Source organism: Thunnus thynnus, chromosome 1 (assembly GCF_963924715.1).
Source record: "Thunnus thynnus chromosome 1, fThuThy2.1, whole genome shotgun sequence".
Classification (NCBI taxonomy): Eukaryota; Metazoa; Chordata; class Actinopteri; order Scombriformes; family Scombridae; genus Thunnus; species Thunnus thynnus.
In genome coordinates, this window is record NC_089517.1 from 36,483,274 (window position 1) to 36,555,362 (window position 72,089).

At 38.1% G+C, this 72,089-nt stretch overlaps 1 long non-coding RNA gene across 3 annotated transcripts; it reads left to right on the forward strand.

Annotated features, from left to right (window-relative positions):
• Positions 1-20,790: 20,790 nt before the first annotated feature.
• Positions 20,791-35,846, forward strand: LOC137187771 (uncharacterized). Of its 3 annotated transcripts, none has more exons than XR_010929277.1 (9): positions 20,791-20,873; positions 23,720-23,793; positions 24,256-24,415; positions 24,747-24,819; positions 25,072-25,205; positions 25,415-25,520; positions 25,868-25,917; positions 26,127-26,783; positions 35,549-35,846. It is a non-coding gene; the product is annotated as an uncharacterized lncRNA (long non-coding RNA). The 3 variants fall into 3 exon arrangements; XR_010929275.1 differs by lacking the exon at positions 20,791-20,873 and adding an exon at positions 21,474-21,562; XR_010929276.1 differs by lacking the exon at positions 20,791-20,873 and adding an exon at positions 23,333-23,635.
• Positions 35,847-72,089: the final 36,243 nt, after the last annotated feature.

The window sequence follows — 72,089 nt, forward strand, 5'->3', positions numbered from 1 at the left end:
TGTTAAATAGAAAAGATGCAGCATGTGGGTGTGGAGGATTTTTAGCTGTTTAAAGCCAGTTTTGACAGAGCTGACAGCTGCGTAACGAAATTAAAATAACAAGTCATGTATTGCCTTATTTTAGCTGCTGAGTAATGAGTAAAGTAATGTAATTACTTTTACAATGAGTAATGTGTAATCACTAATTAATTACAATTTTCAAGTAACACCACTAGCTGCATGGTTCTAGGGATGGCATTATTGGTCTGTCCACCACTTTGGTCCAGACTGAAATATTTTAATAATTATTGGATGGATTGCCATGACACTTGATACAGACATTCACGTTCCCCCCCAGGATTTATCTAAATAACTTTGGTGATCCTCTGACTTTTCATCCAGCACCATCAACATCAAAATATCAGTTTGTCCATACTTTGGATTATGACCATATACCTGCAAAACTAATGACATTCCCAACAGGCTCAGGTGTACTTTGTGTTTAGCACTAATCACCAAATGTTAGCATTGTCATTGTGAGCATGTTGGCATGCTGACATTAGTATTTAGTTCAAGCACTTCTGTGCCTAAGTACAGCCTCACCGAGTCGATTTTAAATGTCAGCCATGGACTAAATGGTCATGATCAGTAATTTGAATAGTGGTGAGTGATTACTGTGCTATGTTTATGTTCTTTAATTGATGCACAAACTAAGACCTATTTTGGCTTGTAGAGTTAAGGAAAACCTTTGTTGGATGGAAACTGTTGAATAAAATTAACAAGTCATGAGCTTCATACAGTGTGTATTTTAGTGTTTTCCCCTGGAGAAATTGTTCCGATGCACCTGTCTCTCAAGACTGCCTGTTACTTTTTATAATGTAAATGTAAGCAAATTTCAGACATCAGATAAGGGGATAAAATTTACTAAGCATCAATCCCCCCCATCCACAAATACAGGTAAACCACTCAATACAATGTGCAGTTTGAGCAAATGACATCTGAGTACCACAAAAGAAACAGGCATTTATTTATGTGTACTGTATACATCAGAATACTCAAATTATAGATACAACTATATGTAATCTTTAAACTGACAAAAGATTCTTAATTGCCCCGGCTTTGAATCTCTGTCAGGATTTATCAGATGATGCTTGCATTAGTTGTACGTTTATGGTATATTTAAAATGCTTGTCTGCAGCCTGGACAGAATCGCAGTGTGGAGTGTGAAGTGACGGGTCCACTGACACATCTAAAATGTGTTATATAAGTATCCTCCCTGGAGCTCTCTGCAGGGAGCTGCTATGAACTTCCTGTCCTCCCTCCTCAGGCTGTGGTAGCCAGTGAAATCTAATCCTGTAAAGAGGTAATCCCACAGGGCTTTTAGAAGATGTGCTAAGTCCTTGTAGCCCCACTAGCTGCTCCCACACAATTCATAACACATTAAAAAGCTGACAGCTTCACCTTTGACCCTCCAGCTTCAGTTGTCCGACTGCCTGCTGAAGTATTATTCTGGCACAGCTGGACTCCTCTGAACGCACAGGGATTACACCGCCACTGCTTTGCCACAACTGTCATCTGTTCAAATCCCCAAAGAGGCCAAAGTCCATGTATAAGTTCACATATAAATTCACATGCATGCATTCCTGAACACACACAGATGCATATATGCTCCCTGAAGAGTTCCATTCATCTATAAATAATAGGAATTACATTCGGCCTTTGATCATGGCCTCCTCCTGGAGCATACTACTATGTTTATCTTTAGTTTTAGTTACAATTTATCGTGTGAAAGGAGATACAGTATTTAGAATTTGGGTAGAACAATCCAGAGGTAAAAAAACCCCAATAAAATAAGCTTTAAATTATTTGTAAACTTTATTGGCACAATTTATTTTGTGCCATTTATGCTTTTGTTTCGATAAAGCAGGAACTTGGGTTCTGTGAATAAACAATTATGTAGCCTAAATCTTAATAGAAATCTGTGACATATTCTTTACTTTTTATTAACTTAAATTGAGGTCAACTAAACAAACAGCAACCTATACTGAACTCAACAAAACTGACCTCACAAATGCTTTTGTTTATATACACAAAGGTTAACCTACACAGACACACAGGGGAATAAACAATTAACTCTACATCACAAATTAACCTTAATACAAACAAAGATTTAAATAAAGGAACTATTTACAACCAAACTAACTGTCAAACCAAGAAAAACAACAAAACTTAATACCACCACTAAGGAGATTTCAGTTGTGTTTGTTTGTCTGGACATCTCAAACATTAACAAACAGATTTAAGTGAGGTTGGGTGGAAAGTTAGGACAAGAAGCAACAATTTAGTTTTTGGTGTGGTTCCAGATGTTGCAGCGCCACCATGCAGACATTAACATGACACTGTGTTTTATGAGCAGTGACACTTGAATCTATCCATACACACTGTGCCCATTTCTGCCAACACAGATTTCACCATTTGTCAGTGTTTATTTATTTATTCACAAATCTTCACAAAATGTGTTACCCAATACATGAAAAAATATTCTGTCTTCTGCATAACATATTCAGATTAAAGATTATTAACCCGTTTCCCAAGGTGCAACTCTGTTTTACTATCCATTTAGCATTTAGCCACCTTTGTTTTGGTTTGGTAACATAGGTACAACTTGGGAAATCATTCAGAGGACAGAATATTTTTTCATACAGATGGTTAGAAGAGTCTTTAGGGATGCTGAAAATACTGTCGGCACAGCTGTGAGTGTTTTTAAACAAGCCTCTGGGTTTTTCAAACATCACCGGTTAATTAAAAACTGACATTACCTCTGATTTTAGGACCAATAATAACAAACAGACATGAAGACGTGGACGTTTGTGGCACAATGGATTCACCCTGAGTATAGTTATTTATGTCCAAACAATGTCCACTTAAGGTAGAACCCCAGACATGTTTATCTCTTAAACAACTGTCATATACCAACATATCTGACATTGTAAATATAAATATTAATATAAGATCCTTTTTTGGAGAAAACCAAAAGTTCAGACAAAAAGCATTAAAATAATATCATGTTATGTCTTATGTTTATGTACAGTAGGCTGTGTCTGTCAGTCCTGTGGTAGACTGGTGACTGTATGAGGACAGGCAGCACCCCCCCATCACCCTGCAAAGGATGAGTGGGAATAGATAATGGATGGATGGATGGCACTGAACAAAATCTGAGGTTTTGCAAAATGTTCAAACTTTCTTTCTGGTGACAGGATGAAAGATTTATGAGAAGAACTGAAACTTACATTATTATTCTAGTATCCATGTGAATTCCACAAGCAGCAATAGGGTTATCAACTTTTAACTGCAATTATCAGTAGTAAAAATACTTTTGGAACCAACAGTGGAAAATAAAAGGCATAAAACCTAACAGAGACCAAGTGGTTAAACTGCTCGTGTGTCCAATAATTCAGTTTCTTTTAAAAGAGGCACCTCAGTGTTGCCGATATTCCTCAATTTTTATTGTGATATGTGTTCAGCACTTGAAAAGAATGTCAGTGTGCACATCCTTCCATTTTTCCAAAAAACCTGCAAGCCTCAGTGGAAACCAGGCAAGACAGAACTCACTTTTCATTGGTTCAACCAGCTTCTTTATCATCGTTTTTATAAATCAATATATAACCTCAAGGGCCTCAAAAATGGCTAATTGGACAAACTAAATCTATAAAAAAAGTTAGAAGATGATGGTGACTTTATGAGCTGGACTCCTCAGGTAGACTGGTCAGTATTTGGGAGCCATTACCATAAGGAACAAGGGTCTGTAATTTGAATGGCACTTTGCAACAGCCTCTTCTACCAAACCTTTTCTTTCAATTCAATGATGTCATCATTCTTTTTTTCACCACATTTAGTGACAAAATAGGTGCCTTCCAACCCTAACCCCCTGACCAAGTTAGTTTGTGCCTTAACCTAACCAGATCTTAACCATAGTGTAATTTTTTAACCGTGTTTTGTAAAAGTTTTGTTTTTGTTAGTCTACCAAAAACACAAAAACTAAAATTTCAGCTAAACATGTCTAAAAACACTGCATATAGACAAATGACAGATAAAACCAACATAAGGTGTGTTAGCAAGCTGTTGTTCCACCATAAGCGTCCAGAGCAGTGTATGTCATTTGGTGTTTTGATAATGATGGTGAGGAAGAATCCAAAATCTCCTGTACTGTAGGTGTTCAAACCATTCAGTGAGCCTTCATGCTTTGTATGGAAGCGTCTCCATTCTTTGTTTGTATCTGTATGATGAGAACAAATGTTTACCGACCAGATGGTGACCTTGCTGCACCTTACATCATGACGAACTGACTACAGTGACAGTGACTGCTGTTGAAAGAGCTCTATGTGCTGGAAATCATTAGTCACAAAGCAAAAGCAAAGATTTGAGAGATTGTTCAGTATAAATAAATGATCTCATCTCCCACTAACAGCCAGCACATCCTGCTGGTATGAAACAGAAGCAGACTTTTCCTCTTTCCTCCCTTCTGTCGTTATAGATTTGCCTCATAATACATTTCTCCCCAGAGAGCTAAGGGCACCTTCAAATGCACTTCCCTGTCCTCTGAGACATGGAAAGCCTTGGGATATAGAATTGAGTTAGCAGTCGGAGGGGGAACCACAGCAGGGATTGCAAACTATGTGTAGGGTGCCCAAGGGAAGAAAGTAGAGTGATCAGGAAAATGGCTGCAAACGGATAGGAAATTTTTATTGCTGCTGTGATTTATGGATTATGGGTTTTTAATGGTTTGCTCTATATGCCGGCAGATTTTCTGGGGGAAAGGAATTTGTATCTTACTGCATGGCTATGGGGCCGCAAAGAAAAATGACACCTTCCTTTTCCTTCCTTTAACAAGGTCAACCAGACTGTCCCTTGTTTTCTCTTATTTGAATTGAGAAGAGCTCCATGTAATTTTAAAAATAACAGATATTATGGAACATGTAATTTGGTGTTAATACGTCCTGCAGACTACTGTTAGTTTTGCTGTATCTTTCAAAGCAGCAAATATGGCAAAAGCAATGTCTGCATCTCACAGACTTTAGATTAAGCTGCTACTAAGGACAAACCCAACTGCAGGTTCCCTTTACTCTCTAATCACACACATACACACACACACACACATACACACACACACACACACTGAAGCTAGACATTACACAGCCCATTGGTTAGAGGTCAGAATGCAATGCAGCTCTCTGTTCCATCATTAAACCACTGCATTTGACCACCACTGCAGACGATGATGCAGCACTCCCAGCATTAGGGAGACTGGCTCTAGACCCAGGTACAAGCCCAGCTCTTTCCCTTGCACTGCCCGTGTAAATAAACCAAAGAGGCAACAACAAATTGTGTTTAAATCTAATGTTTTCGCTGTTTACAGGACTCAATTTAAAAGTGGCCTCAAAGTGGTGCTTTACTTGAAGATCCCCTCCAGACATGTTTTAAAACATACAAAAATGTCTCCTTTCAATAATAATTTGTATCTAATATGGTTATTTAACAAAAAAGTTCAATAACCTCATTAAAATTCTTAAAATTACATCTCCCTCCTCTCACTTATTGAAAAATCTAGAATCTATGAATATGTAAATGTGAGCTTAACTGCTGGACACAAGAGGTCTCCTACTTCATACTTCTCAAGTTTTCACCTTTTCATACTGGATCATGATTGGCGCCTAACTAGTTCCCTCCCCTTCCAAGCCTGTAGGAGAACCTACGGTGGCCACGAAACTCGGAAAAAACATGGAAGGTATGTCTGGGACGCATTTGACCACATATCTTTTGTGGTGTAAACACTGATGAAATACATCATCAATGCAGTACATGTATATTAATTCTTTGTTTCCTAGCTAGCCCACGCGAAACAAATCTGGTGCTTGTCTGGTGACAGACAGATAATAACTGCGTGGGGCTCATTGACCTTCTAGCAGAAGTGACATAGCAGTAATGAAAACTGAACACAAGTGGTCAGCTGGCCATCTTGGAGACACATAATAGACACAGATGTGAACAGCAATGTGTCTCGGCTGTCCACTTGTGTTCGGATCACCAAAACGCATTTTACAACCCAGTGTAAACAGCCTCTATGATGTCTGCTATGGACTTAGTTGATATACAGAGGATAAAGAATCCACATCTAATCAGATATACTTGGCGAAGACATTCAATGGCTAGTAGAATTCAAGGATTCATGATGTCCTTCCTTCAGTCCTTCATGATGCAAGAAGCCTTATTCCTGCACCTGTTGATGTAAATGTATCTTTTGTGCAGACTTTAGTGCTCACTGCAGTGCCTTTCTGTCTGCAGCAGAGCAGTTGCTGTACCACATGGTGATGCAGGAAGTGAGGACACTCTCCACTTCTCCACCTGTAGAAGGAAGTAAGGACTGAGATGCCATGGCTTTAGCCTCCTCAGGAAGCAGAGGCGTTGGTGGGGCTTTTTTACTATAGACTAGAATAGACTTTTCCTGATTTCCTTCGCCGATCATCATGTTATTATATCAAAGTTTAATCTTGCTGAAATTAACAGGGGAAGAGGTTATTGGAAATTTAATCAATCATTAGAAGACAAGACCTTTATCTTAATAACAAGGCAATTTATTTTGGATTTTTTTATATTAATACTGGTTCTGCAAATCCACACTTGTTTGGGATGCTTTTAAGTGTGCATTTAGGGGTCATGCTATAAAGTATTCTACTTGGAAAGATAAACAAATGTATAACAGAGAGAAAACATTGTTGAATGAATTACAAATTACTAGACACCGTTTGGATGAAAATAGATCTAATCATATTTATGGTCAGCTGCTACATATATGAATGGCATCCTTAAAACTTTAATGGATTATTACACTAATATATTCAAAGAGGAAGTATTTCAATCAACATTTTTTTTTGTTTGATTTTATGAGATCTTACCCTTGTCCTAAGCTTACAGATGAGCAGCAGGTATTATGTGAAGGTCCTATTAATGAGAAAAACAGTTATATGATGCCATATGTTCTTCTCAGAATGGCAAGTCTCCCAGATTTGATGGGATACCTGTGGAGGTTTATAGAATCTTCTTTGTTGAAATTAAGGAGGTTTTATTAGCCTGCTATAATTTCTCTTTTGAAGTTGGGCAGCAATCTAATTCTCAAAAAGAGGGCCTAATTTCCCTGTTGCTAAAACATGATGCAGATGGCCAGGCAAAAGATCCTGTGAAGTTAAACAACTGGAGACCCCTGACACTCTTTGACTGTGCTTTGACGTCTGTATTCAAATGTATTGCACTTAGATTGAAGCAAGTCATTCAACACATTTTGATCAAACTGGTTTCTTAGAGGGTTGATTTTGCTCTACTTATGGACTCCTAAGAAAAATAGAGTCAGTTGAATCAGCAAGTGTCCCAAAAAGACATACTGTATGTTTATGTTTAAGTGACAGCGCCCTCTAGTGGCTGTAGTGGCTTTTATAAATCAGGAGCAAAGGAGTAAGTCAGGTGATGTTATTAGGACAAAGAGCGCAAAGGGAGTACATCGAGGCGGAAGGATGGTTCATCGATAATGTCAGACTTTAATACAGGAGATCACTGTTTCCTACTGACAATCAATGCTGGTATAAAATCTTGAACGGACTTTATATTTAAATTGTAATAGAGTATCTGTACCAGGTGGTTTTACTTTTAAGTTAAAGCTGCTTTAACCCTTTTTGACCTGAAAACAAGCTACACGATACACAGCCACACACATTGCTAGATGAAGGTGATATGCCACATGTGCATTACTATTAAGCTAGGAAAGGAGTAAGGTTGCTTATAGGCCCATCAGACTCTCAAACAGTTCCAGAAAGAAACAACAATACTAAAAGTATTAAGATCATTTCTGTCTAGCACAGTCTACCATGTAAACATTTGTGTCTTGAATCTTACCAACACACAGAGCAAGGAAAGTCCAAGGCTGCAACTGTGGGACAGTGAATTCTTCCAAAGCTGGAATATAATTTATTTGTCTGCTCTGATTTGCATGAACACCACTTGGCCATTACATTTGAAGCAGAATATGTCAGTTATTTTGTAATGCTCTATGATGTATGGTAACATTTAATCTAAAAAGAACAAGATATCAGGTCACTGAGTCAGAAACATATCAGCATAACTCTTGCAGCGTTCAGTGAAAATTATTTTTCAACTACAAAGGCCACATTCAGCCCCTCTTGTACATACAAGAACAGAGAACTCCATAAGGAGCAATTTTTAGCTACTGTATCTGCTTCCAGCAGGTCCTAAGAAGTCGTGAATGGCTGGCCTGGCACCTTTTGATAGACTGGCTTCTTCTTAGTATCCAGCAGTGCTGATATAAGACTTTTCAAAGTTGGTATGTACAGGTTTGCTTACAGGAACTAGCCATGGCCTCGCACTCTGTCTGACAACAGTTATCGCCTTCTCCAGCATACCCAGCTTTTATGTGTTGCCAACTATCTGCCAGTGATCAAAACGCAAGCATTACAACCTTAAACTCTAATCAAAATTACTCAATTATGTGTGACAAAGCTTTAAGCAGTACAGGTGGTGGTTGATACCTGTTTCCCCCTTGGAGCTTACAGTAACTGTATGCACTTGCTGTTGAGATTGTTCAGTACTTCAGTTCATATACACAACCTGACTCAGCTCGGCTGCTGCTGCTATCAGCTCTTGTACAGACTCGCTGCCCTCTGCACTGCCTGTACATGCTGAACTTCTGCCCGTGTGCTGAAGAATACCAGACCACTGGGGGCTCACCAGATTTGTTCATATTCCAGCTATGCTTTCTGAACTCCAACACACTCCTCCTGGCACTCCTCTCTCCAACTTTCATGGCTGAATATTTAGCTGATTTCGACAACAACTCAACACTCGCAAGAGACAGAATGATCTGTTCACTTTAATACATTTATATGTATTGTAATGCAGTAATATCAGTACATATAGACTTTTTTCACCACTGTCCCGAAAAACAATTTAACTGTCCCGCAGTGTATACAACCAGCTGTGGTCCCGTTTCTTCTCCTGATAACCCATGTGGTCTGTAAAGATTGTAGCATGCTGAGTGCACCAATTTCTCCAGCAATCTCTGTTGTATAATTATAGAAATAATTGTTATTAGTGTCAGTATATATCTTAATATTCACCATTGTCAATTTGCTTAGTTGTGAGTCAATAATTCAGATGAAAAATGAAGCTGTCCACTGTGGAGCAGCAGTTGATTGCAGCTCTGCTCTGTGCTGTGTTCTCATTTTAGAGAACATAATTAATATTTTCCTTATTAATCATGTTTTATTTCCCTTTGATGTTGAAAAGACGTTTAATGGATGTCTATTATACATGCATTTGTCTGTAGGTGTTTAAATTAAGGTTATTCAAGGTTGAAAAGTGAAAGTTTAGTAGATGTCTAGTCTTAGCCAAGATGTTATTTCAACATCTTTTTAATGACAACATAGCCGTTTATCAGACGATCAATAAACATCTATCATATGAATTTAGATGTCTACTAAACTTTTACTTTTCAACTTATTTTCACCAGGGTTTAGCTTAGCCATTCAATCAATGCCTTTTAGACATCTATAAATAACACAGATGGTTTAAGTTATATTATAGTGAAGTCTTTTATTTCAAAATGTATGTATTTATATAAATATAAATTAAATCATATAAAAAATTAATTACATAAAAAATTATATCAATTATATCAATTCAAAACATAAAATATGCAAGTACTCAAAAATAAAAATACACAAAAACAATGGATAAAAGAAAATAAAGAAAAGATATTCAACTTTAAGGTCAAATTCTTAATGAAAACAACAATAAACTGAAAATAAAACATATTTAAATTACATGAAAAATCATATAAAATTAAAACAGCATTAAAACAGCAATAATTTGTGAGTAGCAGTTTGATAAAACTTCATCTTTTGGCCATGGCCACTGTCTATATTAGATGCTCTCACAACTTTTCATATGCCAGTTCTTAAGGTCACTGTAATTATCTTACTTTTCTCTGAATGGAAATTTCTCTTTACCCCGTCCTGTGAAGATAAAGGAAAGGAGCTCATCAATGTTTAATTGTAAATTTATTCAGAGAAAACTTATTTTCAATTCTTTTCAAATAACTCCAAGGAGATTTGGTGATTAAACATGCTGGGGCTTTGTTGTCAATCACTGTTTGAGTAAGAACACTGCATAATACGCTTGGAGCGCCTTATAAAAATAAATGCTGACTTCTGCAAACAGAAGTCAGAAACAAGACTAGTACATTACTATTTTTAGTCTTCATTACTTCTTCTAAATCGTAATAAAGTTACAAACCTTTAGGGGTCCTGGCTATCTTTGGCTTTGTTTTGGCTGAGATATTGCCAATCAATGTTGGAAAAACATTATGTTAGTTGTTGTACCTTAACAGTAACAACTGTACATCAACTATAACAATAATAACAAATGGCAACTTAATCACATAATATTAAAGAATTACTTGGTGAACCTTTGTGAATCATTTTTTAATATCTATTGAATCTCAATGTCATTTCCTGTAGTATCTTTGAAGTCATTTCACATATAACTGAGTCTGAGTTCTTGTGGATACTGGTAACTGTCTTTGAGCCATTATTCTTGCTCATTAGATAACAGGACCATCACAAATTTACCAAGAGAATCCGCAAGAGTAAATTGTTTTATATTCGATGTTGAATGTAAATGATGCCAGCGCCACTGTTGGCAGTGCTTGTTAAAATCAGAAAACTGTCATTTCACATAGTACCCTTAGGAGTCCAAGTTCTTGTGGATATCGGAGATGTTATGGCAAACACTGTTGGAATTAAGAATATATTAAACCTTTTTCCTCTGAATATCCAAGAGTGGACGGTATTTTTTACACTAAACCATACCTTGAAAGCTAGGAGATCTTCAGACATGTGTCTGTTGAGTACAGGCTCCAGCTGAGATACAAAAAATAGACCAGTCTTAACTCTGCCTTGAATTGTCTAGAAATATGTTTACTTAAGATACATATGATCCATAAAATTACTGTCAACTGAGGATTCATTTCAATATGGCTACTGTAACCCTTCACCCTTCCTTAAACATAAACCCTTCATCAGCACTCACACACACACACACACACACACACACACAGAGGAAATACTTTATATATATATATATATAATTAATATATATCTTAATGTTGTGTTAATGTCACTGTTATTGTGTCCTGTCGAAATTGTACTTTGAGGCAGCCAAAAAGAAGAAAAGAGCAACAGAGGAGAAATCACTTATCCAGGATGGACAGACATGAAATAGATGTTGTGTATACAGAATAGACCAGATAGCAAAATTACAGAAATATTGCATGGAAAAACCAGTATTTGTTGGTCTAGAAAATAGTCACACATGAAATTCTTCCTGCATGAGCTCTATTTGTTACTCTTTTATCCCAGTCTCATTGAAAATCCCCAAACGCCCTCCAGAGTATGTTGAGAGGTACACACCACAACACATCAAGTGTGGTTATCATGAACATCAAAATATGCACACAATAAGATGCTTTGCTTCAACCTTATGTGATTCACACTTCATACATACACTTCCGGAACTGCTGCGTCTTGACAAAATCGCAGTTTGACTGCAGACACACAACTTTTAGATTTTTAAGCATCCATATTATTGGAGCATCAGCCAAGTCCAGACATGTTTAAATTCTAACCTCCTGATACTTGATACTCCTCTAGCTGCCTCTTAGTTTTTCCCAAAACATCACTGTCATCGCTTTCTCACTCCACCTCCCCCCCAGCTCAGCTGCTCTGCCTCCACCCCTACAGCCTGTTATTGGTTGGGACCATACGTGAGCTGAATGTCCATGGAGGAGAGTAAACAGTCCAGAGACTTGAAGCTCTCTCTCTGCCCTTATAGGTCAAGTTTACCTCTGGGTCTAGCCTGTGCTCTGCAGTCTCCTCACAGCCTGGTAACAGCTTATGGAACTACATACTCCCAAACGCACTCATGGTAAATAGGGTTAGACAGATATCTCGGTTTTTCAGAGTAGAATGCAGATATTGTGTTTCATTACAAAAAAACAGATGTTGGTGTTTTCAGCCTCTGCTATAATAGACATAATGCAGTGTGTGAGCTTGTGTTTATACAAATGGACAACATTTAGACCATAGACTTAATGGATGCTTATAACTGAAATGGTACAGTATCACTCCACATTGTTAATATAACATTTAAGTAAGCAAATCTCTTTCAGAACACTTGTGCTCACATACTTTCTATTGCAATAAAAAAAAATCACAGTTTATTTAATAACATTACTGGCATCATTGATTTAAAGATGCACTAAAAAATATTTTTAATTTAACAATGTATTAAATGACTATGTATAACACCAAAGTGTTTGTTCGAAAAGACAACAGCACAGAGAATTATCACCCAACTCTGCAGTTCTTCTCAGCTCTGTGGAGCCTTACGCAGCTAATTGTTTGGTTTTATGGTCCACAAATTCCATTCGTGCCAACCTTGTTTCCAAAAGTAGCAGGCAGCTGTTTTCAGCTAAAAAGATCTGATAAACCCACTGTACGCTACCTGCCCATCAAACAGCTGACAGTTAGCCACTAGCTGGTAAACATAGCGGAACATTTAGCTAGTGAGCCAGATATATTTCTCAGTCATTGGTGGAGAACGTAAAGGAGAGTGAACATTTTGTCAAGGGTTCCTCTGCAAGACAGACTGATAATGACCCACACTAAAGCCCTAAACATTAGTAGTTTACTGTATATTCCCAAATTTATTTTAAATTAATCTAATTTCCACAAAACAAATGACACACAATAAATCTGGTGCAGTTGCCCACTTTGCCAGTTGCTGATCTAACCTGATCCTCTAATCTAACCCTGGAATTGATTGCAAACTAACATTGCTAACCCTAACCCCACCTGCTGCACCATTAATTTAAATTTGCACAGTATGAAATCAAATTCAAGATATACAATATAAAACAAGAAACTACACTGTAAAACATTCAGGAATTTAGGGGAAGCCGTTAATCATTGACAAGTTTTTTAAAATTAATTTCAAGGCAATTCAACTTAAAATTTCTAGTTTTTATTTTCACACCATTTCAGAGAGGTTTCACATTATAATCTGGGTTATGCAGGACATTATCAACATTTATTTGAATGTATACACTATGAAAGGAAGGCTTTTCTATAATACCGCAAAATAGTGATGCACAGGTTAGCTGTGGAGCCAATCAAAGCTGCTCAGCTGTATGACAATGTTTAAATGGATGGCCAACACCTAACCCACTTTTTACAAAATATGCCAAAGAATAGCAGGTATAACCCCAAATACTGAGTCAGCCTGTGCATCACTTCCACTAACACTATAATGATAGAATATATCACGCAAGTTGAAATATACCTCAGTAAAATCAAAGGAGGCATCCAGGACCATACAGTGCATACTATGGAAAAACCTTTACTTTACTATTTATGAATTATAGACATATAAATATATGTTCCAATACTTAATTTCCAATATGAATTAGTCATACCATAAACATGAAGATTCCACAGTCATGGGCATTCTTCTGATTTAGGAGGCCCTAATCCACAAAGAAAGAGAATTGGAGAAAATAAATTCAACACTATGGACTTATTAGACATAAGTCTGGCTTCAAGTTTTTAAAAAAGGCAATTATGACCCTTACAATGTCAAAGCCAGACAATGTTTTCCAGTGACCAGGTGACAAATGTCGTGTAATTTTCCAATGGCATAGAAGCAAGAAGTCAAGGACACATACCTAATGAGGTGCAGACTATGAAAAAGATAGAGGGAATATAGTTGCACACTCATCCTGTATCCACAAGTGACTGTATTCACCTCACACCAACATTTCAAATATGTGTTCATCAGTGTCAGGTGTGAGCTGAATAAAGTCGCTTGTGGATATAGGGGGAGTGTGCAACTATATTTCCTCTATCAATTTTTCTGTAACAGGAAGTTAATAAATGCAGGGTCATTTTACATTGACATAAACGGTGTAAACCTTAAAGCCCCAAGCAGTGAATTTTGGACCATATCAATGTGGGGTATATCCATATACAATTTTGAAGTGTTTTATCTGTGGCTTGATCCATTTTACTCCAGTGTTTATAAACATTATCAGTGTAAACAAACCTTTTACAGCCACAAACTATAATTTAAAACTCATATTGCCTGCTGTCTAAAGTTAGTCCTTGTATCAAGAGCCCAGTCAATCGATTAGAGAGTTCGTTCATCTACGTCAAAGTGGGGAGTTTGACTTTGAAATTTTCTAGGGGGCACTCTTGAGCCATTTTGCCACACCCATACCCACAACCGATAAAATATTAAATTTTTCACCACTTCTGATGCATGTGCAAAGTGTCAAAGTTTAGGCCCTCAAAAATGCAATTCTCTTAAACAAAAATAAATACAGTAGGGCTTTCTTTCAGAGCTCAGGCCTTAATACAAGCATTGAAATTTTACATTGTTGCAATACCCACAGGTCTGGAACAAGTCTTGAGTTCTGCTTTTACTCACATGCAAGCGTTTAAGAGGGTCCACACTTGTTGGTGGTCTCCAGGTCGCAGTGACGTTGAGATCCTCCATGTAAATGTCTTTTCTCTGCACAAAACAGCCGACATTTGAGCATAAAACTTGTTCCTTTCATCTTGAAGCTAAGTGGTAAGAAAAAATAGATAGTTGACATACCCAGTAATAACAATACATACCTTAAGGCTTGCAATTTGTTGCACTAAATGCAATCTAGAAAACAAAAAAAATTTCAGCAGTCGCTCAGTTTGACAAAATGACATATAATCTACTACTTATGTCTTTACTGACAGTGGATTCCAGTCAGGATTCTGGTCCAATAATTTTGAGACCTTTTCGTTAACACTCCTCCAACTTCCAAAAGCCTAGCATTTTGTAGCCATCTGCTATCCATGACATAGTCAATCTATGGTAAGGAAAACAAGGTAGGGTTGTATAATATCAATCAAACATGGAGCCCTCTAACATCACATAATGAGCACAATATTTAACATTAGATGCTTCAGAAACTAATGGAAATAGGAGTTTACAGCAACAATCACTGTCCCCCCTTATTAAGAGTCCTAAAGTGACGTTCCCCGTGCCCCTACAGGCGCCGCAACAGTCTCCCAGACTGTCATGTGTAATTTCATTGTTCGTGTTGTTACAACCCTACAAGTGTTTAGTAATAAGGGAATCAGCATACTGCTGATGTAGTCAGACAAGCACTGCCTTTTATTGTTTAGTGTACTAACAACAATGAAATGTATAAGCTTTCTGCTACAGTTAAACACAAGATAACCAGATAAGGAATCAAGAGAGACGAGGTACAAAGGGAAGGGCTGCTGATGGTGCCAAATTATGACAGAAACAAAACACTTCCTAACCCAACAGATTTCCACTGACTCACTACAGATGAAAAATAGCTAAAAGAAACGAAACAAAAACCTACCTGGTTGCACTAATCTCGAAATAAAACAAACTAGCAGCCACACATAAGACCTGGCGTCCAACTAGACAATCAAATTACCGTGTGGTGCCTAAATAATGGATGTATGAAAGTAAACAATGTAAACCTACTGTCCAGATCCCGAAACTGCTAAACTAGTGCCTCAGACTAGTTAACATTATTTTACACTCACTGAAAGACCTAATAGCTAATCGAAGACAGAGAAGATTGGGGCACAAACACAGTTAGGAGGTCCGGGATTCCCCCTGGAGAAACACGTCATCAGGAAGGATTCCCACCTGATGACGTGTTGGCTAGCCCTACTTGATGGAGGAAAAGACTGCACCACAGTAAATCATAACAATATAAAGAACTGTCACCATAACGTGTTCACAAGCACATCAATAATGCATTTGTTTGATGAAGTTACTAGAAATTTTTGATGTCCCGAGCCAATTTGCAATGGTTCGTTTTTCTGTGTCAGTTATATTTTTTTTATGGTGCACATTGATTTATAAAATGCTGCTGCATGTCTCCCATTCAAATAGACCAATTTGCTTTACAGTGCTAAATTATAGCTACACGAATATAAAACTTGTGGCCTAATATATTGTAGGCTATATTATGTATTTCTTTGATAAACACCGAAATAATAGAGGAAACTTTTTTTAATTGACACTGCTGCTATGGCACATCGAATAAAAATAATAACAATAAAAATAACAATAATAATAAATCATTTATTGATAAAACATTCTTCCGCCAAGCTAATTAGGCTTTAGATATTCACTTTGTAGAAACATTTTTGTTTTCAAATAAATATTTTCGTTTTCAGAGATGGGTCTACATATGTTTGTGTAGCCTACAATTTGAGTTTTGGTGTACTTTGGCAGTGTTTTGCAATAAGCCTACTTGTCTCTGGAGATGGTGTGAGCGCTGTCGCTGCATTAGCCGCTGGTGTTCACACAGTTGAGATTTATTAATTTGTCATTTTTTATATTTTTTATGATACAAAATAGGCTACAACCTTGTTTATTGTCTGTTGGTGTTTGCATTTGACGAAGACGAAAATAGCCACGAGTGTTTTACAATAACTTCTACTTGGAGATGAAGTTTGAGCTCTCACAGAGACCAGTGTGGTTTGTGTGCCAGACTGGACAGCAGCTGGGAGCACTTGGGCATCTGGTGACCGCACTGTTGAGATTTATTAGGCTACGTTATAATTCTTTACTCGTTATTAGTGGGGATAATTTTAGATGTTGCTTACTGTTTATAGCCTATAATATTTACAACATCAAGAACTAGTTTGTATTCACAAAACACAGTTTGTCAGGTGGCTGCGCTGGAAAACTTGGCTCCATGCCAAGCTTTCCAGTGCAGCCGTCTGGCATCGGCTCCATGGAATGAATAAATTAATGAAAACGAATGAACATAATTAATAATAATAACCTGGACTGGACACGCCAACAGACGGGGCAATTGGTGTAGGGCTTCAGGCTCGGAGTCTGAACTGTCCTCCTCACTTCAATCCACATCACTGAAGTCCAACACGTGTTGTCCATCAGACTCCCCTTCGCTCAGTTCCTGAAGCACTGCCAAAGCCTCCTAAACAGTGTATCTTTTACATTTTCTTCCTCTCTCCATCTTCTGATCCTTTGCTTTTAGGCTAGTAGCTAGCTACTTCAGACGTATAGAATAAATAAAATGGCTACTTCTCTTTCTCCCCAGACAGTTTCCACATATGACCATTGAAAAATATGACAGACGAGCCACTCAGAGCGTGAAAACAAACCCCGCAAAATGGAAAAACTTATCATATATGGTAATTTACCATATATGGTAATAATGTGTAATATCATAAATGCGGTCTATATGACCACGGTGGTGGTTAGAGGTATAAATGCTCAGAAATCTTGTGTGTTTTATTTTAGTACCTTATAGGCTTCAGAAAACATCAAAAACACATAGGAAAAGGAAAAGTCTTTTGACGTCTTTTTTTAAACAGTTATTTGCATTGTAAAAACCCAAATGGTCTGTCAGACCATCTTGGTGGTGCTGGTGTTAACTGGCATATGACATGGCAATAGCAGGACTCATCAACTACTATCTAGCCTTGTCAAGTCTATACCATTCTCTCCTAAATGGAGTGTTTGATAAAACCCCCAAGACAATCTGCTGACTTGCATATTCTGGAAGTTGGTGAAAGCTAAATCTAGCTAACCTAACCTTCCATAACATTTGTTTCTATAGCTTGTAACATTAATCCTAAACAAAAAAAATCCCATGCTAAATAATGTTTACTATCTGTACAGTATCATCATACGTTCTACTTCACACACACACCATGCTAGCAGCAAGCTAAGCTAACGTTAGGTTACTGTTGTCGTAAGACTAATGCTGTGTCTCAAATCACATACCTCTGTGCTTACACTTAACATTTTGAGTGCCTAAGTGCATTCACACTGAGAAGTATGGAAAAATGCAGTGCACTGTGAGTACCTGGATGGTGCACTCAAAACAGTCAAAAAGTTGAGTGTGCATCTATGGACACTTCTTGTCCTCAATGGTTGCCATCTTGGCTACGTAGCGGAAGGGGAGGGACCACTTTTCAAACTGGAAATGGCGGCCGAGGATATTGTAACTACGGTGAACATTGCCGCATTATACAATTGTAAGTTATACATGTGTTTTTTAGCACTAAGCACCACTATACTGTTGTTGGATATAAGCCATCAGTATGTTTATTGGGTTAATTAGCAGTCTGTAATGATTTAGTAATGTGAACGATAACGTGAATGCTAACGCTAGCTAAAGCTAATTTAGCGAATGTCATTTCCGGTAAGTGCACAACAGCCATGTTTGATTTGAGACAACACTACCCTGTTGAAATTCACGCACTATGCCAGTAAGCACACATAGTGCACACAGTGTACTACACGAAAGTGTACTGACAGAAGTATGTGATTTGAGACACAGATTAACTTTGGCGCTGCATCTAACCTAGCTAACGTTAAACAGCTGCAATAAATAACTTTTCTTTTTTAAATGTTTTTAATTTTACGTTCAACTTTAGCTGCACTGAGCTGTGATTACCTACCTGGGCCAGTTTTCATCTTCTCCTTCTTCTTTTCTAAGGAACTTTGACCTAGATCCAATAGTGACATCTGACCTAAAATCTGAGAATCCTCAATCAAATCTTCATCCTGCCTCCTACTAGACATTTGGTCCTCAATTGGCCCAATGTGGCTTTTTAAGGGTTTAACTAGAGGCTCACGATGAGCCCCCTGGTCTACAGGCCGCAGCTGGACCCTTCTTGAATAGTTTCAAAATGAAATTAATAACTCAGATAAACATGAGTTGTTCTGACTTTTGACTTTACATGATAAGTTGAATAAACGTACTGCTGAGAGTTCATTCAACTTGTCAAATTAAGTTTCTAAAGAAATACAATAAGCATAGGCCTATCAGCAGACTTCCCAGCATGCATTGTTTAGAGTTTATACTCTCGAGACCCCTCTGTTTTGTAGTTTGAAAAAAATAAACATGATGGAAATTTGCTGTGTTTCTTTAATACATGTTAATATAAGTCCATGACCATGATGGAGGTTAATATAAAATTCAGTCCCTACACCATACACTTGCTTATAAATGAAGAACTGACTGAGCAAATTGAAAAAAATGTAAATAGAAAGCAAATCTGATTGTAAGCTTAATATGTTTTACAGTGTAGAGATTAGAAGATATTAGATGTTGGCATTTATATTTAAAATGATTGATGCTGTACGTGAGAGGGTTTTATGAGACAACTTTATCTTGTTGAAGAAATTGCATGTGTAATGTCATCAACTTTATAATGTCTTATCTTCTACATGGCTCACAAGTGTCATGGTAAAAGGAAGCTATTGGCAATATTCCAACACTGAATATGATGTTAGCTCAGCAGTGAAATAAGCTCAATCAGTCATTTTCAGACCCCATAAATGAAAGGTACAGCCACTTATATAATAGAACAGTAGCATTCATAGATGAAAAATAAGTATTTTTGTATTTCACAGCTGAGAATAATTAAACACAACTGACATAAACAAACCATTCACATCACCAGGAGACCGTTGTCTAATGTTAAAAAGTGAATTCTAAGAAGTCACTCAATTTAGAGGTGATACCAGGTTCCAGTCGCAGGATGTTTTCTTCTTTTTTTTTTCTTTTTTTCTTTTTTTTTTTACACATTTAGGCCTTTGATTGTTGTTTTGGCAAAATAGCTATAACAAGAGAGTAACTAGAGAACAGTACTAATGATATAATCTCACTTATGATATCTGATCGAATACAACATACATTGGTATTACTTGATACCATATTTGAAATATACCTCTAAAAATGTGGCCTATATCACCTATGCACACAAACCTTCAAAATGTGTCCTTTGCTGAGGGGTGTACTGTGAATAACTACTATATTCTTATTATAAGTAATTGGCCTTAAACATACACGGTTCAGTGCTGCATTGAAAGCTGACAAGTAGCAACACTTTCTGGGGTTGCAGAAAATAAGAAGAGCAGTCATGCGAGTAACAAGTGAAAATTGAGTTTACCAAGAATGGATATGAGTGTGCAGTTTATTTAGTTTGAGCCAATTCCTCTCAGAGTACTTCCTTTTATGGATGATGATTTTGTTCTCAACATCTAAGACCTGTTTTTTAAAGTGGAGCAGGTTTTTACTGGCTTCAAAACAGGAGAACACAAACACTGCTGCCCTCCCTGAAGAGAGCGGTGAAGCAGAGTTTCACCACAAGTGAAAGCACAGCAGCCTGTTATCATGGGGGTCCTGGATTTGACAAGGTGTTTATGTGCCTGTGCACCACTGACTGTATATAAATATGGATGACACATCTCCACTTCCTACTGCTATGCAAAATGCCAAAATTTGAAGCCAAAATATCAACTTTCCGAGAGCTGCCATCTTGCTTGTATGAAGTCATTTGGAGCCAGAGTCTGCACAGTAGAGTTGGGTGGTGGTATGACAGCCCACAGGACACTCCCTCTTAGTCGTCCCACCACCTGACGGAGGTTTGAGAGCGGCCATCACAGCTTTCAGTCATGATGTCACACCCCCTTTTTATATCGCCAAATAACTAGCTAAAAACAAACCTCTCAGAAAAAAGAGCTCTTGAACATACTATACAGCCCTGTGATAAGAACTACCTAAAATGACAGAGTCTGGTAACCAGGTTTACTCTATTGAGCGGACTTGTGTGCTAGAATGTGTAGAGTCCATCCAGTAATTCTTCCACTCTGCAGAACATGGGAGTGACCTTGATGGCATCAGAGAAGGCCAGCTCCAGATGGTGAGCCATGCAATGCACACCCACAACATAAGCCTTGTCTCCTCTCAGTCTCGTCATGACACTCGTCACATGATTGCAGCCCCATCCGTGGAACAGGCTACAAGCTTGCTCTCCCACCCCTTGCAAGCAGCATCCATTTGACATTTTAATGTCCTGGGCTATGTGGGCAGCACTGACAGCACAATCAGTGGATCCATCTGACATTACTGAACAGAATTTGGTGTCCTCAAAATCCTCTTGGACCTTTCTTCATTCAGCTTCTGCACTGTACTTTATAAAAAATCTACACTCCACTTCATTTCTGTAGGTGTTCCCCGCAACCACTCCTTCTAGGTGTTAGGGCCGAGACCATGTATCTGCTTTAGTTTTAGAAAATAATTATCCTCATTGAGGGAGGACCTGGATTTCTAAAGTTGTAAAGATTATTCTTTTGTTAATCAGATTCTGTTTGTTGAAATTCTTGCATATTTTTCCAAAATCATAGTTCAAAGTTCATTAAATTTGCAGGCAAACGCTATGGCCTACAATATCAGTCAAACCAACGGCACGTTAAGATACTGATGACGGGATGTCATTAACCTCAGATTTAGCTACATTGAGCACAGCTGTTTAACTCAGGAATCAGTGTGTGGACACAACGGAAAATGACAACATGGTAGCAGTATCAGAAGCACTCTTCGACGTGTGAGGTAAGTATTAATTTTATTGGAAAATGCCAGCTATGCAACTTGTTTGTTGTACAACATTTTGTTTAAACATATGGTGACGTTTTGTAAGTGTAAAGGTAGCATTAGCTCTTACATATAACTGTTAGCACTCGCTAGCTAGTATCATGCACCCTACATGTGAGATGAAGTGACCTGAATCTGTTTCTCAGCAACGCTATCTAGTTTTCTCGATTTAACATTACGTTATTCACTTTACATGGAGTAGAAATAGCCTGAATTGTTGAAGTTAAGCTGGCCAATTTACCACATGCTAGTCTCATAAACCATGGCCGCTTATGGCCACTCATAGTCTCATAAACCAAGCTAACGTGTTATGTTAATGCATAAAAAATATTGTCATTTAATAACTGGTTAATTTTTCATCATATTCAGCAAATTTTATTGATTTGACCTTTAAGTAAATAGCCAGAAAGAGCTAATGGCTAAAAGGAATCTAAAATAACAAAAAAATACAGCCATTTGTGGTATATGTTAGCCAGGTAAGTTTAAACAATGAAATACTTTAATGAAATTTTGTTGATTATAGGTAATTGGATGATTTTATCACAGACTGATGAGTACTACAGAATGTATTGCAAAGGAACGATGTAATAACATGTACATAAACATTGTATTTGGTCTTATTTACTCTTGCGGGAGTTCTCAGACACACCACTGCCTGAATAGAGGGATCAAGCCCTGGATACTGGCCCTAGTCACCCTAGTCATCCTAAAATTAGTCATTGTCACAGTTTGAACATTGGCACAAGTTTGTACATGGCAGCTCATGCAGTTTGCATGTGCATCTACCCTTAACACAATTTGTTTTTTTTTACATGAGCAATGCACAAGCTCCAGTATTGCCTCTGTCTCTTGATGCTCTGGTTTCTGTATGTCACATACAAAATGAAGCTCTGTTGACTTGGTTGCCTTGGCTGAGTTAACTAATGTCCTCAGTACATAGTTAGCACATATGTTGGCTGTGGCTTTAGCTGCTGCACCAGAGCCATAGCATTCCAAATCTTTAGCCTTTACACCTTTTTGTTTTGCCCCCAGTAAATATTTGGCAACATTGTCTGATGCTTGTAGGCCAGAGGAGATTTGATAAGAGACTCTCCATCCAGGGGGTTGAAAAGAATGACCATATTTTGGATAGTGGCCCTAATGTTCATCATATCAGCCTGATCTCTTTGCATTTTGATGTTATCCGGCTCAGAATTTAGATGCAACACTGGACACTGTCCAGCCATTGTTTTACATTCAAGTGTGATGGCTGCCCACTCATGTTGTGATAGGGTCTATCAGTGAACTGTACCCTTGTTTAAAGAGGACCCACTGATTCCTCCTTTTGTCTTTGAATCGCGATTGGTTGTTTGTTCAATGACTTGGTCACATGCAGTGCCAGCATAACCATGCCTTTGATGCCTTTGTACCACAAAGTCACCTGAAAGAAACTGCTGGTGTGCTGAAGGATGTGTGTTTTCCACATTGGTCATTTCAACCTAATACGCTGTTAGATACCTGGCATAACTGACCTTGTCACATGCAAAAAACCAGGGCAGCATATATTGCACGGTTGATAAATGGAGAGCCCAGTTCCCCTCTCGAGTTGCCTTGATGAAGAGAAGCAGATTTTCCACCATTTATATGTATGTGCTCCAAAATGTGAAGGTCTTGTTGGTGTTGTTTTTTCCTGCAAATTCTTCATACCCTTTCAGAAATTGCAGAAATGCATCAGATGTAAGCATGACATTGAAATCCTCACTTGGAAAGGTCTTTTGCAACTTTTAAAGTTGCTGCATGGTCCTCTTGTGTGAGAGTGTCCCGGTATGCCTGCCAGCACAATCTCTGGAGTGCTTTCATCAGGAGCTTGTGTGCCCATATGCTCCTGTTGTAATGATGGCCTGTGATGACTCCATCGATAGAGCCTGCATCCACAAGTTCAGATTTGATCATGATATCCTGAAAGCCTGCATCAGCAACAAGCTTCCCAATACAGGAAAGATGTGCCATGGCTGTGTGAAACTCTCTCATCCTTAATACAAGTCTTTCTGAGTAAGAGCTTGTCTGCCAATGGATTTCTTGGGCTTTGGCATATATGGCTTGATCCATAATTATCACCATTTCTTCTTGTTTCAGGCTGCCAGCAATAGCAGTGGAGTGGCTCAGGATGGTGTGGACAGTGTTGAGATCTGTTGGGCTGGCATCAACTGGTAGGTAGCCTACATTTGTAGAGGGTAGGATTGTGCCCTGCTTGAACATGATGTTAAAACCTGTCCATCCAGGAAGGACTATCCCTTGGGCCTCAGGTCCTTTCACGAAGAAGAATATAGCATCAATTCTTCTTCCAGTTGTTTGGGCATATCTGTATTTGTCCTGTTGGAGATCTACCTTGAGCACAAAATATTGTGGACCAGGCCTCTTTCCTTGTGTGTAAGTCAAAAAGTTTAGTGGAGGAGGATGAACGATTCACTCTCTTGTTCTTTGTCTGGATAGTGTCTCATGTAACAATGCTGAATCACTAGCCATGGCCTGCTGAATAATTATGCCATTGGTGTTGTTCCTTCACCTGAAAGTGTCTCCTCTCCAAAGTCATTATTATCCGAGACAAGTGTGGCAGGTAATTCAACCCTGATGTTTTCTGGGATGTATATTTCTCCTCTCTCAATTTGTAGGTGTGTAAGGGCTGTATCATGCTCAAGAACCTGGGAATTAGATGAGCAATGGTCAAGACCATTCAACAACCCTATAAGCTATGCTGAGCCTGTCATATGCTGAACTACCATCGCAAGAGAGCACTGTGTTGGCATGAGCCACCGTCCTTTGGTTGTCAAGGTAGTGATTTCCTGAGAAGTAGACACTATCTTTCTGCTGTCCTCTAAAGTGACCCCAACACGTTCAGTGTCTGACGGTTGTGTTGAAATTCCAGATGCCCATTTGACAAAGTTAAAAAGTTGGTCAGGAACTAAATGTAGGGCATTCTCCAGTGTAAGGTTATTTGCTGTTGGAGGCCAGGGGAGCTTTGGCGGCATTTTTTCTGTCTTATGAATTATGTCCTTAAGTGTGAGAGCTGCATGATATAATAGCCAAGAACTATCTGTTGTGATGGTGGCATTATCAAGCTGCCCTTGACTTGTCACTGGTGTTTCTGCTTCATTGTCTTCAGATGAGAAAGAGGAGGAGGAGGTGGCAACTTCATGAATGATCTCCTCAGCTGTCAGATCATCAACATACACAAAGTATGTTGTAGATGCTTTTTGAAATTTTAAGAAAGGATGTCTTTTGAAGTCTTGCCTTTAGTGAGTGAGCCTTGTATGTTGAAATATCAACACCATCCCTTTCTTTTACAATGTCTTAAAAAGCATATTCAGCTTTGACAGTCTAAGCACCTCCGTTTTTTTAAAAGATTCTCTTTAATTACTGTTTCAGAGAAATACTTGTACCTATTTACATACAAGTTGCTTTCTGTTCCCCCTCCCTTTTTTTTTTAGACACGTACCAAGTATAGTCTCTGAAGCAGGTGAAATGGTATCGTGCTTCACTGGCCACTAAGTCCCTGTCTCAAATGTGTAGAAGCAGACTCTCATCTTTTCTTCCTTGAGCTGCAAGAAGCAACTTCCCTGCAGTGAATGTTTCACACTGAATCCGTTTTTCTTTTATTCTTTTCTGGCTGTATTATTCATATTTGTTTTTTTCATGTTTGCAAATTATGAATTGTACTGGAAGCAGGTGTGGTGCCCGCTTGGATGTGTAGAAGTTGCTGTTGTGTGACCTTAAAGCTCGTGTCTTCGCTGGAGTTTCCTCACCATCCTCTCTCTTTTTTTCTACCTCTAGCACTAAAAAACAAGATGATGACGACCATAGATTTAAGCTTCAACTTGTTTTGAGGCTGTGCACCCCTCTCTCTCTCACCTACATCATCACTGATTGAAGAAATCAGGTTAGTGACACTACAGTTATTGTATGTAAAGACCCTTACCCATCCTCTATAGCTTTAAGTTTGAAGATGCAGTGCTTTCCCTATAAATATGGTCCCCAAAACTACTGATGGTATCATGGGGAGGTGCTGTGCCAAATGAGTTGTCATGGAGGATTTCGTGCATCATTGAAGAAGTAATACTGCCGCCATTATTCTTACCTATTTTTTCTGTTATCTTCTTTTGTTAGTTATCTTAATCACTGATCATCCAGTTTATGTAACACAGTATATGAATTTTTTAAAACATGGTTTACTACTTATATGGCAGAAATAAGGGGTAGTAATGCTCGCATGTTTTTCTTAAATAGGTCCCATAGATCACCTATTCTATCCCAGCAACTATGGGAAAAAGTAGCAGGTGTGTAAAAATCTTGTGATTTTACTTTTGTGTGTGTCAACTGAATAGATAACCTGAGATTAAATGGAGCCAACAGCCTATGTCTTTTCCCTGGCTGTTTTTAATGGTTGTATTTTTAATATTACTAAGCACTTCATTGGACATTGGACTTAAAAAGTAAATGTGAATGAGTGAGGAGCTTAATTATGTTGTGCATCTCTTCATCTCAGGTGTCCACTGCAGCTAGGTGTGCACATGCCTCTCTCCTGTGACAGAATCAGGCGGGTGAGAATGCAGTGATCTATGATCTGTGATTTATCAAATAGATGACCTCCTCAATCCTTCAAATTGAGCTCTTTAACTTCTTAAAGCCTCTGGAAATTTGTGGCATACGTGACATGCAGATTTTCGTGTCCGAGGGCACTACTTTGTTTTTAAATAATTTTAAATGATTAATTATAAGCATCATTTTATTCTATAAAACCTATTTAATTTGAACATATTTCCAGTTTATCATATAAATTATATATATTTTATGTTTTTCCATCTCAAACCCTCAAAATGTCAGGCGGCACAACCGTCCGAGCAAGTTAACACTATATGAAATGTATTAAATATGTAATTTAAAATATGAATTAATATAACATTAATATGGGGGCATAATTTTATATTGAAAACCTTTCAAATAAACAAACTTTAATAGTTTAATTGTTCTTAAATTGTTTGGAATATTAAAAACAACTTTGTCCGGAAATATGCATATCTGAAATGTCAGGGTGGCGCAACTGCATTCATACAACTTTTATTTTGAATTGAAGAGAGAGATGAGTAAACAGGATATTGCATCATCTAAGGGATCCCAACTGACCTTGACTGATGAGTGAAAGGTATGTAAATCTCTCTCATATATTGCTAAAAAATAGCTATTTTCTCTTCATAGTTAGACTTGTACTGTTTACATGTTAGGTGGTACAACCAATATAAAACTAAGAAAAAGTTGTTTTAATCTAAAACTCTTTATTGTATTGTAAAAATGAATGAACTAGCTAGCAAAGTCAAAAGGTTAAATAAGTGTCCAAGTAGATGCCTGAATAATTGAGAAATAATAGAAAATGTCAGGTGGCGCAACCAGTAAGTCAAGTAGCGCAACCAGAAGGAATGTCCTTTCTTGATTAAATAAACATGTTAAACTGAGATATACAAATGTATATCATTAAAGATATTAAAGATATTAATTAAATGTACATTAATAGTTACCATACACTATATATACACACTATATAATATTTTTTATTAAAGATATTAAATATATTTATTAAATGTACATTAATATTACATTGTGTATATATATATACATATATATGATTTTTTATTATTACATTCTTAACTGTCCTCATTCTTCCCTATGACTGAGGAGGAAGTCTCCAAACTTCTTCTAAACTCTCGTCCCACTACCTGTCCACTGGACCCAATACCAACCAACCTGCTACAGAATATTTCCCCCACAATAAACTCCTCACTTACAACTGCTGTTTTCCCCACCACCTTTAAGCAAGCTCGAGTCACCCCTCTGCTCAAAAAACCTACACTCAACCCAGCTCAGGTTGAAAACTACAGACCAGTTTCACTCCTGCCCTTCCTGTCAAAAGCACTTGAGCGCACAGTCTTTAACCGCGCTCAGTTAGAGCTGCTGGTCAGTCCTCCGCCCTTTTGCTACTGGATCTGTCAGCTGCCTTTGACACAGTTAACCACCAACTCCTCCTCTCCACGATCACTGAGCTTGGTATCTCAGGATCTGCCCTCCGCTGGTTCATGTCCTACCTGTCAGGGAGATATTTTAGAGTATCTTGGAGTGAAGAAATGTCCAAATTGCACAGCTTATTGCACAGGGGTTCCTCGAGGGTCAGTGCTTGGTCCCCTTCTCTTCTCATTATACACCACCTCACTTGGCGCAATCATCCACTCCCATGGTTTCTCACACCATTGCTATGCTGACGACACCCAGCTCTTCCTGTCATTCCCACTGGAAGACCACACAGTCCCCACTAGGATCTCTTCATGCCTTGCCGATATATCAGCATAGATGAAAGAACGCCACCTTCAGCTTAACCTCTCTAAGACCGAGCTCCTTGTCATGCCAGCCAGTCCTTCCATACAACAGGCTTACTAGCAGGCCTCCCTGCATGTACACTTAAACCTCTGCAGATGATCCAGAACGCAGCAGTACGTCTGGTCTTCAATCTGCCCAAAACAGCACATGTCACCCCGCTGTTGATAGCCCTCCACTGGCTCCCAGTTGCTCCCCACATCAAATTCAAAATCCTGACACTTGCTTACAAAATAGCAACTAAAACGGCTCCTGCCTACCTGAACTCCCTCATTCAGGTCTACGCTCCCTCCCGCCCACTACGCTCTGCCAACGAAAGGTGCCTGGTACCACAACAGGGCCCTAAGTCACAAGCTAAACTCTTCTCCTCTGTAGTTCCCCGGTGGTGGATCTGCAGAGTCCCTCTCAATCTTTAAGAAAAGACTAAAGACCAAGCTCTTTTGCAAACACCTCTGCACTTGATGAACTGTAGGGAGAGGGAAAAAAAAACATGCTTCTATGCACTCTAATCATTGCCTTGTTGCACTGCCTGTTGGCATCTACGTCCTATTGGGCCCAAACTTAAGCTTTATGGCACTTACTGGTGTTGTTGTCTCCTGACTAGATCCCTGCTTGTGTTATATCAGTCTCATATGTACGTCGCTTTGGATAAAAGCGTCTGCTAAATGAAAAATGTAATGTAATGTAAAAAGGAAAGAAAGGTAACACATGTAGATAAGCCACAATTTGTTAATTTTGTACAGCAGTCAGTCAGACTTAAAATTAGAACATTTCAGTTAACCTTAGTGTTTGTTTTTATAGTTATCAAAAGAGGAGGAGAGAGGGAAAAATTGTGAAGCCCCCAATCAGCCAGCTGTCTAGAGCAGAACAGGATAAAGTCAGGAAACTGGAAGCAAGATCAAAGAAATAGCAGGGAAAGGAAAAGGGCTATGGTGGAGATCTTGAATTTTACTCCAGAGTCGCTGGACACAACTCCCATTGCAGTAGCACCTGAGTCACTTGATCAATGGAGCCTATTCAGTTTCAACTGTGTCATTTTTGTCATGTAACGTTGCCAAAACAATGTTCTTTCTCATCAGTTTAGTACAGTTTACTTAAATGAATTGAAAACCAGTTTTTATCTGTGGCAGTTTCTACTGAATATGAAATGCAGTTTTTGTATATAATGTTGCCCAAACAATGTTGTTTCTTATCTGTTTAGCACAGTTTAGAAAATTATAACAAGTTTTTATATTTACCAATTTATACTTGAACAGACCCAAGACACCTGGGATTTTTTATTCTGTGAAAAAAAATGCAATTATTCATTATTTGTTGTTGTTACGTTATTATTATGAATCTTGTCAGGCGGCGCAACCACATTGTCAGGTGGTGCAACCAGGTAAAATACTAATTTATACCAAGACATGGGAGATTGACATGAACAAATGTTTGTAAATTGTGATGTAAACAATCATTCTATACAACAATATACTTTTTAAATTTGTAAAGTATTTATTCACATTTTAAATCTAAAGTTGAATGTTGGAAAACCAAAATACCCACCCCTTACAATAAAGAATCCATAAGTTACCTTTAATGCCCAGCTCAACTACAAAATAGTAATGTTTTAGGCAGAGTAGACACTCTCAGGTATACTTGCTAAAAAAATTACTTTAAAAAAAAAGAAGGAAGTGTGTTTTTTTTTCAAGAAACTTTTGGCTGTGCCACCTGACATTTTTTGGCTGGTGAAATTGCAAATATAGTCTAAAACTGAACTAAATCCCTGTAAATGTTGTGCAACCATTAAGACTTGTTTAAACACACTCCAATACACTTCCAATATCAAATAAATGTATTCTGTACATGTTTAACATTTTATTAAAAAAAAAAAAAAAGGCTTATTTGTCATTGACCCAATAGTAAAAATGCATATACGATATCAAAGTTGAGTGTCTCATTGAGCATCCTAAAAAATCTGAGTAAAAATAAATGTTCATAACTATTAGAAAACCTATCTCAAAAAACAGCTCATTTTCATGTTTAGGCCATTTCTCAAGACTGTGTGGGTGTGGCAGCTGACGTTTTGATTGACATCTCGCTTGTTTTAACTCCACCGGTTACACACAACAATGGTGCAAGGGAGAATCAGCGTAGTTCGGCCCTATATGTTTGAGCCGTCTGATTCAGAATCAGAGAATGAAGCAGAGGCCCTGCCATCTGAAAATTATTCATTTCAATTGGTCACTGAATGGTGAGTAACAAAATGCTTTGCTATCCTTATTACTCCTGAGTAGATAGTTAGTTCTAAAATGATAAGTAGGCTTAAATAAATAAATACAATGTAATTTTGCCCTAGAACAGGTGTTACCTACTACTACTACCTATTACACTAGAACAACTGCAATTATTGCACTAGTATGAATGTAATTATGTGCTAGAACATTATTTTGCTATGTTATTACTGACAGGTATGCGTCTTAGCAGAGTGCCCAGGGCTGTTAGCTCTCATGTCCTGTTCCTGTTCCTTCTGCTCTAGGTCCAGAAAATGGCTTGCCTCATCCATTTTCCATTTGTGAATGAGGTTGAATATAGATCGAAATGGTCTTCACACACAGAGCTGAGAGAACCTGGTAAACACATCATTGATATTGGTCAATAACTGTAGACTGCGCTGAAATGACAGCTGTCACACAAATTTATATTTTTCTTACTGAAACTTATAATTTCTGTCATACCTTATTTGTCTGGATCATAACGAACCCTGTGAAATAAACAGCAGCGGACAAATGGATATTCCCTTCAGGGGCACTGCCAATAAGTGGTTGGCTGTTCCACTTCCTGGTGTACATGCAGTTCTGATGCATGCATCTCTGGTCCACAGACAGGAAAGTACCTCTTGTGTATGTTTTCATCACACAGGATCTTGAACATACAGGGCAGATCTTGAACAAATCCAGCAGGCAGTCTTCATACATGATGTACTTTGGCATGTCTTGGAGTGATTTGACAGGTGGTCTATTGAAGCTAGAAAAAGGCAAGATATAAAATTTCATGACATTCATGATATGTTCATAACGGTAAACATGCAGTCACATAGCACAGACAGCATATGCTTGACTTACTTCTTGGTTGTAGAGTCACCAGCATCTGTCATGCTTGGAAGATATGTGGAATCATCCTGGTCCATGACTATGGTATCCTCAAAATTCAGAAAGGATGGCGTATGTGATAAGTCCACATACGCCACATATATATGGAGGGTGGCGAGTCACATCACCCGGCCACTTTCCGAGGTGTTGAAGTGAGGTGTGGCACAGCCCTGATGGTCTCACTGCCCACACCAATTGTTGAAGTTGAGACCTTGGCTTGACAGGCTGCACAAATTAGTTAGGAATTAATTTAATGCAAAATTATTGTAACTTTAACATACTGGTAGTTAATCTGTCTATTTTATTTTACCATTATGTATTTAGTAAAGATAAAAAAAGAACAATGAAATCCATTTAAGCTACTCAAGCTACTATTCACAATGATGGCTGCATCGTCATTATAAGAAAGTAATACACATGCTTGTACACACAAACGTACTGTGACACATACAGAGCTAATGAGCAGGCAAATAGCAACATATACTACATACAATACACCAATACAACAAATATTAGACAGAACACCATGGTTGGTTCAAACTGAACATGAAGAGAACTCTATGCATAGGCAATTTATGAAATCTGAAAACACAAAAGTATGAGTAGCTTCATACCTTGGCTCCTTTTCTTCTCTAAGGTTCCTTTTGACAGCTTTGTGCTTGCAGACTTGCTTCTCTGGGCTATATTGATCTGGCATCCAATCTCCCGGCTAGTAATGCAAGGCTCAGGCTCCAACTCACAATGGCACCCAACACTGACACTCATTTTGGTGTGGGATGTCAAAATCTGTGCGGATGTAAGATAATTTTGAATTTAGGCTAACTTCATTTGCCAAATTACATTCAAGAATGTCATCTAGGTAGCTATGTACAACTTGCTAATAATAAACGTTAATATAGCACATATATGACATATAACACAGACTACCTGCAAAGTTAATTTCAGCTGATGTAATGTTATCTTAGACAATTTAGGTAACTGTAATTACCTGGTTTGCGCAAGACAAGTGAGCCACATCATGGTAGCAATACACCAATTTTAGCTACAAATCAGCGGGGCTAAATGTCAGCAGTATAGCAACAAAGTTACATAACCTTAAATATAGTCTAATAATATGCTGATAAGTTTGTTACATATAACATATAGCTTAACTTTACAGTTAGCCACTCACATTATCAATCTCCATGTTCATGACATCAAGAATATGTGAAGTCTGGAGAATGACAGGCTGAAGTGGAGGGAGAGTAGGTACAGCTCCAGCTGCAAGACGTGGCTGTTTTGCAAAACCCATATTTTTCTGGGTGAAATTATTGAACCAGCTTAGGGGAAATGAGCACTGCATAGCTGGGATTTTTTCTGGACAAATATAACACAGCTCACCAAAAACTCGGTCCACTGATTCTTCAAGTCCACCGCAGTTGGAAAATAAAAGAATGACACGTCATCTTCACTGGTGGAAGCGCACCTAGGGACAGCACAAATAAGCATAATGGGGCGGAAGGCAGGGAAGGAGAGAGAGAGAGAAAGATCGATAGATAGAACAATAGTTAGATCGATCGATAGCTAGGTAGATAGATAGATAGCAAGCTAGAAAACAGTTAGATAGATAGATAATCAGATAGATGCAATATATAGTTAGCTTATTGTGGGCGGGAGCAGAGAGGTTTGTTGCATCAATTTGGGTGGGACAACTGATGTGAATTTTTTATGATTATTTCGTGGAATTAATTATGTGATGTCCAAGCATAACCACACCCAATTCAAACCCAATATCAGGAAAGTAGACAAAAATTAAAATGACAATATTTCAATTATTATTATTTAATTATTTCGATTGAAACTAATTTGTAATACTTTTAGATCCTTACTATTATACATAAGACCATAAATTACATAGTTAGAAGGTTATTGTGGATTTGGGTTTCCAGTGGCTTTAAGCCTGAGAGCCCCCACTGGCAGGGGTAGGGCTGCCCACACGTAAGCACGTGTCACAGGGCATTTAAACGCAAGAATGGAACAGCAAGCTTGTGCTGTAACAGAGTTACACACAATAAACTTTGATTCCCAAAAATGTAATGTGTGAAATATCATTGTGACTTCCTCCTAATTTCCATTCTTTGTTTTATCTACAGATTCACAATTCAAGATTCACAGCTGAAGTTCAAGATCCACATTCAGAGCAATATTCTTTGCATGACACCAACCCTCTTCTGCAGTCTTTTTTTGAATTAAAAGTGCTCATTTTATCTTTGTAATGTTGGTGAATTGGCTGTAGCAGTCGCTGTGATACCCAGTGTTAGCTGGTATAGCAGCAGGTTCCTGGGTTTCCAGATTGGAAACCTCTGGAGCACTGCCTCTTCAGCGACAACACTTTCTCTGGTATCAAGGTCTCTCCATAGAAAAACTGAATTAATACATTTTTTCCATCCTGTGTCTGTAAAGGGGATTATTGGACCATTTTTCTCTACTACATGCATACAGCATTCCATTTCTGTGATGTTTGCTAGCAAACATAGATGGGTGCAAGAGTAGTGGCATGTTTTTACGACATTATGCTCATCATTTTGACAAGTGATTGACAGGTGAATTTCCCGAACAATACAATGGACCTCAGATTTGTGAAATCAGATATATTTATTGTGTGAAAAGCTCAAAAAAGAAAATTTTCTCACATAAAAAGTTCTCACATAAAAAGTAAGGATGACTGGATCTTCAACTTCACTCATTGATTTAGTAAAAACAGGGATTGAAGCATTTAATTCCGGGATCTAGTACCTACACTGGCAATTTTTAAAAAAAATTTTGGCAATTGTCCAAGCACGTCATTGGATGAGAACTATGAATATGTCATGTGTGTCGGACCTCAAACTTGGAGTAAAGTAACTTGGATAAAGTTACAGATAAACAACAAATGTGAAAGAGGTACGAGCGGCAACAATTTTTATTTCATTTGTTGAAAACTGACTAGTTCATCCAACTCTGAGTGATCGGGACGTGTATGTGCAAGATGCATGAGAATCTGGGTTTTCTCGTGCAGAAGCTGCACCACTTGAAAGTGATCAGCACTGTCAATCTGGATGACCTTGTGAAAGCCATCACATGTGACACAGACAGTATAAAGTACATGTACGTAGAATGTTCTGAGTGCAAGGACCTCTCTTGCCAGTACAATGCAGAGAGTCAAGCGACTTATCTCCAGTGGGCAATAGGGAGCACAGGAATGATCCAATGGCAAAACCTCTAAAATAACAATCAAAAAAAGAGTTCCAGGTCATGCAACAGGAACTGCTGGAACAGCTGAACCTGCTGGTACATAGGCTTAAGAGACTGACTTACAACATCAAGAATCAGTTTACCCACCACAGGGCACTGAGAAAAGGCTTGAAAGCACAAATATGCTTAACTATGTTGACTTTTCTGAAAATTACCTCTGCAAGTACTGCTCAGAAATACAGGCAGTCCACTTCGGAGCATCACACCAGCAGGGAACATTGCACACGGGTGTGTTTTATGTGCATACAACCCCTCGCCCAACGTCCTTCTGTCCCCCTCAAAACTAAAGGGCCCACCAACAATCTGGCTGCACTTGTCACTAGTGCTTGATTACGTGCAGAGTGCACATCCAGAGGTCACCACAACCCATTTTTACAGTGATGGCCCTTGCACTCAGTATAATCAGCAAGGGAGTTTTTTCATCATTTCACCGAGCTGTTCAGACAAGGACTCCCTGCTGAGATGTGGAACTTCTTTGAGGCGAGCCACGGGAAGGGTGCCCTGGATGGTGTGGGAGGGGCCCTGAAGAGGACGACTGACAGTTTGGTCAACAAAGGGACAGACATCCCTAATGCCACAGAGCTGTTTGCTGTTTTGCAAAAGACAGGCAGTGACCCTAGCCCATGGAGAACTTACATACAGGGATGTCAGCTGCTTGTGCGTGATGACACAAAATCTGAACTGTGTCTTACATTCAGTCATCAACAGATGCTCCCACAGCCACAGAAGTTAAATGGCAAGGTCCTTAAGTTGTTGGCAAATGATGTGTGCTGAAGTACAACAGTGACCTCTGCCATGGCGTCATCACAGATACAAGTGAAACACATGTTGAGGTCCATTGTATGTAGAAGAGTGGGGTCAACAGGTTTTTCTGGCCAGCCTGTGATGACATCCTTTGGTACCTGTTTGAGGACATTGCGTGTATCCCCCGAAGCCAGTCACAGGTCGTCACATGGAGATTGAGAAAGAAGTCTGGGCCACACTATTGGATGTAGTATTTGCAACCGAACCATTTAGTGTATTGTAGACAAGCAAGAATAATTTCAAGTTGATTTTAGGCACTGGTTGTCAATGTAGAGATCTGAGGACTTATGTAATATCTTCAGCTTTTTGTCTTTGTTGTCTGTCTGACCTTTTCTAGAAGATGCAGAGAACTCATACTATGCAGGAGCCAGAAACACCCATCCATGACACGCTGCAGGGGAAGGAGCAAGACACATCTGCCACCCTCTCTATGTCCTCTCTCTCTTTCTGTCTCTCCCCCCTCCCTCCCCCCCTTTCTCTCTCCATCTTCTTTACACGCACATAGCACATCCCTTCAACACAGAAATCTCACACACACATGAACACACAACATGCATGTACAGCCATGTACACTCACGCACATACAAAAAACACACACCCATACACGTATGCACACTCAAACACATGTACGTGTGTATATATATATATATATATATATATATATATATATATATATATATGTACACACACACACACACCGCAATTTTTTTCTTGTGTTGGGTCCATTTATCAAATTGTTTAATAAATGACACTATAAAATATGAAAGTACTTGAGGTTTGTGTCTCTTTTAAAAGGAAAAAATGGCTTTGCATTTTTTAGAAAAATACAACTTGCTTGCATATATAGTGATATTTTATCAGTATTGAAGAAAGATAAAAAAATAATTCAATTAGGAAGGGTTACAACAAGCAAATGGCACCCACTCGGCTGAATGACCCATTTAACCATCAGAGAAGAAATTAGCAACCATAGAGAGAGAGAGAGAGAGAAGGGGTATCTGACTCACCATGGAGATGAAGTATGTTATATGTTAATTTTATATTGTTGAGAAGAGTTCACTTCAGAGCAGCAGCATGTTGGCCGCCGCACTCCACCGTAGTCCTGCTGCGGGTCCAGCCCGGGTAGCTGCGGCACCAAAGCCCAAGGCTGTGCCAGCAGCTCTCCGTCCACTCCGCAGCAGCATCCTCCCGCTGATACGCCCTCCAGTCCAGATCTATTTTCACCGTTTAGCTTAACAGTCCTCAAGAATCCTCGCTCGGCTGCTACAACAAGCTAACTGTTGTGTTGGCTAATGCAAGTAGCTATCTACTGCTCGATTAAAAAAAAGGGAAACATAAATCTAAAACAGGAAATTTGGACTCTATTGAAAAGTCTGAAATAAAATGTAATTTTTTAGTAACGTGTTTAAAAGTAGTTCACAATTTGCATATTGTAATGTCTTTTCTAATATGCTACTGTATGAATCTATTGCTTTACCACCTATGGTGGTAGAGAATTAAAGATAAATTTGAAAACTGTCATTGGACCAATGCTGGGTGTCAATATTGTATTCTGGTTGTTGATTGGTTGGGGAGGACGTCCTCCCTTGCAACATCATTTTACATGTTTTGGCCAATCATAGATAAGCATGAAAAAAATGAGGTACGTCCTCCTCTGCTCTCCTCTCACGACTTCACACACACTGCCCTTTCCCCTCTTTCCTGACCTGCACATGTCGCTGTTGAAGCATTTTAATCAGAATTTCAATAACAGATTTATTTTGACTCTTGCCTCCCAAAAATAGAGGAGGAACAACCTCCTCCTCTGCCTCTATGGACGAGCATCCTCTGGTCCATAGTTATATACAGTCAATGATGCGCACACACACACACACACACACACCTTGTAGTATTTTGGGAGAATGTTTGCTCCAAATCTTTGGGGAACAGGAGGCTTTTTCGCCAGTGTCGCTCATGCTTTTAAAGTCACTCACCACGGGTGAATATGTGTCAGCATTTTAAAAACATTTTCCAGTGCGCCCACTGGAGGAACAGTGAAATGATGTATGGAATCCCAGGGAAAACTCGACTAAAAGGCCAAAGCCTTAAAACACATGCACGCCTCGTCAACTCCAGCAGCCCTTATAGACTGCAGTGTTTGTGACACCCTACCATAGGAAAATACTGCACGTAAAAAACAACATACTGACAGTGCTGCAGTTCTTACAGTTTGTTTTCAGGGTGGCACTTGAGGAAAGGTAAAACTGAAAGGGTTAATCACTGGGGATCATAAAATGCACAGGGAATTTAAGATAAGATTGATCCCTGAGTGGAAAGTCAATGTTACAGCAGCACAGAGACAGACTGAGAGGTAAGAAAAGCCATTAACAATTAAGAACTGTTTGAATTAAATAAAAAAAAATAAAATAAAATAAGAGATTAAAATAAATTAGAGAAAAAGCTATACAAAAATATACACATCACAATACCTTAGACTATATAAGTGAAGTAAGTAAATAAATTGCACACAATGGGGTTTTTTTGTTGTTTGTTTTTCAACGTATCATGGCAAAAAAACTGGTTAAAAGAAACCAATGTTGACTTCTGGAAGGTACAGTGGGAGCATCTGAACTATGGCATCTGAGTGCACAAGTGGCTAAAGTGTAGGACTTAGTCTGAACTCTTACACATGAAATTTCAGTACAGTATAAACAGACAGATATTATATCTAAAAGTTATTTCTGTCCAGGACTTAAGGTGCAGTGTGTAGAATCGTTGCTTTTTCGTCACCTTAGAACGAGCCCTTTACATCTACATAGGGAGCGGGTCCCATGGATGTATTATAAGAGCTGGATACCGGACTAAAAATGGCGCCCATTCAGTCCTATTGGAATTGCTTGCCAAAAAAGTTTCTGGTTTCCAGGTTTGCTTCCGCGCTGTGTGGCCCACTGAATATGTGCAGTAGAGTTCATCCCATCATGCCTTTGGGCTAAGTGAACGAGCGAACCGCGTTCTGGATTTGCACTGCACGTCCTCGAGTGTTAGTGTAGCGGACAAGGGACTGTTTTAAAACTTTCATACAGTCTATGGTTTGACACCATGGATGTATAGAAATGGGAGCAGCAACCAACAATGAAGATAATTTCCCGAAAAGTAACGGTAAGTAATTATTAAACGCTAAAACCGCTGGTATCGTGGTTAATCCGTGTTGAGCGTTAATGTATTTGTGATGTTACAGGGAAAACAAGCATCATGCAGTTGGAAGTTTATTAATGTTACAACGTTAGCCTAAATCCTAATCTAACTCAATCCTAATTAAATAAATTTCTAACTGTCTTTTGGGCATTTCTTTAATGAGCAATGGATTATGTACGTGACATATAACTATGACCTGGCAGGTAGAGTTATGCAGGGCTTAACTGATTTCTTACCTGGCATGATATGGAGTGTCTTCTTTTTAGTAGTTGTGCAGTAATGTAAAGTTATGCATAATTTCCTGTGTTATTACTTACACTTCTATTTTTTACTGTTCTCCACAGCTATATGCTACATTCAGGACTAGAGCTGAGCCAGGGGTTGAGCTCATGGATGTATTATAAGGTGTTATTATGCATTCATGGTTGAGCTCTGACAGCATTCAACTATTAAAAGCATACCCTACACAACACCGTCCTGTCCTATGTGGCATGCCCTGTCCCTCCAATTTGTGCTTGTCAGGATTAAACGATACTCTAATTTGCAATTTAATTTAATTTATACTGGAGTATTTCAAGTAAATTATGTGTTGATTTGGCCATTTGTTTTACACTGTGCTATTTTGTTTTTGATCATTTAAATCTTTCATTGCCTTATACCGCTTTGCTCCACCTAAGCTTTTCAACTTTACTCATATTTAATGTTTTCGAAGTCACTGTTACATATTAAATTGTATTTAACATTGTAAAAAAAGTTAAATAAATAAATAAATAAATAAAGCAAAAAATCAGAAGGTGAAACTCCTTTGTGACTATTTTCTGCCAAACTTTACAAGAGCCACAAGGCTATATAGTTTATAATAGCCAAGCTAATGAGCATGCTTTTGTAACATGTATGTGACATGTATGTATATATAATTTTCAATATGTAAATTAAATTAAATGTTTTAAGGAAATAATCAGCCTTATGGGATGTGTTTATAGTTAGTTTGCACTCACAAAATCAGTAGGCTTTCATATGTAAATTATTAAAAGCTGCATGGTGAGACCCTTCGTTATGAAACAGTTAAACTCTTAGAATATTTCCACAACACTGCAGGATTTCAATGTCCACAAATGCAGCTGTTACAGCATGTTGTTGAATGTCCCAGATATTTGATTTGAGAAATGAAAATGAATCAAAAGGATTTTCAAAAAGATTTAATGCAGATAACCTAATGAACATATAGGCTACTGTGTACACACACACACACACACACACACACACACACACACACACACACACAATAGGGGCCAGGTTGAGGGGTGGGGGATGAACAGTGTGATGAAAAAAACAAACAAACAAACAAACAAAAGCATATAAAACCTATGAACAAAAATGTGATCCTCACATAAATAAGATTTCCCTGGTCTATTTATGGGCTGAATATAAAAACTTTAAACAATAAAACCCACAATCAGGTAGGAAAAACTGCTGGCTCCAATGGGATTAAATGAAAAACAAAATATAATGATTACAAAAACAAATTTCTACGGCACCTTTACCGCCCCTGATAGTGGGTTTTAAGGGTCTCAAATATACTCTTTAAAAAAAAATTTCCCAGAGCGGTGAAATGAACTCCCATCGCGCAAAAATAGACCAGGGCTGTCGAACTTTATGTGAGGATAATAAAGGTGCTCATCACACTGTTCACCCATTTCCTTGCTTTGTGCAACCACCCCGGCTTAGCAGGGTGATAGAAGAAAGGATAATCTTTGTTCCTGGGAACTGCCGGTGGAGGGACTGCAGGTCCTGCTTCATGTCTGCGACGAGCTCCATACCTTTGATTTTGCCCAGGTCGTTGCTGCCGCAGACTATGATCAGGATGTCCAGGATGGTTCTTCCCCTCAATGACTGGTGTAAGAAGGGGAGCAGGTTGCCCCACCTGAGGCCACCCCAGCCAAACCACTGGACAGCCGCATCCAGGCCGAGGTTGGAGCTCATCGTTTGCCTGGCTCTCTCCTCCCCATGTCGGACATAGCTGTCCCCGATTATCTAGACAGTGTCCCCTGTCAATAACAAAAGGAAATTTACAGCTTTTTTGGCCTCCATATGAGGTATTCATAAACATTTTAATTAAAAAATGTTCAAAATTTGGACAGTAGAAGTAGGCTATGTTGGGTTCTCTTATGCTTAAAACTCAATTTGAATGATTGATGCTGACTTACATGGCTTTTGTGTGCTCTGGTTCTGGCATCCATGCTCCTCTGTTGCCATTTTTGACTTAAGTCAACACTGAAAATCCATAGTATGTTATTTGTTATGTGTCTTCATTATGTGAAACAGCAAGCCTATATCATTTTCACTTTTGGCCGGTTAACATTATTTTATTTGACACTGATATAAGTTATAAGATGTAAGTATCTGTTGAGCTATTCTTTTTCCCAACAGTTAGAATCCACATGAAAATATGTAATAAATCCAGATAATAAATATTGATCATAATCCAAGTTATTGTTACTACAAATAAATTGATTTAAAACGAAAAACATACTTCAAGAGATCCTCTTTTTCTGTGTCTGCTCTGTACAATGAGTTCACATTACAGTAAGTACAGTAAGGGCAGTTGGGAGGGGGATGGGCTTTTTAAATTTTAAAAGATGCACAAACTTCACACCTTCCTTTTCGACTCTTGGCCTGCTTGCGACTGACCTACACATCGAGAAAATGCCGTCTTGTGCTGCCTTCAACTGCATCAACTGATCAGATGGACAATAAATTCAGTTGTTTTGGTAGGTTAATAATGGAAGAATTCAGGTGCTCGAGTAAAAGCAGTAATAGCACATTGAAATAATCCATCCAAGATAGAAGTCCTGCTGTCAAAAGTGAAAGAATAAAAAATAGCGATGACAGAAAAATAAAGAAGTTTTCATAAACATAAATAAATTTATCATGAACCATCACATATCAGGTAAAAGACTTAAGAAATTAACATGTCCTGAAGAAGACTGTTACAGCGGTAACGTTAGTTATGAAAAATGTCAGTGAATCCAGTCATTAAGCAGCTAATATATCAATTTAAAAAATACATTCGAGAACAAAGGTTAACAAGTGATAAATAAATGCGACGCAAAACCACAAAATGAAAATATGTTGGTGTGTGAAAAAGGAGGTTCCCCTTTGTATTGTGTATTCAGTTTTCCCTTTAATCATTGTACATCTGTGCCGCGTTTGCTTTAACCGTGCTTTTAATCTGGCAGGCATCCTCGTTCCCGAGACACATCACGAACACGCATAGCAGGCTCGCACACAGCAGTGACGTCATTAAGAAAATTACTGATTTTTCTGGGCTTTACAAAAGTTTTACAAAGATTAAACCACCATGACTTAAAAATATACAATAAAACAAGTGATAATTGACCATTTTTACAGCTGTAGGTGTCCTGTCAACAGTTTTACAGGCGTCTCTTTTACAAAGTCTATGGGAAAAATGCTTTTTGGGCCGCAGGGGTATTTTTCGTTGCAGTATTGCGAGTGGCCACTGGAAAAAATTGGCTGCAAGGCTGAGCGGCGGCGCCCTATCCAGCTCTTATAATACATCCATGGTGGGTCCCCTTCCATGGAAGCCACCATGTTGCACGGCCATGTTTCTACAGTAGCCCAGAATGGACAAACCAAATACTGGCTCTAAAAAGGGCCTTTCATGTTTTTTGCAAGTTTTTCAGCCACTGTAGGTTCTCCTACAGGCTTGGAAGGGGAGGGTGAGGGAAGGTGTATTCATTTGGTTGCAATCTGCAACCTCACCACCAGATGCCACTAAATCCTACAAACTGGTCCTTTAAGTTATTCTCAGTTAAATTATTTTAACTTTAATGCTCCGAATTATTAAAACTATAAATACCATCTGCTTAAATTTCGCTGCTGTTCATTCATCTCACAGACGCTACTATCAGTGCTGCAGCTAGTCAACAATGTGTAATAATACCATCTGAGGGATTCCTCATGTTCGCCTAAACATCCTTACATTGAGTTAAAATAACAAGATCATTTAAGATCATTAAAAACAAATTGGTAGGGACCATTCAGTAGCATCCATATCCTAATCTAAGCCCAGTGGTGTCAGTCTGCAGTAGATGTCCGCTGTAATATACTGTACTCAAGACAGATTCAAAGTAATGACAGATGTGGAGTTATCGGTCATTATCATCTTGATTGGTTAATCCCAATAAAGGACTAATTTAGAGATTTAAAGAATGGACAGAAATCTGTCTGCTTTGCCTTTTTTGCCAATGACAGGGTGCTGTGTCCTTTTTTGAAGATAACTTGTCATTATTTTAAATGTGAAAGTTTTATTTTTTCTCTGCAAATTATCTGATGTGTTTATTGGACCTTATTTCATCAGTGGGAGTTGTTCATGGTAGAAAACATGGAACATCACACATAACAATTTACTATATTGGTTTCATATGGCATTATAGATTTTTATATTGTAACATAATTATCATGATTTTCGTTGGAATTTATATATTCAGTTTATGTATTAACAGTATAAAATTGCATATAAATATAAGTTAAATCTACATGTCAAATGTTTCAAGGAAAAAAAATATTGGCCATATTGTATATTGCTCGCAGGCAGTTACCTGCTGATGCTGACTTTAAAGCTTGTATTACACTGTATACTATTATTGGTATTCATACATTCATTATTGATCACCTGCTTTTCTTCATGCAGCCTCTTTCCATTTGTTGTTTTACGTTACATTTAAGTTAGTTTCCTGGCAACAGGGACATTAGTGACACATTAAAAATCAAGGTAGTTCCCTCCACAGTAGGAGTCCTGGCGGTGAAGAGTTCAATCACACTTTAATACAGGGGAGCCATCTGTTCCCTGCTGAGAGGAGGAAGGACAGAGCCTGCACCAGAAGAAGAGACAGTGGGCAGGCAAAGAATAGATAGAAGAAAATAGAAAAAAGAAAACAAAGATCAATCCTGTCTGCACCTTAATTACACTAATTAAGCACATTAGCAGGCACACAAATAATTTTTAAATAAACAAGTTAAGGCATTTTGATGCTCTGACCTTGGATTTGACAGATACTGTAAAAGGCCTTTATGTTACTGTCTTCATTAAGGCCCTAAACCTGGCGAGCACAGGAGGACTGACACGCATCGACATATCTGAACAGTTTTTCACTTATTTGAGATATTTGAACATTTTGTTTTTATCTTCAAACTGTTCAGATAAAAGTCCCCTAAAAGATTTATATTGGAATCATTAGGCCTTGCAGTGGGTATCAGGCTGCACTGTCATAAATCTATTGGGTCCTCTAACAGGCCTCACCATTCTCTGACCCTGACCAAAAGTACTTTTAACCTGTCAAAGCAAGCTTACACTGTTTGGCTGACGTCAGTCTCTGAGAGCATCTTTTCAACCATACAGTCCTGCAGAAACTGAACTCTAGAACTAAGTTGGGAACTAAAAGTCCCTTTTGCACATTTTGTTTCTACTGCATCTGAGGAATGGTGAACTATAGGCAAATTAGGCCTATGGCAGATTAAAAACTGATGGTGGAGTTTGAAACTCAATTTTCACACATGAGGAAACAACAACACAGAGTGATTCTGTTGTTCTTTGTGTTTACTGTTGCGTGAATGTAAAGGAGACATGTAGAGTCAGAACAAGAGACCATCTCCACATTTGATGTTCTGTTTAGTGTTTGATGGTTATTCATTTCTGCTTTAGGTTATGCCATGAAATAATTAGCATAAAAATGTTGTTTCTCTCCTTCACTTGCTGTGTTCTCTCATTGTCGCTCTCTCTCGTTCAGTCGCTAGCTCTCTTTACCATCACTCCCTCACTCTCATTCACTTGTTCTTTCAGCTCGTTGGCACGCTTTCTCTCTTTATCTTGCTCTTTTTAAAAAATAAATAAATGAAAAAAATAATTGGGAAGATGACAACACAACTTTGTTTTTAATGTTAACTACAAGAAACATCTGTTCCTTGTCATAGTATTGATGCTGGTGGAACCCTGTACTTTTTTTGTGAATGAAGTGGTACACAAGTTGCAGTTGCTGCAGTATCTGTGTTTGACCAATCAGTAATGGTCACAGTGTTTCCCCTATATCTATCCCACAGTGGCGCACCGTTGCTGCAAAATTATGAGCTGCTGCTAAAATTTCACATGATCATTAATATCGTTGGGCTACTAATGATTTTCACTCGCACACTGTGCGAGCACGATAACACCCTACATTACCATGGAGTTGTTTTGAGTCATCCTTCCTCTCCTCATTCTTCAAAGGACATCTATGTGACAGGTAATGTTATAAGAGTAGCCTAGCTCCATTAAAGATGCAGTGTGTAGAATTTAGTGGCATCTGGCTGAACAGACTTGGTAGAAATGGAATATAATATTCTTAACTATGTTTTAATTAGTGTATAATCACCTGAAAATAAGAATTGTTGTGTTTTTGTTACCTTAGAATGAGCCCTTTATATCTACATAGGGAGCAGGTCCCCTTCCACGGAGGCCGCCATGTCGTATCGCCATGTTTCTACAGTAGCCCAGAACGGACAAACCAAACACTAGCTCTAGAGAGGGCCTTTGATGTTTTTTGCGAGTTTCGTGGCCATCGTAGGTTCTCCTACGAGGAGGGTGAGGGGAGACGTGTATTCATTTGGCTGCAATCTGCAACCTCACAGCTAGGTGCGTCTAAATCTTACACACTGGACCTTTAAGGAATGGGGTAGTGTGTAATGTGTGTATGTAGCGTGTGTGTGGTTGAGCAATCGGTAGAAAACTAACAGTGAATGCGAGTGGAGCAGAGAAAAAGGTTAGCAGTAAATTTTCAATCTGGCAGCAAATGTACAGTGTAGGCTACAGTGTTTCCAAGAGAATTTTAAGTGAACTTTTAAAATGTCGCAAAAAGGGCGACAGGCTTAAATAATTCACCAGTAAACAGAGTAGAAGAAGTAGAAGTTTCCAATCGGATGCTTCATGCTTTCAATTACTCACTCTCTACATAAACTCTTTTTTGACATTTCCAAAATCCACCTCAAGCGAGCATAAAAACTTTTTTTTGTGAAATTGCGGAAGTTTTTCCAAATTTTGGCGTTTCCATTAAGCTTTCTAATGCAATTCTTCAAAATGTGCATAAAAATATGTTAATGGAAATACGGCTAGTGTGACATTAAAGTGTGACATAATGATAAATGCTGCAGCTTCTCAAGACCAAGAAAAGTCGTCTTTTGTTTCCCCATTTGCTGCAAAAGTGAAGGGAGTTAGCCTTCAAATTAGAGACGATAGTGACCAGGCTCACTTAAAGTGGACCAGCTATTCTCATTTTAGTGTCAGTCTCAGTTGCTCTTAAACAGAGAAATGTCTGGCTGCTGAGCCTCTTCCGAGTTTTGCTCAGCCACTGATTTGGACCAGAGCAAACCAACTATAGGTTTGAAAACACCCTAACATGCATGTTGCCACCACTGGCAGCTATGTATTATATTTTGTTCAAAATATTTCCTTATATTCACTGCTAGTACTTGCAGGAAGCACTGTACTTGTGAGACATACACTTTGTCATCAGTTCCTTTTTGGCCCTCCCTGTATTTGCTGCTGCATGGCCCAGTTTAAATACACGGAGCATTAATGTTTCATCTAATCCAGTGTAATTACAGTAGTGAATGTTTGATCATGTGCTGATGAATTAATTGGGATCAGAAGTCTGTGATGTATGTAGACACTGACTTTGACTTTATATCACATTAAGCAACTACTTCTGGTCAGCTACAAACATGAGGCAATGCTGTTGTTTTGTCATGATTAATGGCTCGTCTGGTTACTGAATTTGACTACAAATTTCATCCTCACGCTCATTCACTCGACGACACACACGTACACACATGCACTTTCCCCCTCCATCCCCAGGCAATACATCCATATCAATTTAATGCAAGCTGACTTTCTAATTACGCTAATGGCCTGAGCTCGAACCATGAGGAATGCATTATTCAGACAAAATATATTTTTCAACATTCTCCAAAGTGACTGATCATCTCTTGAAGATGGCTGGGGGTACCATTAAAATCAATGGCATCAGTCTTGTTTGATTTATGAACACTGGTCAGTGAGATGGTAAGAGGCTTTGAAATGCACACATCTCAATAACAGAAGTGGATAGATTTAACAGGACAGACACTGTCCAGGAGGGTTATGAAATAAACACATGACATGGATATTTTATCTGTCTTTTGTATGTGTTGCTCGCTAACAACATAAAACAATGTAGCTGACTTTCACTAAATCCAAACCTGCTGTCTATACAGATAGGTGATAAAGGAAAAACCTGATTAAAGAGTGGACAAACATAACAAATGCAGATGCTTCCATACAGAGCTCACTGGATGTTTTTAATGAGGATGAGAATGATGTGAATCAAATGCAGTGACCTTCACAGTCACATCTCCACCCAGCTTAACACGTATGGGAGAATATGAACTGACCTGGAAATCTTTTAGAAATTCCATTTATAATTTGTTTTCCCCAATTACATTGTGGTGACAAACGCAGCTTTCTTTTAGTGAAGGAAGTGCTACATTTATGAACTGATCGGAGGTTGGATGGTGGGTGTAAAAAGTGCAGGACATTAATATCAGGGACCAGGGTTTGCACCTGAATCTTACCTGTGTTTAAGTTAGGCAACAAAAGCACTTTGGTTAAGGTATTGAAGAGTTGTGGTTTAGATTAAATGTTAATACATTGTGTCGTGCTTCAAGTCACTGCAGAATTTGTCTGCATTGTGGAATGGTCTATGTAGCGCTGCTGCCCCATATAAAGGGCAGAAGATGTTTGTTGGAAAACTGTAATGACTGTTTAAGAAGCAGGTTGGAAGACAGGAGTATGTGCAAAAAAGGTAGAATTTATTTAAAAAGTATATTAATGAAAGAGGCATAAATGAACCTTGAAATTCAACAAAAATAACTTAAAATTTAAGACAAGAAAACAACAACCAAACCCTGCACTGGAACCTACCATCTGCTCAGGTTACCATAGGGTGAGCTGGACTGATAAGGCATTCAAAGAGTATAAAATAACAGAAAAAACATTAATATAAGATAACTGTTACTGCTGACAATCCCATTTTATCTGTGGGCACATATTCACAGCCATGAGAGCACCAAATTTTACAGAAAATAATTTACAACAGAGGAGTTTTACTTTTCCTCCCTCAACTCAACAGAATCCAGTCACTCACTGCTCAGAGCACCTAATGATGCAAACCTGTTTCCACCATCATTGATTAAGCAGATGACCTCCCCTATGAATTCCCAAAACACACTCAAAAAAAAGAACAAGAAACTCCCACAGCCGGCAGGATGTCAGCCCTTCAACAAAACATAACCTTGTGAGACACAAACTACTCAACTGAAACATGACTGATAGATTACCAGATTAACTCTAACACTGGACTGATAAGCATGATTTAACACACACTGTAAAACCCAGTAAATTCAGAATACTCAAAACCTTTGTGGAAACTGATTACATCAAAATATTTAAGTTAACTAACCTAATTTTGTTAATTAAGTAATTATTAAAAATTACAATTTATTCAAACTTAAACATTTACATTTTTTTTTAAGTGCACTGTACTTAAAAATATTGTTTAACATATGTAATGTTTTTAGTTTCTCCATACTTAATTATTGTCATGCAATAGTACTTAATAGAATAAATATCTAACTCAAAAAATATACTTGTGCATAACTCATAATTGCACAACTAATGACATTTTTTTATCTAAGTTCCGAATACTCAATTTGAAAACACACACACACACACACACACACACACACACACACACACACACACGTTCAGCTGTACAATTTAAGTTGGTTTTTTTTTAAAATTCAGTTAAAATTGTTTTATTCGAACATGTCTGAACATGTGACAGCAATATTTTTTTAAAAAACCCTGCTCTAGCTCAGGGGTGTCTAACCATGTGCAGTGGAGAGCCAAGTGTGTGCAGGTTTTCCTTCCAACCAAAGGCTCGAGTGATTTCACTGATTAGTTCCTCCTCAGTGGCTGAAAGTGTGTTAATCAGTGAAATCACGTGGTGAAGTGTTTGGTTGGAAGGAAAACCTGCACAGACACAGCACGATTGGACACCCCAGCTCTAGCTGTACATGAAACTGTAAACGTAACATTCTAAAGAGCATACTGCTCAACCTCACACTGTATATGAGTGTGACTGTGTGTGAACGTGTGTATCTCTACATGTCAAATACACAGGAACAAGAGAAGCAGGGACTGAGCATCTTTAAGTGCTTAATGTAGAACTTATGGCCTGATTTCTTCAAAGGGCAATTAAAATGATCTTACAGCCAGAACCATCAAACTGCAAATGAAATTGAAAACATAAAAAATAAAGTATAGAAATTAAATGAATTAATCAATCTTATTATTATTAGTAGTAATAATAATTATTTTTTTAAAAGGCACATCTCCCATTATTTCAGGATTCAGAAGTTGTTGTACAAACTATTAAAAGTGCAAACATGAGCAACTGAGGTAGACTTGTAACTTGGCCTACTCTTTCAGAAACAGCTCATTTTTGAGATTGAGCAGAGAGTCCCAGTGATTTACCATCATCGAGACCTATCAGTGCTCTCTGGATGAAGGTAAAAGTGTGAATGAGTTTCCTGGGGTCCAAACGCAATACATACATCAACCCGAACAACAAAGCAAATGCATCAGCCAACCTGGGAATATTGCTCATCACAAGATCATCTTCCATCACAATAGCAGTGCTTGCAGGACTGAAATGAACTGGACTTGTAGAGCTCTCAGTGACCACTGTGACAAGAGCAGCGGGAGTGTCAGTGATGTCTGGCTTGTGGCTAACTCCACTGCCTGGGATATGCATGGAGGGTCCAACTGTAAGGTTAACTTGAATTTTGTCTCCACAAATGTTTTTGCTGTGTTTGTGTACTATATTCTATTTAGAGTATGTTCTGTTCTGATTTTCAGTGCAGATGCAACCTTTAGATATGCATAGATGTATTGACTGATTTTAAAATGTGGAGAGAAATAAATATATTCATCTGTGTGCAGTACTAGTCTTGTGTGTTGTATTTGATCAAAATATTCATGTACTAACAATATCTCTGAAAAAAATCAAACCCAGACTATATCATCAGAAAAGTAGAGATATTAAGTGTTTTAGATTGAGCACAGCGGTGAGTAACTGGTTCAAACAGAATCAGATCTTATGAACTATGTGTGTGCCATACTGTGACAAAATTGGGTTTTTATAAGCTATTGTATAGTTTTGAATGAAGTGTTTCATTTTACAAATGATCTGAAGTGTTCTGCTACTTGTGTGTGTGGTTGTGTGAATTGTCTGTAGTGTTTTAACAAAATGAGCCCTGTTTTCAAAATCATGCTTAAGCAATCATAAAAAAACTGTAATATATTGTAACAGTTCAAATATTCAGACACAACATAATTAAATACCAAAGATCAACTTGTTAGTTTGGAGTTTTGAAAGAATATTAACAAACTGTTTTACTGTAACCTCAGCCAGAGGAAAAACATATGATTGTGACTGGAGGGAAAACACAGCACAGCTGTCACATTTTTCTGAAGTGTCGAACAGTTTTGGTTTTTTTCCACTCTTACCTCAGAGAGGTGAACAACCTTGGATGGAATTGATGTGAACCTGGCACAAGTAGAAGAAATGACCCTGTCAAAGGCTTGCTGCCGCCATTCATCTGGAAAGAGGATTGCAAGATCTCTGTCCCAGGTGTCCCTGGTCGCTGCAAGAGAAGGTGCTGCAGAAGATGAAAAGCTGCAAGCTGTAGGGATGGAGAGAATCTCTTTGTAAGGGAAGAACATGGTTGCTGAGCAAAGAGGAGGAAAGTGTGAGCTGACAAAGTCTTGGAAATAACAATAAATAACAAGACTGTGGGAGATTACAGTTTGCTATTAAAGCGGACAAAGCTAGAAAAAAAGACAGGAAAACAGTTTGTCTTCAACACAGTAACAAAATGGTAATTTGTACTGTGAAAACAGCCTGTTTACATAAGAAGTGACCTCTTGGGATGATGAATAAGGAGTGCAGTCTGTCAGGAGCGATAGTGGAGGTAATGTGACATTGGTATAATGCTGCAAAACCTCTGGAGGTCACACCACAATCTTTTCCCTAATGTGCACCAGGTAGTTTTAGCTGCCTAAACTTAACCAGATGTTAACCATAGAGGGGGAATATCACGAAACACTCAAGTGCTGAATCATTCTTGTAGCAGCCATATGGGATGTTTGGTAAAGGTGCTGGCAAACGACCTGCACTAACTTTACTAGTTACACTTAGATAAAACTAATAACAGTATAATACAACAGCCCTGCAATTAATCTTATTATGTTTTTATTTAATCTGTTTTGTTGATTTACTTTGTGGTCATTTTGGAGGCTATAGTTTGTAGTGCTGTTGAACTGCATTTGGTTATACTGAGGGGTGTTTCTAACATTTAGTCTGCCCTAATGGCTCTTAGTATTTCTCCTAGAGTTAAATTTAGATCAATCATTAGCTGTAAACATCAGTGTCATTAAAAGATGGAAGGAAAAGCAAGAATACACCAAAGAACACAGAAAAGAAACACCACATGGGTATAGTAACAAACATTTCCAGTTAAAGGTTCTATATGTAGGAATCAGAACTTCCTTCTCATTAGTGACACCTGTGGCCGTTAAATAATTTGTAGTCAACATCCTATTGCTTGCGCTTGTGTGATTGTGCGCATGCTCATGGCATGCGACTATTGAAGGTGATATGTTTTGTGAAAGTAAATTCAGTTTTACAATGTTGTTTTAGCTGTGTGTACTCGGGAGTGGGCGACTTGTCATTGCGGGGGTGTTTGTTGTGAAATGTGTAGAGGTTGATGGAGGCAGCTAGCTATTTCATTAGCGGGAGAGCTAATATCTGCATGGTTTTTCTAGTCGGGTAGCACTGTTTTTGTTGTGTCTTGTTGTTATACCAGTCATTTGTTGACATTAGCAGGAGAGAGGCAAGGCACTCAGGAGTGTCATTTCCGTTGGATCTTCATGGAAAATCGGTCCCAGGTCCTTCACATAGAAATTAGTCCACAGGCTGTTACAGACACAGAGAAAGTTGGGAAAGGTCTCATTTTTTACGTTACATTACTGTCCTGAAGTACCCTCAAGTGTTCAAAACACTGCTGGTAGTTTTCCATGCATCAGATTTTCCAAAATGTACACCAATAGGCTACAGGCTAAAACACGCATGTGCATGTAGTTTTAACACTCAACAGATATTCAGTGAGTTCATCCTCCATAACTTTTCACTAGTCTTCACTGCATTTATTTAGTACCAGATGAAGCTTGACTGATGCTCACAGTTGTTCTTTTTTACCTCATAATTGATGCTGAAGCTTGACACCAGCTGTAATTTAACAATAGATGAGAGACTAACAAGCTGAGGCTAGGGAGCATTTCAAAAGTGCGTGCAAAATGCCAAGAGAGCTTTTTAAATGTTTATCAGTAGGTTTCAAATTTTTAATCAGACACTTCTAAACGTACTTTGTTGTACATTTCATGTACAATGACTTTTAAAAAAAACATTGTTTTGTCAACGTCTTTGTCATTTTTAATCATACACACTTCTCACAAACTTTATCTTCATTTAGATTTAGATTTACTCATTAGACAATCTGCAGTTTTTCAAGGAAATCATGCAATATGGCCCAGTGCAATTCTGACTTGTATTTTCCAACTGTTAAAACCTTAAGTTCAGTATACAGATATTTTTTCTGAAATAAACAGAAACAAATACATAAAGACAGTAGCCTTGCATTACACTCCCACAAAGTATCCTTAAGAACCCTGAAGCACACCACAAAGTACAAGATCATAACTTTAAGCATACAGAAGAGTATCTATATGTACACAAAAGCACATCCAAATGGACACCATAGAATTTCAATGTATTAAATATGAAGTACAACCTTACACATCCCTCAGAAGTGACCCAAACAGTACCTAGAGTGGTACCATTAAGTGGTACCACTAAGTACACTACATTTAACCCCAAAACCCCAATAATTTGAAGGTAGCAAAAATTATATTGTACCACAAAACAGAAAATACTACATGGTACCAAACTGCACCAAACACACTGAATAAAAACATGAACTCAGCTAAAATACATCTTGCTTTTACTTGTTTTTATTATGGGGCATTTAGGTGGTGGTGAAGATGGATTTATCAAATTAACAAAGCCACAACATCACATTTCTGTTACACATTTCCTAGTTGTGTTGCTGGATGTGCAGCAAGGATGAGCAGTGTTGTTGTAATCTTTCTAGATATGACAGAAAAAAAATTAACACAGTGATGCAACAGACTGTGACCATAAATGATATGACTGTTCTGTGTTCGTTCTTGCTATAGGAGTTTTATGTCTAAAACAAAGTGTTGTGTCTGTGGGAGAGGGAGTAATCTGATAAGAGCTGTTACAGGAGCAAAGACAGGTATAAACTGGCCTTTATCACACTTCCTGCCTGACTTTTCAGTCATTGACTGTATGCCATTTGGTGGGATACATTTTTAATCAAGCAGCTTGTGTTAGCTAACTGTCACACACCAAAGATATTTAACTTGCTAAAGAAACTATATAACCTGTGGTGTCTTGTTGCTCTGATCAAAGTAAGTGAAAACACCTGTGTGGGTAATCCATGGATATAAGGCCTATGTAAAGCCTGAAAGAAGAAATAACAGTAATGCTTTAGATAACAGCCAACAATGCACAGTGTAATTATCCCCAATTTACAGTGGAAGCGGATACAGAGACGTAGATACAATATTACAATATGAATAGGTTAGCCAATTTTATCTGTTGGGCCCTGGAACTTTTGTGCTTGGGGCCCTTGATTGCTTAATTCCATGAATTCCCCTATGCATTCTCCAATAAATTACATTCATCTTCCAATCTTTTCCACTACTATGAAGAATCAGCAGGACCTGAGGCCTGTGTCTCAAAGTTAGATTATGTTGTTAGTCAGTTATCTGGGTGGCTTTGTTTACACACACATTTTTTCACACATAACACTGCTGCCGAGAAGCACTCCACATAAATATTTAAGGAAACATTTCATGACAAAGGGCATCAATATAACAATCATCTGCCACCTTTCATGAAAAGCAATAGTCTTGTATCCATAAGTGTTATAGGTTTGAGGAGTGTGTGAGCAAATCCATTAAGTTAGCTGGATAACATCATAGCTTTGTAGCCTCTGATATATACTTTTTTGGCTAACAATTCACATTTCTTAACATTTCAAATGGCAAATAACTTAAAATCCAACACATAAACCCCAAAAATCTCATGAAATATTGAGATGAATGTGACACAATTAATCACCACAATGACTTAAGGGGGTTGATGCTTTTTGCTTTTTTATTTAATAAATTTTATAACCTCTCACAATAATCAGGTGCACAGTTGTATCAACTAATGTAATGGTGGCACTGCAGTAGTTAAAATATTTAAAGATAATAATAAAAAATAACCTCCTTCATTGTTTTCTTCATTAGTCACCTTTATCCCTTTTTGTTTCCTTGCTTTCCTTACTTCACTTGTTCCGTATTTACCTCTTAATTAGGGACCGAGCCCAAATGGCAGAGGACTACTGTAAAACAGTAGTCCTCGTCTAAGGACGAGGACCCTATTGTTTTTCGTGCATTTCTTTCTTTCTTTCTTTATTACTACACCACTTAAACCCTAAAATTGACCCCCTAAACATGCTCAGAAACTCACCAAATTTGGCACGCACATCAGGTCTAGTGAAAAATTTGATAAAATGTAAAAATTAACCCCTAAAGTGCCAAAATGTGCTCTCTAGCACCATGTAACTAAAATGGCCGCCATGGCCCATAGAAATGTCATGGAGAGATGAAACCAAAACTCAATTATTCGTCTCATCAAGACCTACAAATCACACCCTTACAATGTAAACCAATGGGGAGGCAATCTATGGGCATGAACTTTGTGTCAAACAGATGACTCTGACATCTAAAATATAAGTCTGACCATTTTCAAACCTGTATCAATGGATTTGCAACGAAATTTCCTACTAAAATATGATTTTTAATGTTAGATTTGGCCAAAGATCCTGACGGGCCAGAGTGCAAGGTCCCGACCAATGCTGCTTGCAGCTTTAATTTCATCCCTTTTTTTTCTCCTTCTCTTTTAGTCTCATTTGCCATCTTACTTTACTCTTTCCTGTCATGTTTCCCTTCTTCCTACCCATCATCAGTGGTGTGCTCGTGCGTATGTGTGTGCCTGCTGTGAGAATATGCCTGGGTGCAAGGCAGCAGTGAAAACATGGAATGGAATTTCATCTGTTATAGCTGCAAAAGTCATAAGTGAGATAGTGAAGCATTTACAGCTGGAGGTAAGCCCACTGCACTTACACACATACCAGGAGGCCTATCTCGGACTGAGAGGTTTTAAATATTTGAAACTTAACCTTGGAGATGAGGAAACAGTAGAGATGGAGGATAGCCAAGTGGAGGTGGCTGTGCCAAAAATGTCAGAGACTGCGAGCCTACAGACCTTTTTCACAGCAGACCATTTGACAAGTCATAGCAGGAAAAGTGCAGGTGTAATTTATATCATTAAGTAATAGTATTGGGGAAGTTACTGCAAATTAGTAATTAATTACAGTTACAAGTTACCTTTCTCAAAAATTAATTGAATTACTTTACCAATTACCGCATATATAAAGTAGTTAGTTATAAGGGAAAGTAACTTTTGCATTAATTTTAATGCAAAAATGTAAGTCATCCCAAAATCTCAGAGTTCAATGCACTTAGTAAAGGGACCATTTTATTTTCCTCACAACCCCAAATCAGTTTAGTTGAATCCAATTTCAAAAACATAGAAGAAAGACAACTCAAAGGTCGGCTCTGGGTTTTACCACAGATCCACAACTCAAACCAGGAATAGCAGCGGCAGTTGTGTGTGTTTGTCATGCCTTAATTTAAGGCTCCCTTGCTATGTTTGTTTGGAAATGCTCCTATTACATCTTAAAAGTTATTATGGGTTCATAAATACTGTTGTGTGTACACGTAAGGCAGTAGCCCAAATAAGCCACTAGGTGTCACTATTGCGCTGTCTATTCCCCTAAGAAGTCAGTATTATCGTTTTTTTGTCCCGTTCAGAACACTGTAATTCTGAAATTTGTTCCATGTGGGACGCCGTTTTTTTTAAAGTTTACTGTCACTACATCGTAAGATAAGCAATGTTAATGGCAGCCTCCATTATCCTAAAATATCTGAACTAAAAACATCCATCCAGTCAATCTGTTCAACTAATGTGTTAATTAAGATTTTGACTTTCACTTTGGCGTGAGATTGAGAAGTAAGCACTTGTGTTTTGTATGTAAATATTGCTCATAATGTTGGCCAGCTTGCTGCGCACAAGTACAGCACCCATTTAGTGGAAATGGTGCAGGGTGAAGAATTAGCTGTTCAGTTATTGTCTGCTATCTGTCTTGTTATGAAATGTAATTTATTTTCACACTAAATCATATGCCTTATTAAATTTAATCATGCATTAATTTGTTATTTTCAGTGTTAGATTCCGCACACCACCCTATCACACACTAAGAAACACAATACAGAGTCCCAGGGTGTGTAGAGAGGCTCCAGCTTGGGTTACATCACATTTGGTAATTGTTTTAAGTAAAATAGCGTTACACCAACTCTGCTAGCTCTGCCATTTTTCTATGGGATTTCCCATTGTATTAATATGTTGTTAGCATCATGCTAAGCGAGGAGTAGTGTTCTGTCAGCCAGTTCAATTTGTGATGTTAAGTGTCATTAAACTGTTATTAAAATAAAAGTCCTGCATTCAAAACGTATGTAACAGTAAACATTTTTAATCGGTTAATTCACTGGTAAACATTTACTCCTTCTAAAAGATAACTTGATTTCTTGATGACTCATAAACAGACACTAACTCATTTGACAAACATTTAATATAATTCAGTATTAATTTTACTCCCATGTAAAGTAAATAAACGTGATGTTTCCCAGATAATGCCTATCTGCTTTAATGATGCAGTTTACAGATTTTTATAACTGCCGATTTATTAAATCTGAGTTGATACACATCCAGGGTGTTTTGGAGTCAGTTTTACACTGAATATTGAAGGAACAAATGAAAGACACTTAATCAATGCTTCACCCTCAATTTGGTCCATTATAGTAGGACTACAGAGAAAAACAATTATTAATTTACAGTTGGCAAGTGGGGAGCTTTGGAAGTGATAAATGCATCTAAATATCAGAACCTGTTTGCTTATGTGTGATCACTAGAGATATTCCTTTAAAATTGAGTGAGTACCTTTTAGAAAAAGAGTATAACTAACCCATGCAATATAGATGATTAAAAAAAAAACAGGAACCAAATTAAGTTAGTAAACTTGACTTTTGGTTTTCCACATTTGAACTATTTGGAACTCTTAAATGTTGAACAGGAATCACAGTTCCCTTACTACTTTAATTGGCTGGTTTGCATTTGTACAGCTTACAGCATTATCATTTCCATTTGAAAACCGACTGTAGCTACTCCTGGATAAATGATTTCACCCCCTTCACTGCTGCTGCGACATTATCACGGCAATCACGTCAATTGAAATGAGTGACATCTGTATCATAATACAAACTTCTCAAACCAAACTAGTACACTGCTCTTGTTTCATCTGCAAACTACAGTGAACTCTTGTGTGACTGCTAAAAAACTGCACTTTTGTTGACAAAGGCAGTAATGATCACTTTACACTGCACTGCTTTTATTTGCTCCATGTCAAATAAAAAAACATTTTTAAAAATGTTGCTTGCTTACTGAAACAGTAAGTGCTCCTTTTCTCTTCTGATGAAGTTTCAAATACAAGTGTGTTTTGGGGGAACTACTGTACGTTAGAGACTTGTAGGTAATATTCTTGGAACTGTGCTGTTTTCTCTGTCATGGCTGGCAAGCAGGTGTGCTGGCAGATGAATGGGGAGGTCAGTTGGTATGTCTACCTGATTAGTGCTAAACCATTTTTCTAACTTCTGCTGCTGAGCTCAAACTTTGCTAAGTAGCACAGTGTGCTCTCAAAAGAGCCAAGGAACTATATATGTACATACATATTAGCCATTTTTTCGAGGTCAGTATCAGTATTTGGTGCTTTCTTTATACCTTTCTTTATATTTCTCATGTCAAACTAAAAAACTTCTTAACAAATAACCGCATGCAGATCATTTTTTGAACAGTTATAATTATAAGTAATTAATCTGATAAAACCTGAATATGAATAGTGGGCCTGGGACATGATTGTGTGTAAGGTAGGGTGATGGAGTGTTCTTAAACAGGACAAATCACCTGAAAAATCATTTAGAAATATGAACTGTTTATTCTAGAAATAAACAATTATTATACTTTTATATTTGCCTTTATTTAAACTTGAAAATCATTGAGGGTGAAGCCCTCATTTACAATGATGTTGAGCAAGAAAGAAGACAATCAATTAAAACTAATATATACTATGCTGTATATACACACTACTAACTAACATATAAATACAATTAATAAGTAAAGTAACAACAAAATCAATTAAAAACAGAAGTTAAAAGGTTTGAGATTGCAGATTTAAAATGACCAAGAGTAACCAATGAATTAATTTTGTGCTTTGTAGTTCGTTCCAGGTGGATGGTACAAAGAAGCCAAAAGCAGTTCTTCCAAGCTCTGTATGAACACAAGGGACATGGAGCATTAGCCAGTCATTAGTCCTAGTGTAATATGGTCCGGTGGACCAAACTAGCATGGTAGTAATATAAGAAGGCAGCTTTCCAATAAGGGCCTTGTAAATAAACAAATTTATATGTATATCCCGCCTCTCAGAGAGAGAGAGGACCACCCAACCTTTTTGTACAGGATGCAATGATGAATGTTATAAGCATCACCAGTAATGAACCTGAGTGAAGAATAGTAAACAGCATCCTGGCAGATAGTCACATCCTTGCAGATATGTAGCGCATTTAAGAACTGATAAGCAGAATCGGAATTAAAATTTCTTAATTATTCCTTTGGAATTGGAATTTTGGAACTGGTTCCAATTCGGAACCGTTTCTCGATGCCCAACCCTTGTTATGTAGCTTACTAGAACTGGGGCGGCAAGCTTTAGGAAGTAAGGATCAAGTTTATTCTCTGCAAATGAATATTTCAAATCTAATGCTAGTAAGGCATTGACCACATCACTGGAAGAGAAGAGCTGTAGGGTAAAACAAGGCCTTGGCATCTCCTGAGAGTCAGGATAAGTAGTGGACAGAGGGGGTCCTGTATAAGTTTCTTCAAAGAGGTTGCCAGCAGCCAGAAAATGTTTATTAAAAGCAACACACATTTGAATATGAATTTGGAATTAAAAGCAAATAATAATTAGCTTCACTGGCTTCACTGGTCACTGGCTTAGCTGAAAGTAAGCCAGTGACCAGGTTCACCAGTATACCTGGCAAGAGCCCAGACTTTTTTTCTATCTTTCAGCAAGGATGAGATTTCAGCTGAGAACCAGGGACTTGACCTATTCCCTATGTTTTTTAAAGGGTGCATGCTTTTTGACTACAGAGTTAAAAGGTTTACAAAAGTGTCAAGAGCTAAGTCAACATGAGGGATTTTAACAGTATAATGTCATTTTCATAAAAATCAGACAGGAAGGCTAGCTTAACAAAATATTTAAAATTCCTACTAATCACCATGCAAGGGCATTGTTTTTTTTTTTTTTTTTTTTTTTTTTTTTTTTTTTTTTTAATCTTTGTATTTCTAATACAAGCTATCAGACAATGATCCCTAAAATCAAGCTCAAATACTCGATTGAGTAATTTTGTCATTTCTGTTTGTTAAAATTAAGTCAATTAATTCGAGAAGTAGAGAAGTCATTTAAGTTTGGCCTGGTAGGATCAGTAATTAGCTGTCCTCTTTTAGATAATGAGAGGCAGAGCTCAGCCAGTTTAAATTAAAATCACCTAAAACAATTATCTCTGAATTTATATATGGAGCTAAAAGACGAGCTAGCTCATCAATAGGTGAGGAAAAAGCAGAAGGAGGTCTGTACACTGCAACCACCTTAACTGAATTATTATGTGCAATATTTACTTTCAGAGCCAAAAACTCAAAACATTTATCAACTGTGACTGCATTAAGAACAGTGTAGGTAAAATAAGTTCTTTCATAAATGGCCACAACACCTGCCCTTGAGTTTCTGTCCATTCTAAAAAGGTTATAATCATCCAAGACAACCTCAGAGTCACTCACAGACTGTGTTTCAGATAAAACAATAACATCAGAATTGGTTTGAATTACCAGGATTTTCAGCTGGTCCAGTTTTTCATGTTGAATAATGCTCTGCACATTTAAGTGAATGAAACCTAAACCTTTTCTATTCTTAAAGCCTAGAGGACTAAGAAAAGGGTGTGAAGCAGATGCAGACACTGGGGTATTTGTAGGAGCGGGAATAGCAGGGATTGAATAAGTGGTTTTAACTATGATGAGATGTTTCTGTGTGAACTGTGAGTAGATTTTGGTTTTTGTACACTGCCTTTCAGTAATCCTATCAGGAATGAATGAATTAGTGAGGGAAACAAAACCCGCACCAGCAGGACCCGCATTGTCAGGATGCTGAGCAGGGTCTTGTTGGGGAAACCATCAGTTAAGACTAAAAGTAATAAAGTTAATAAAATTGTAAATCAGTGTTCCTGTTGGGATGCAGTCCATCATATTTGAACAGGTCCCACTCAGTCCAGAATGAATCAAAGTGACTAATAAAACCAAGTCCAGTCGCAGTAGATAAATTTTGCATCCAGAGATGCAGACTAAAAAAACAGCTCTAACTTTCAGAGCTCTTGGTCATAGTGGGAGTGGGACCAGACAGGACACACCTCCTCCCCAGCCTTTCAACTGTGGAGGCTGGAGACTCAAGCTCATAATACAGCTTAATGGATTGCCTGGACATGACAACATTTGTGCAAGCATGTGCTATCAGTGTGGACAGAGGGATGGATGTTGAGGAGAGCTGGGATTAGCTCAACAAAATCATCCGTCTCGCCTCCTGAGAGACTATATATAATAGCACCAGGAGGCTTTACAAATCTGATGATAGAGTCTCCAACAATTAAAACCTCAGGTCGCTCAGTTTCAGGGTTGCCTTTGTAAATTGAAAGCTTTGATCTGAGATTGTGGCTGATTGTAAACAAGCTGGCTGAGTGCAGAATGATTGATTACCTGATCTGATGCTTGCGTGGGAGGAGATACTGGGATAGTAACAGGTGGCTGTGATAAAGGAGACGTTACAAGAGCTGACACCAAGTGGAGCTTTAGCCTTCCTTAAATATCTTAGATATTTATATACATACAGATTTTTAAACATTTATGTTTAATTTTCATTTTCTGCAGAGAAATATAACTATAAACATACAATTTTTATAGGAGAAACTTATCTCCCTCTTTGTTTGGAAGTATATTGAGAAGAAGTCATGGTGAAATATTAAATTTGACTTAATTTCCCTAGACTACTCAAACTGACAAGAGGGTTTCTGAGTATCGTGGATTAGGCTAATAACCTGCCAGTCACTGTATTAACAGGTGTCCTTCCAGAGAATGGCCCAGAAGAGCTTACTGATATACTGTGATGCATGAAATTAATTTTAAAATCATGATTTGTCACATGTATGATCATACCTTTGGTTTAATAATTTCTGGTCAACATAGGTGCATCTGAAACCAAATGAAAAAAAATATATTTCAGAAGTGTAGCAGGACAAATATTCTAATGTCCACTGGAAACATTTCAGAATCAGACTGTCTGTTCCTTAACAGCCTTATTTATGAGATAGTTGTTTTCTGACTTTTTATGTTTTACAAGCATAAATACACATTTGGGAATTTTTCCTTGTTCAGATCGAGTTTGCGGATAGAGGATGTTGTGTTGATGGTAAAGCCCTCTGAGGCTCATTTGTGATATTGGGCTATAGAAATAAAAATTGACTTGATTTGCAGCTCATCTAGATGTGGCAACAGATGCATTGTTGCTGAAATTGAAAATGGTAACCTTTTGTTGTTTCTAACTTTCTCTGTTATCACTTGTTTTAAATGTCAATACAGCTGATCTCAAAGCACAGCTACTGTCATTAACCTGTGTTTCTGATTATGTGGTGATCATGAAATAATGATTTAATTTGCACCTCAGCAGCTTGGTAATCAACATATTAGCTGAAATCAGATTTCATAACTGTTCCATTATCTGAAAACAGAAACTGAAAAATATGTAAATGAGAACAACTATATTGTGAATGTATTAAAACATTGTATATGATCACAGAGAGCAAGAAGAGACTGAAAGGAGGTTTAACAGCCTGTTACACTCCTTCTTTCTTTCACTGGCTAGTTTTGCAGTGTATGTGTGTAGATGAAACAAATGAAATGCATCATTAAAATATATTTTAAGTCAATTGCCAATAAATTAATTTATATACACAATCAAAAAAGAACACTGTAAATGCGAATAGTATACCTTACAAGAAATAACTATTAAGTTTACTATATGTGTTAAATTGCTGAGACCACACTTGTTCACACAACTATAGAGACGGAGCGCAACACATCATACTCTGAAAACCACGCCCACTGGAGGGGAAAAACAGTTCATCACAGAGCCATTAAAACACCATTTATCCTCTGGGGGAGGACGCTGAGATTGACGCCCTTGAAACATATAAGTTAGCATTAGGGATAGGCCAACCAAAACAAGGAACCTCCATCCAGAATTATCTGCATGATCAAGTGGGAACATCGCATGTCAACTTGCAGGTGAAGAGGGCTGGATTCAGAGTCTCACTGGACAAACCTTTCACTGGGGCATCGTGTGATGGTTATGTAATGTGTGATTGCTGTAGGGAGGAGTTCTTGAGGCCAAATGTGCCCACAACTGGGGCCAAGACATGGGCGGCAGTCTAGATCAGTGGACACCTGACCCCAGAGGACACCTGCAGAATGCAACTGGGTTGAAGAACGATCACCCCTACCTTACTCAGGTAAAAAATAAGTTACAAAAATTATGAGCTATTATGACAGGGAAAAGGGTTTAAAATTCATTCTTTTCAGTGTTTTAAAAAAGGTAATTAAATTTGCCAAGTATAAATGTTTCCCTTGTATATCTTGAAAATATGAATAATTTACTAATTTAAATGTTATTCTAATTTTGTTCTTTTTTGAAAATTAATATAACTAATAATTGTGGCCATTGGTTATTTGGTCCAAATGTGCCAATTCTCAGCTGAAATCGGCCCAAGTCCAAACACCCAAAACCTAGCCAAGAGAGTAACCATGTAGATTCCCAATATGTGGCCAGTTTATCCAAATAACACCTATTTGAAAATTTGCTCCAACGTTTTCAGAGATGTGAGGAGCTGCTGGCTGGGTGAGACCAGCCGGTCATCTCAGCCACTAGCAGCCCAACTCCTGAGATGATTGGCCGGTTAACGTTGGTTGTTACCTTGGGGAAAACATGATTCGATGAACTGATCTGTGCAGCTCTTTGGTGATTTACTGCTGGCTCTAACGTCTCCACAGCATTTTGATATATGATATAATTCCTTTTGGAAGATAAATGTAGGTCTCAGAGATGAAATCTAATAATTGTAGCGGCCACATTAGTTTGTCTGAATGTAAAGTGAAGCTCCATGTTTTTACTGGGCAGAACAACAGTGCTGCCTCTGGGGCTCTATATGTATAGATATCACCACATTTACATGCATATAAATGTATTAAAATGAACACATCAGTCTATATTAAATTTTGTTTTTTTATTACACTACATAATAGTTTGGATTTTTATTGTAGCTACATTACAGACTGAATAACATAATTTAGCTGCTGTATCTCTGTCAATGAGGTTATTTTTTGTGAGAAAAAAAGTGTTAGTGGAGCTTTGAGTTGAGATTATTTTGTCACAGTACAGTCAGGTAGTTGTGTCGAAGCTGAGCTGCTGCTGTCAGCAAGTGCGCTGCTGCTCTAATTGCAGAATGACTGTACTGCATCCTCCCATCTTTAGAAGCCAGAGCCACTTAAGAGAAGGAGAGAGGATGAGCTTTTTCAGCTCATGAAGGTTGCAGAGAGGCAGGAGAGGAGAGCACAGGAGAGCCGAGAGGGAATGGATAGGCTCTTCTCTCTACTCAAGAGATTAGTTGAAAAATAAAAAATATTGAATGAATAAATTAAAACAAAAGTAATTGTTAAATACATTGTTTATTTCATTTACAGCAGTTTTACAAATATTTACAACATAAATAAAGTACATAAGAAGTGGAATAACAGAGTGTCTGCAGGTCCTTTTAAAATTTGAATTCAATGTTTTAAATATTAGGCCTTAGAAAATGTCTTTATGTACATTTTGGTTCAGATGAGCAGGGAGTACCTGATAGTGCTGCTGGACCTGAATGAGGTGCCACAATAATAAAATTAAAATTTCAGGCTCCATTTCTACTAGCTGTGTCCTGATTGTCAACTGCAGCTGTCAAGGTTGTTAGGCGACAGGACCAACGCTTTGTGACACAAGGGTAAGAGCAGGAACAGCTAGTGACACAAATACAAAATCCTGTATAAACCAGACTGTCTCATTTAACAACGCTTGGTTCAGCCTTCATAGTCTACAAAGAACCAGCCTTTGCAGACTGTGTCCTTCGAAGGACACGGCCCCTGAATAGGGACACAGCTGCTGATACATCCACAGCTGCGACTGGTAACATCCATCATTGTTGTAGTACTCAAGTCTGGGACTTGGTCTCGAGTCTGACTCAAGTCCGAGTCCCTATGTAGTTTGCTCCTGCAGCTCCCTCCATCACCCCATCCTCCTCCTAATGTGGTATTTCACATTGTTGATTTTAACTGAGATTTAATGTTCAAGTTTGTTTATTTGGGGAATCAGCTTTCTAAGCAGAATCCTCGTCGCTGCTCAGATTCTTTGAGTGCTCCCTTTAACAGCAGAGCCTTTTCCGCCAAATCTAACTGTATGATCATTTTCTATAAATGGTCAATTCCTTGACACAAGTATCTCTGACTGAGCTTAGCTTAAATTTTTGGTTTTGCAGCCAGATCCTGTGTACACTGGCCATAAATGGATTGGCAGTGAGAATAAAAGAGATTGGACCTATGGCAGACTGTGGAGGACTTGAAAGAGAGCAAATGATATCATGATATAGCATCAGCCAGAGCCTGGGGTACACAGTCTCATATTCACCTGAGACTTTTAAACCTTTACAAGGGCCCAATGATGTGTTAAATATCCCTCAGAAAACCTTATATTCCTGGAGAGGGACACATTACATAGTGTAAAGTTTGTATGTCATTGTGGGTTGCACATATCTGAAGGAATAGTTTTCTATACAGTGGAAACAGCTTATAGTGATCACATCTGTCTGGGTCAAATTGATCACTATAAGCGGATGATAATTACAACCGATTTTTTCTTTATACCTCATGCAGATTACCATTTAATCGACATTTTTATATTTATTACATAAACAAAGTAATGAAACAGACAGCTTCACAATTTTATTGACTGTTCCAAAATACATTACAGCTGTTTCAAACGCTTGTTGCTTCACTTCTGTATCTTGCTGTGGTTTTGCTGCTGCATCTGATTGGCTCATTTTTGGCAATTTGTCATAAGCTTCAAGGAGACTATGTTTTTCATTAAGAGAAAATGACTCTTTACCGTCATGATTTCAATGTGCATGCAGCACCTGCCTCAGGTAACCAGCCGGAAGCAGAGGGGTTACTGGGAGTAAGTATAAATCATATGTGTATCATGGGAGTAAAGTAAGTAAGTATATAGAATTATTGCAGTTTAAATTTTTTTTTCCATGTTGTCATGTATGAAAAGACCCAAAATGAACACTGTAAGCGGTTTACTTGATTACTATAAGCAAATTACTTAAACAGCATTTGTATAGGAATGATTCTGTCCAGAGCTTTTTGATACATATAAACAGTTGATAACTATCCGTGATCATTATAAGCAGTTTCCACCATAGTTATTATAATAAATTATCATATTTCTTGCACACTGAATTTCCTCACTGTAATTGCAATAATACTTTTCACAGAAAAATTGACATCTCCTCAGCTCCCTGTAGGCCTCATACTGCCTAAACTCTGTCACAGGGTTAGTTTCTCTGACTGTGGTCTCTTCTCATCCCTCCGGAGCCTCTCCAACATCCATTGAGTCAAAGAAACACCATCACTTCCCGCTGTTCCTAGTTTCGAGTCATTACTCATCACCAAACACAGGTCTCAACTCTGGTGGAAATAAATCGGTGGTTTTGGTGGACAAGTTTTTGCACGAGGGGTTAACATTCACAAGGGTCTGAGACAGCAGCAGAATTTGAATTAAATTTGACCAGCAGAGAGGAATCTTCTATGTAATTAGATTGATGAGAATTCACTCTGTGCACTCAGTCATTGAACATTGTCATGTGACTTGTCTTTATGAAGAAAAGGAGACTAACTTTCTTGTTAGATTTTATTCAGGATTTCCACATCCTGCCACAATAGGGTACCTGGATGGTCATAAACAATGCTATTTTATAGATTTTCTTTACCATGACAGTGTTTGTGCCATAAAATTGAAACTATCTGCATGGCTAAATAAAACCAGGGGTAAATGAGATAACTTTGTTTTGTCATTTGGGTGAAGCGACCATTTAAAGCCTTAATGTGGTGTTTTTTGAGTTTGGTTGTTTTATGATTTTTCACAAGTATTTTTATGGCATTCTCATTGTCTCTTGGTCAGACCCATGGGGGGAGTGAGAGAATATCAGTGTGTGGTGGTACTGATTCTCCCTGAACTACACAGTGACCCACCAAACCGGATGAAAAAGTGTGCATGCGTCCTCTGCGTGTGGACGACAAAAGACAAGATGACGGCCCAGTAATTTAAAAAAAACAAAAAAACAAAAACTGCCCTATAGTGTTACTTAAGGTCAGAAATTCCACAGGGTACCTTTAAAACCAATGTAGAATTAGAAAATTTCCAACTTTGGCACCCTCCAGTGGAAGTATCAAAAAAGACAGTATGGCAGCTTGCAATGTACACTGCTACTTCCCCTACCTACATGCATCTGATCCAGGAACACGGAATGAATGGTCTGAAAGCAACACATGAACGGCAATGACCAATTCTATAATCACATTAAAATTGAACCCATAGGGGATTTAAAGCACCTTCAAATACTGTGTGACACCATCATTACTTGATGAGAGATAACGGTTCATGTTCAGTAATAGATGCTAAACTGTCTTTGGTCATTTTAATAACATAAATGCAAAAATTGAGTTGCATTCCCTTTTAAACGGACAATTGTATTTCACTAGCGGTGGCGCTGACCCTGTCTGACAAAATACAACAGCACAGCAAATCATTCCTGCTGTTATATTTTTGACACCTCTGAAGCCTTTCTCCCACTGTGTCCAACTTCGATATTTCAGGCAATGTATCATGGTCATTGCAAAAAAAAGAGAAGGGCTCAGCTGCAGTGCGTAGTGGTGCCGGATCAGCAGAAAATCTATCAGGTTTTATATAACAAAATCAATCACACTGTCAGACTGCCAAAGCTGCGCTCAGCTGGACTGACAGGAAGACCTCTCCCTGCACTTACAACTGCAACAACGGCAGCCACACACACCTTCACCCCACCTTACAGCGGCCGTATGGGAGGTGAATGTGTTTAGACATGAATTATTTTTATCCCCCAGCTTCTGAAGTCTTGAGGCTTGATGGTAAGACAGAAGGAAGAAATTTATTCTCAACAAAGCTCAAAAGCTAAATTTAGAAACTAGTCATATTCCAAACTTCAAAAAAGAAAAGACAGAGGCAGTAAAAACAAGACCATTTGAGTGGAGCTTCTCTGTTGATGCCTGTATGAAATTTGGACAAATTATTGTAAATTCATGTATTTTGTTGTAATCATCAGAGATACATGAGTCCTTCAAACTGTAAAATTGAAAGTTTAAAAAGTTTGGTATGTCTACAGTGATCATAGTGAATTTCAATCCTTGCACTATTAAAAGTATTCTTACAGTTGGCTTAACATTAACACCACCCACTGTTCTGCCTGCTGGATGCCAACACGTTCTAAAACTTTTCCAGACTGACACGAAACTTCAGATAGTTAAGTCTCAGAGATCAAGATATCTTCAAGAGAGGCCTGACAACAGAAAACAGCTGCAGTCAGACCACCAACATGCAATGCAAGAAACAGCAACCAACAATTAAGCAACCAATAGAATGAATAAAAATAGTTAGATGAACCATAAAAATCATCAGATAATAAAGCTTTAGGATCTCCAATGGGAATGAAAGAATCTATTGTCACAACCTGGCTCTTGGGCCATGACAAATATGAGGAGAAACACCATATTAAAGATTTTAACAAAAGTAATTTACTTAATCAAACTGAGATTAACTAAATACATTACAAAAATACACAAGAAAATGGAGTGTGGAGGTAAGTGGAATCAGAAGTGTAGGATGTGCATGAGAGTGAAGATGGTGTGTGTATATTGTAAGGTGCTTAACATAACATAAAAAGGAACTAAGGCTGCACCATAACCAAATGCATGCCTGCAGGGAAGGAGAGAGAGAGAGAGAGAGAGAGAGAGAATGTGTTAGGAGCAACTGGGACTTTGTAGACTGGGAACACCGGGCCAGTTGGCACTGATTATCCACCTGAAACAAAACAGTTAGGTGAATCATAAGAGCACTTCTGACCAGAACACAGCAGAGGTCGCCACACTAACCTGAGAACTGTTTGTAGTACCTGAATCCAGTCCTGCCAAGGTTAGTGCAAATAAATGGGATATATAAGGCTAAAGGGAAATTCATATGGCATATGGCAACACCATGCAATAGAGGCTTTAAGAGGGTAAAGTTACAACAAAATTAGCTTTCAGATAGCACATCTCTGGCTTAACATATTCGCTGCCAGATTGTGTAACCTGAATACTGTGTGCTCTAAGCCTAATGGATTTATCGGGTTCCGTTCTAGAACAGCACTGGCGTTTAACGTTCTCTGCGGTAAAACATGAGCTTGCAATGCACTGGGAATGGACAATAACAGTTTTGTGACAAAATGTATTTAGTAACTCATGGCAGTCAGTTCATTTTTTAAAAGGATGGCGTTTATCAGGTTTTGCAAATGAACTCTTCATATATCAGTCAGAGGGACAAAACTAGCACTTCTACACTTTTACTTCAATACTTTAAGTACATTTTGCTGCTAATACTTAGTAAACAGCAGTTCCTAGCAAACACGGTCACACAAGGTGAGTGTTTGATACTAGCCAAGCATGAAACAGCAGAGAGGTCAACTAATTTTTCTCAAAGCCAGAGCAAAAAGGAGAGTGAACATTGGGTTTACACTCAAATCTGAATCTGGTGTTGAATCCAGCTAAAGGTATGAATAAAAAAAATGTTAGGATTGAATTTAGGTTTATAATCTCCTTTGTTCAATTAGAAGGCACAGACACTACATTTTTTATTAATTAATGTTCAATCGGTATTAAAAATCTTTACTTACAATCATAAAATGAGAGGAGCAGCATAACACAAAATGTTGATATAAATGTATCCGACACTGAAAGAACAGTTGTATTTTATAAGCTACTTGCTCGAAATATTGGAGATACCAATGAACTCAACTATTAAGTTCATAAGCTTAGCTTAAATGTTTCATTTTAACCATTAAACCAGGAATTAATGTTAGGTTCAGCTGATATAATCTACCACTGGTGACATCTGTTATTTAAACCAACAATACAGGAGCATGTAAGTCTTTAAAACTTTAAAGCAAGATTCAAGGATTGTTAATGGTCACAGCTATCTTACAACTGGCCCATGGGCCACTCATGGCTTGATTAACCTCATATGGGGCCCCAGAGCAAAGGTTTGTTGTTGGGCCCCTCACAATCCTCATTATACTTTGTAGTACTCTAGAGCCGAATTTTAATTTTTTAACACGAACACTGGTACCAGCTTCTGAAATGTTTCCCTGATAGTAAACTCAACATCTTTGGCTTTTTGATTGTTGGTCAGACAAAACAAGTCCTCTCAATATATTATCTTGGGCTTCAGGGAATAATGATCAACATTTTTCACTATTTTCTGACATTTTATACCCTGAACAATCAATCGATTATTAAAGACCATTTCTGTCAAATCTATTGAAAATAGTTATTTGCAGCCTTACGCCTGATGATGGAATACTACCTTGCCCTCTCTTTTGTGTGTGCAGTTTGATAAAACACAACTTTACAACAAACAAGCTTGATCAACTAAAACAATTCACATCGTAAAACTAGATTTTGATAGAGTCCCTCTTCAAGACCAGGACCACAAGATGGAGGATCAGTGGTGCAAATTTCTCACTAATTTGCGAATAATCAAATTATGTAGACCCAAATGATATGAAGTAAACCTGGAGATTTGGGTCCCCTGGGGTCTAGGGCCCCTTGGCAGTTTCTCGCTTTGCCTAGTTGGTAATCCAGCCTTGGTCCAGCTCCGATGACTTCTTTGATATTACTTTGATATTTTGTGAAATGGGCAATTCTTTAATCAAATCTGTAAAATCTCATCTGTAAGCATGTTCCATAGCTGCAACTGGCTCATTTTGAATTTGCCTACACTTAACCACTTCAGAGGAGTGTAATTGATGAATGCATTATCCAAACTCATTGGCATAGATAATATAAATGTATATCTGTCATGTGAAATAGCTCTAAGCTCTAGCTAAACTATGTGGACACCAGTCAGTCTTATTTTGTCTTAAAGCTATTGGCAGAGAGAGGGGGGGGCATTGAGAATGAGAGACAGTTCATGCAGATACAAGTCTGATGCAGTGAAGTGAATGTATTTCATTTCCAGTCATCACTTGGAGACATTTGCCTTTAAGAACCAATTCTCCTACGTTAATTCAACCCTTCCACTTGCATGCATAATTTCCTTGGCAAGAGCAGCTGTTATTGAAGGCTACTTAGTCAATTGACTTAGAAAATGCTTTTGCAATTAGCTAGTTTATAATTGCTTCTGGTCCATTATTGATTCACTGTCCTTTAGTACGTATCCCTCAATTGAATGAGGTCACCCTATGAGTAAAATGATAATTATGGTTGTGTACGCCAAGCTAGAGAAATATAACGGCAGAGATTACACATTTCTGCCCTTCAGCTTTCCATTAAAGCTTTGACAGTGATTTCAAATGACACTGTTTTAGTGAAGAAAAAGAAAAAAAAAAAAACATGACTGACTGGAGAATTATAATACCGAAATGAATGAACACACTGTTGTGGCATGTGGTGCTGATGTTGTATTGGACTGCTGTGATGAAGAGGGTGGCGCTGATAAGCTCCTATTACTACAAACTATTGTATTGTGGTGACCAAAATAATAAGAAAGCAGATACAGCACAAATGGTTCTAACCAGTTTCCCAAACATGGTGTCTGGGCTTTACACTTAGGGACAGATTTAGGAGCTGAGATATCCAAGATGTGCTCAGAGTTGAAGAGCTGCATCTTTGCTCAGAGGAGAACTGGCAAAGGTGGTTCAGGCAACTGATCTGCACCTTGACCACCTCCCTGTGGAGGCACTAAATGTAAAGTGTATTAGTCGTCTACCCTTAAACATACTTTAACTACAGTTTATTTGCCATAACCACAATATTTCCCTCACTATCACCATACTGTATTTCGCTCTACAATATCTATGAACGGCAATTGATATTGATAAAAAGCAGCATAGAATTCCCTTTGAGTTGTAGTGCTGCAGTGCTTTTTTTTTTTTAAACAATTTCTTTCTCTATTTTGTTTAATTTTTATTTTTTTTAATTTGTTTTAATCTTTTTATATACAGTGTACTGCTTTGTCTTATCTTGTATTGTAAAGCACTTTTTGATGTCTGATCTAGAAAAGTGCTAAATAAATAAACATTACTTACTTATAATTCACACCATTGAAATGCATATTCTGTACTGCAATGTCTTCTTATTATTTAACAACATATACACAGATACTGATATATACACCTTTACAATTCATTCACTTTAACTTATGTTGTTGTAACACAATATATAAAACCTTCTAAAAAAAAAAGACAGATTATCTACCCACTAATATTTACATTTATAGTTGTTTTACAGCTTTTTGTTATCATGTAATTTTATGCCTCCATGGAGGTGTCATGGGTTGCGGAGCAGGTGGACCCAAATGCAGAGACTAAGAAGCAAAAGCAGGGTTGAAGAAAAAAATCTTTATTCTTGGATGTGCAGGCAAAAACAAAAGCTGGCTGAGCTGAGCAAAAAACCACATACAGGAAACGACTGAACGGGCTGGATGGAACAGCGCAAACTCATCAGAACAGAGGATCAAACAAAACTGAACTGCAAACCAAGACTTAAATTCAAACTGAACTAGTCAAACACCAAGGAATACAAGGAGTGGCAGGACACAAGGGCAGACTGGGGCTGAGGGAAACATTGGAAGCAGGGCAGGGCTGACAGAACTGATACAGGGCAGGTGTGAAGGTAACAGCAGGCTGGGGAAAAACACTGGCTGCAGTT